General features: G+C 34.4%; 2 protein-coding genes and 1 non-coding gene across 3 annotated transcripts; 1 reads left to right on the forward strand and 2 right to left on the reverse strand.

Moving 5' to 3' along the window:
* Positions 1-12,159: 12,159 nt before the first annotated feature.
* Positions 12,160-12,267, reverse strand: LOC148564798 (small nucleolar RNA R71). Its single transcript, XR_015884886.1, has one exon. It is a non-coding gene; the product is annotated as a small nucleolar RNA R71 (small nucleolar RNA).
* A 10,587-nt stretch (positions 12,268-22,854) lies between these two features.
* On the forward strand, positions 22,855-23,793 carry LOC110262897 (uncharacterized). The gene is made up of 4 exons (XM_088486105.1): positions 22,855-23,005; positions 23,109-23,313; positions 23,416-23,555; positions 23,639-23,793. Exons 1-4 carry the CDS (start codon positions 22,855-22,857, stop codon positions 23,791-23,793), a joined length of 651 nt encoding a protein of 216 aa, XP_088342231.1.
* Positions 23,794-25,080: 1,287 nt separating this feature from the next.
* LOC107641921 (S-adenosyl-L-methionine-dependent methyltransferases superfamily protein) lies at positions 25,081-41,468 on the reverse strand. The gene is made up of 4 exons (XM_088488849.1): positions 41,083-41,468; positions 40,439-40,885; positions 38,133-38,405; positions 25,081-25,673 (listed from the first exon to the last, which is right to left on the reverse strand). The coding sequence occupies exons 1-4, from the start codon at positions 41,155-41,157 to the stop codon at positions 25,341-25,343; spliced, it is 1,128 nt and encodes a 375-aa protein (XP_088344975.1). The 5' UTR covers positions 41,158-41,468; the 3' UTR covers positions 25,081-25,340.
* Positions 41,469-72,089: the final 30,621 nt, after the last annotated feature.

Below are 72,089 nucleotides of genomic sequence, written 5' to 3' on the forward strand. Positions count from 1 at the left end.
CCCGCATAATATTCACAAGCATTGCCCGAAGGCTCATAAGTCACATATAACCATACTTTTCATCACTTAGGAATCATCTTCATTATCTTTCCACAATCATAAATCAAGCATCACAACATCACAGTGAGCTCATTTTACAATTCTCTGCCTACTCTGTAAGGTCAAGCACACTGCTATATAGCTTTTAATTCCTTTTCTTTCCAACATGTATGAAAGTTTCTAAAACCTTTTTCATTACCATACATACCTCAATACTTTCTCTTGAACTCTTCCTTAGGTGTTTAATAAAGAGAATTAAGAAATTCTGGACTCAAAACTGCCTTCCTGAGGATTTTAGGAAAAACTGTCTTTTTATCAATATTTTATTATTAATAATAAAATAATATTATTAATAAAATAATATTAACAATAAAATAATATTTTAATATTTTAATATTAAAATAATAATATTTTATTCAACTTTCAAAAATTGCATTTTGACCCCTGAATTTTTTGGAAATTTCATTTTGACCCCTTAACTTTTAATATTTGCACTTTGGCCCCTTAACTTTTCTTTAATTAAATTTCAACCCCAAACTAATAATTATAATTTGACCCCAAAATCATCAAAACCAACATTTTTCTTGTCATTCAAAGACCAAAAATATTTTTCCAAAAGTTCATCGGATTTCAGCTTGATTTTCAACTAGTTTTTCAATCTTTTCGGTAACCGATTTTTACCTGATTTTGACCAAACAAAAGAGCAACGTTTCAGCCATCAAATACACATCAAAAACACATCAAATATCATGAATTTCATGGCTGGAAAGCCACGTTTTCCAACAGCAACAACAACAACTTCGGATCCATCAAAAACTTGATTTTCAAGCATTAAACAACAAGATCTCATGATCAAACCATCACACAAACACTCAAAAATCAAGCTTCAAGCAACAAGAGCTGATTTAACACTTCAAGAACCAAACCAATCATTGATTAATTTACCAAACCTTACCTCCTTTGCAGCTGCCAAGAATTGAACCAAGAACAAGCTGCCAAAAGCACTTTTACGCCTATTTTAACATCAAAAACAACTTTAGAACCATATGAACCATGAAGGCTGAAGCTTCATGATGGTGAAAAGTAGGTTTTCCTCACCTCAAGGTAGCTAGAAATCACGTTTTCTTAGAGCCTGTGGTGATTGAACAAGAGATCTTAAGAGAAAACATGAAGAAAATATCATCAGCTTGAGTTCCCACCATGGATGAAACTTCAAGGAGGAGGAGCAGCCATCATGCCTTGATTTACTCCATGAAAATTGATATAGAAATGAAGAGGAGGAAGAGGTGATCATTTTGGTCGGATTAGATTTTTGATAGGGGTTTTAGTTTGAAAAAGAACGGAGAAAGAAGCTTAGGTGTTCATGGAAGTTCTTCCATTTCTCTCTCAAGAATTTCGAATTCTAACTTGTTTAGAAAGTAAAAATGATAGTAATGATGATACATGGGAGAACGTGGGGTTTGGATAAGCATTATCCTAAATTTTGGTGTAAAAATATCTCAAGAAAGGATAATTACGGAAGCTAGATGTATTAGAACACAAGTATTTCTTACTTTCTCCTTAAGAAAGCTTTGCTTGGAGAGCAAGAAAGGAAACATGTGGTGGCTAACTCTGGGAGAGCCACGTGTCACTGGGTGCTGACTCATCAGAGTTTAATAATAAAATATCATTCTGAAGATAATTACGAAAATTAGATACATCAGATTATACTACTTAAGGATAAGCATGAGCTTTACTAGTATAAATAATACTAGTAACATGATAATCATGAGAATAAAAGATATATGATGAAGCATTAGCATTGCTAAGTTCATCTAAGAATGCCGGTATTATCCATTACCGGTAGATTTCTAGCTCAGTTATTATATTACCAAACATAGATCAACATTAACCACATTAGAGAAGATAATAATATAATATTCCAAATAAAATAATAATATATGAATATTATATTAATATAATTTTTCTCTCAAAATTCGAGACCGGCTCGTCACATAGAGACAAACTACGGAAATCAGAATTTTGAAATTTGGACCCGAAGTGGTTCAAAAACGCAACTTTTTGCGACGTGCCTGCTTAGATTAGGAGAGGTGTCTGGTGCAATCAAGCTGCTGACTCAGCAGCTTGATGACATAGCACCTGTGCAGTGGAGGTGCTTATATGCACTAAAATTCCTAAAAATTCCATAAAAATTCCGTTTGATCCCGAAAAAGCGTCATTTCATCGAGGCTAAAGGCTAGGCCGTTACATTGCACACCTTCTTATCTATGCAACCACAATGTCTTTGTTCTTTGTGCCTTGATTATTATCTTTAATTTTGCTTGCTTAAAACACATGTACTGCTAACATTTCATTGTGTAAGACATTCATGATCCATCTTAGCCCCATAGCCGTTGTTCTAATTGTTGCTTGAGGATGAGCAAGCATTCTGAGTTTGGCAAGGGAAAAAGGAAGAATAGAGGAAAAAGGACAACAATAATGAAGATGAACTACAAGGTTGTAGAGTTCCTTTTCTTCTCATTTCTTTCCAGCACTTAAATTGCATGATTGTCTTCATCTTCTCTGTTTGCATGTGTGTATGAATAAAGCATGGCTTGAATCTTGATTTGTAACATGTTGTTGTGACATTATGACTACCAACTTGAGTTTTGTGAGTTCAAAAGCAATAAAGCATCATGATCATAGACAAATAAGGAATTAAAGAAGAGTTTAGCATGTGCATACAAGTATTGGAAAGCTAGTATAATTAATTGTTGCTAAATTGCATTGGATTTTATTTAATTGAAGTTTTCATCTAGGACATTTTGTGAAATCTTTTGAAATCATGAAAACCTTGAAGAAGCAATTGTAAATTAAGAAAAGCAAAAGGGAAAGAATGAGAAAGCTGAAGGCTCTGAGTACCAATGACAATTTATTTGTTAAGTACTTGTGGTGTTTATGTATCAAGCAAAAAGCTTGAAAACAAAACACTTAGAGTCAAGGCTAGGCTCAAGTGCAAATGCACTCCCTCAAAGCTCAAGGCTCTGAGCATCAATGATTAGAGAGTAAAGAAAAGAAACAAATGAGCTCAATGAAGTCCTCTAATTAAATGCTTGTGGTGCTTATGTATCAAGTGGTAATACTTGAAAACAAAGCATTTAGAGTCGTAACTTTGTTATCAACTCATGGGGTAAAACACCCAAAAGGAGAAGCTAATAAGACAATGAAAAGCTTGTTTCAAGGAAGAAATATAAGAAAAAGATTTCATAAATTGAGCTAGATAGAAGCATCAATCATTTACATTTCTTTTGTGATTGTAGCATGCTTAGAAAACTAGCTTACCATGAACATTGAGTTGCTATTCTTCTTACCTTGGATTGTCAATCTTTATTGCATGATTCTTTTCTTCCTTGAGGACAAGCAAGGTTTAAGTTTGGTGTTGTGATGACATGTCACCATGTCATGTTTTTCTATGCTTTTTCATATAATAAATTGATGATTTGTGCTTAAATATTGAATGCTTTTATGCTTAAATGTTACATTTCTTTGATCTTTTGATTTGATAAATTTTGTAGGAAATAAGAAGAAGAAGAAGCAAAAAGCACAAAATAAACTAAAAAGGAGAAAAAAAAGAGTTTTGGGGCACACTTTGAAGTTGGAGCACACTTTAAAACCTTAGGCCACGCTTTTAAAAGCGTAGCCCATGACCAAATCAAGGAAGCTTGACAATCAGCACTCAAAGCTCGGTTAACTAAGTGAACCTAGCTTTATCGTGAAAAAAAAAAATTGGCTTGGAAGCAAGAACTTTCGCTAAGTTAAACTTGGGCGCTCACAACATGACCATGCCTACTTCAAAGGGCCATAACTTGAGCTACAGACGTCCAATTGATGTGCTTCCAGTTGCGTTCAAAAGCTGAAATTTAGAGCTTTCTAACGATATATGGTAGTCCATATTTGACATGAAATTGAGACACAAGTGAAAGGCATCTTTAAGGACCAAAAACAAGCAAAAATAAACCAAAGTGGCTTCACCAAGGCTCGAAGGGGGAGACATAAGGAAAGCAAAAATTGGAAGGCCAAGACCCATAAAAGCTCAGTTCACTTTCCCAACTGAGCTTTGTCATGCTCTCCCACTCAAGAAAATGCAAGGAAAAGGCTCACAAAAATGCTTCCACCAAGGCTCGAATAAGGGAGCTTACACTCAAGCCAAAGGCGCTACCAAGGCACACAAAGGAAAGCTCAGTTCACTTTCCTAACTGAGCACTATTGCTCCATGCTCTCCAACAATGTGACATGGGCAAAGATCAAAGGGGGCAGCAACAAGGAAGGCTTGGTGCGCACAAATTGGCACGCCACAAGCAAATGGAGAGCTCAGTTCACTTAATCAACTGAGCCGTTCCCTGGGAGTAGCACCCATGGTCCAAAATTCAATTAAAAATTAAATTGGATTCAATTCTTCACCAATTGAACCAAGGCCAACTGGATCCATCTCTCTTCAAATCCAACGCAAGCCAAGCCCACATCATTACTCAAAGGCACAAGAACAAGTTAGAATAGGAATTTCATTTAATTGTAATTTGTTTTCAATTTCATTTTCATTTTGAAAAGCCTATATAAGGCATCATTTTCATCTTTGTAGGCTGGCTCTACTAGAGAGCATTAGGAGAATTAGGATTGAGAGCTGAGTTCTCTCCCCCTTGTTCTCACTTTGTATTACTTGCTTTCTGTTTTTTTTTTATTGTGGATAGAGATTGAAGGAATTCTGTTTCAATCCTTGATCTGCAATTCATCTTTGGTTTCTGCTGCACAATTCTAAGATTTGGAAATTGGATTTAGCTTTCTGTTTTCATTTTCATTGCTTCTGCAACTTCTGCTATCTATTCTTGGAATTTGAATTGAGATTGAAGAGCTTCATTGATTCTAATTTTGAGAATCATCTTTTACCTCTCTTCTCAATTGTTCTAAGAATTAGATTTGAGTTTAGTTTTCTATTTCATTTTCTTCTTCTGCAACATTTACTTGTCTGTTTCGGGAATTGTAGAATTGGTTTTAAGTTTCATTTACTGTCTTCCTTTTTATTTCTTTTGCAATTACTTTTCTGCTTGATCAAGAGAGCAATTGAGGTCTAGATCTGCTTACTAATCTCAATTCTCTTCTTCGATCTTTAATTTCTCTTTTAGATTTCATAATTGAGCTAAGTTCTCTTTCTGTTTACTTCTCCAAGTAAATTTTCCCTTTCTGTTTAGATTTTATGCAACTCATTTCATCCTCTACTTCTCTGATTGATTGCACTTTACATTTTTCAGCAATTTAGATTCATTCATTTACTTTTCTTACAATTTAAGTTTTAGCTATTTTACTTTCTTGCACTTTAAGTTTCATGCAATTTTACTTTCTGCAACTTTAAATTTTCTGTCATTTACAATTCTGTTGGTCACTTTTCACTCAAATCATCAATGTTAGCTTGACTAAACTAATCACTCACTAAAATTGCTTGATCCATCAATCCCTGTGGGATTGACCTCACTCTAAGTGAGTTTTACTACCTGATGCGACCCAGTACACTTGCCGGTGAGTTTTAGGTGTTCAAGAAGTACTCCGAGTCCCACCCGTACCAGACGAGATAGATGGTTACCAAGAGGCCCTTCGCCAGTGTGATGAGTTTAATTCTCCTTTTGATTGGGACGCTGTGCACCGGGTTATTGTCGAACCAGAAACATTTTGGACCCGAGGGCATCTCAGACCTCGACCTAAGGGCATTCTTGCGCGTTATCTGACTATAGAGGCTCGAGCATGGACCCAGATCTTGTCTCACTATGTGTTTCCCAGCACCCACGAGACCTTGATCACCACAGACCTCACCTTGCTAGTTTGGTGTATGCTCACAGAGCGACCGGTTAACATTGCTCGCCTCATCCACCAAGCCATGGGTAACGTTCATGCCAAGGGTAACCTACCTTTCCCAGCCTTGGTGACGGAGTTAGTTGCTACTGATGGTGTTCCCCGAGAGACTAAGGATCGAAGAGCGATGATTCTGGTAGAGGGCGACTTCATCCCAACTGGAAAATATCTCAAGCCTCTGGCGGAACACAACACCTTTGATATAGCTGCCCCCTCGGTTAGAAGACCTCCACAAGAAGATAGATAGATATGAACGGCAGAACCAATGCCGATATGCTTACATCAAGAAGCTTCTGAGTTGCATGACTCCTTCTGTGGAGGAACCGGAGATCTCCACATCCACCTCGTACCTAAGTGAAGAGAGCATTCATGAACGGGATAGTTGAAGTTCCAAACCCGACTACCCCTTGCACCTTGCTAGTAGCACGGAAGACCGTGCTAATTCTTAAGTGTGGGGAGGTCGTTCGACCGATCTCCAGGGGCCATAATATCCTCTTTTCAACATCCATGGACTTTGTTTCTCTTTTGTTTTGTTAATTAAGACACCTTGCATGTTTTGTTATTCTTTCTTGTTAGGACTACTTGGTTAGGGTAATGGTTTCTTTTTCATGAAATTGTATTTTCAGGGTACCCTACCAATTTTGAAAAAAAAATTTGCGATAAACTTGCTTGAAGAATGTATTTTGGGAACATAGTGTTTGAGCTAAGAACACAAGCAAGTGAGTTTTGAACCTTATTGTGTGGTTATATCTTCTAACCACTATTTCCCATTCTTGTGTGCAATATGTTCTCTTTATGATTGCAATCTTTGCTTTGTCTGATTCTATATATCCTTTACTTTGTGTATGAATGCATTTACATGATTGAGGCCATCATTTCAATAGTCACTTTTCCCAAATGGAGCACATCAACACCCCTAATTGAAAAACAATGAATGTCCCTAGATTTGGATCCTTGATTAGCTAATGTGAGAAAGGGTGTGTATCATTCAAATGGGAGGGTGTACTTGGGAACTTGGGTAGATGTAAAGGTATGTATTTGTATTCATAATTGAAAATTCTGGGAATTGGGAACATACTCATGTATTGAATGATTGAATCATATGCATTGGCATTTTTGTACATGAAACCCCAAAAAAGGGGACAAACAAAGAAAAAAATATATATATATATATATATGAGAATGAAGGAAAAAGAATGTAAGAAAAAAAAAGAAATAGAAAAATAAAAGAAACAAAAATATGGAAAAAGAAAGCAATAAAAGGGGACAAAAATACCCCAAACTAAAGTAACAATAACAATGCATATGGAATGTGAACTAAAGAGAATACATGAGCATATGAAAAGTGAAACCCATGGGTAGCTAGGTATTGTATTAGAATTATATAGGTTGTTTTATGTGTTTAGTGAGATCTTAGGTTAATCGAGGATTCAAATTTTAAGCTCACTTGACCATATACATCCCTACCTTTACCCTAGCCCCATTACAACCCACGAATAAGACCTCATGATACTTGTATGCATGCATTGAGTAATTGTTGATTTTTAGATGAAAGACAAATCTTGGAAAGCATGATTAGGAGAGGATTGAGTGACGAACCCTATACACTTGAGCGAATAGAGCGGATACACTTCCGGTGAGGGTTCGATGCTCAAACCCTTGTTCCCGACTTTCACGAGCGTTCATCTAGCAAGTTATATGCACTTCATATTGATGTTCAAATTGGTAGGATTTATGGACTACATGTCATTTTTACCCTATATGCTCATATGTGTTCTTGGAGGATAGATTTACCCTTAACCAAGTAGGTAGATGCCTTTACATTAGTTGCATGCATTCATCTAGGTGATTTGCACTTCATGAATAGTTTCTTCCCATGGTTTTTGGTCTTTTTATTTTTAGTATGAGGACATGCTTGGTTTAAGTGTGGGGAGGTTTGATAAACCCCAATTTTGTGGTTTATATTGTTTAGAATTTGAAGAGTTTTGTCAATATTTTCCGCATTTATTCACAAGAATTGCATGGTTTTGTGTTCTCTTCCTAGTATTGCTTCATGATGGAAAACATACTTCTTTTGCCTTAAAATTGCCATATTTTGATCCTCTTTTATTACCATTCGATGCCGTGATGTGTTTGTTGAGTGATTCCAGAGTTTATAGGGCAAGAATGGCCTAGAAAAGAGAAAGAAATCATACACAAGTGGAAGGAACATGAAGAGTTGAATTTTGGGGAATTCAGCTTCGACGCGCACGTGCACCTCACGCGCACGCGTGGGTGCGGAAAGTTGGGAATGGCGCGCGAAGGTTGGCGCATCCGCGTGGATTAGCGAAATCTCCATCGATGCGCATGTGTGCTGAACACGCACGCGTGGATCGCAAAATTCAATCGACGCGCAAGCGTGCATGACGCGTACGTGTGACAAGCTGCATGTGACCTCATGATGAGCAGATAATTTATACGCTTTTTGGCATTGTTTTTACATAGTTTTTAGTATGTTTTAGTTAGTTTTTAGTATATTTTTATTAGTTTTTATTTAAAAATCACATTTCTGGACTTTACTATGATTTTATGTGTTTTTCTGTGATTTCAGGTATTTTCTGGCTGAAATTGAGAGACCTGAGCAAAATCTGATTCAAAGGCTAAAAAAGGACTGCAGATGCTGTTGGATTCTGACCTCCCTGCACTCGAAGTAGCTTTTCTGGAGCTACATTGGCGCGCTCTCAATTGCGTTAGAAAGTAGACATCCAGAGCTTTCTAGCAATATATAATAGTCCATACTTTGCCTGAGTTTTGATGACACAAACTGGCGTTCAAATCCCAACTTCCTGCCCTATTCTAAAGTTAAACGCCAGAAACAGGCTACAACCTGGCGTTTAACTCCAAGAGAAGTCTCTACACGTGTAAAGCTCAATGCTCAGCCCAAGCACACACCAAGTGGGCCCGGAAGTGAATTTCTGCATCATTTACTTATTTCTGTAACCCTAGCTACTAGTTTAGTATAAATAGAACTTTTTACTATTGTATTTTCATCTTTGGACATTTAGTCCCTAGACCTTTGAGCCTGGCCATTCGGCCATGCCTGGACCTTCATCACTTATGTATTTTCAACGGTGAAGTTTCTACACCCCATAGATTAAGGTGTGGAGCTCTGCTGTTCCTCGAGTATTAATGCAAAGTACTATTGTTCTTCTATTCAATTCAAGCTTATTCCTGTTCTAAGATATTCACTCGCACTTCAATCTGATAGATGTGATGATCTGTGACACTCATCATCATCCTTCCTTATGAACGCGTGCCTGACAACCACTTTCGTTCTATCTGCGAGAGCTTGAGTGCATATCTCTTGGGTCTCTAATCAATGATGCACATCGTTTCCCCTCTGACAATGGGACATCTAAATCTGAGATTAGAACTTTCGTGGTATAGGCTAGAATCAATTGGCAACATTCCTGAGATCCGAAAAGTCTAAACCTGGTATGTGGTATTCCGAGTAGGATCTGGGAAGGGATGACTGCGATGAGCTTCAAACTCGCGAGTGTTGGACATAGTGACAAACGCAAAAGGATCAATGGATCCTATTCCAACATGATCGAGAACCAACAGCTGATTAGCCATGCGGTAGCTGTGCCTGGTATTTTTCATCCGAGACGAGAAGTCCGACAGTTGATTAGCCGTACAGAAACCGTAGAGAACCATTTTCACTGAGAGGACGGGAGGTATCCATTGACAATGGTGATACCCAACGTACAGCTTGCCATAGAAAGGAGTATGAATGATTGAATGGAGGCAGTAGGAAAGCAGAGATTCAGAAGGAACAAAGCATCTCCATACGCTTATCTGAAATTCTCACCAATAAATTACATGAGTATCTCTATTTTAATTTATATTCTATTTATCTTTTAAATTATCAAAACCTCATAACCAATTGAATCCGCTTGACTGAGATTTACAAGGATGACCATAGCTTGCTTCAAGCCGACAATCTCCGTGGGATCGACCCTTACTCACGTAAGGTTTATTACTTGGACGACCCAGTGCACTTGCTGGTTAGTTGTGCGGAGTTGTGAAAAGGAGTTAATATTACAATCGTGCGTACCAAGTTTTTGGTGCCGTTGAGATCACAATTTCGTGCACCAAGTTTTTGGCGCCGTTGCCGGGGATTGTTCGAGTTTGGATAACTGACGGTTCATCTTGTTGCTCAGATTAGGTAATTTTATTTTATTTCTAAAGCTTTTATTTTTGAAAAATTTTCCAAAAAATAATAAATTATTCTATGTTCTTCAGAATTTTTAAGAATGAATTCTAGAGTTTCAGATGATGCTTTTATCATCACAAGAGTCAATTGATTCCCATCAATTTGGCTATTGTATGTAATGTCCTGTTGAAGCTTGTTTTGCCCTGTCTAATCTCTTTAGACAGAAGCTTTAGACTAAAATTGCATGATTCCTAGAATATTTATTTAAAATTTTGAGTTTCTTATTTCCTTTTTCCAAATAATTTTCGAAAAATCCAAAAAAAAATTTAAATAAATCATAAAACCAAAAATATTTTGTGTTTCTTGTTTGAGTCTAGTGTCAAATTTTAAGTTTGGTGTCAATTGCATTTTTCTTATGTTCGAAAACTCATGCATGTGTTCTTCATGATCTTCAAGTTGTTCTTGATGATCTTCTTTGTTTGATCTTTGCATTTTTATGTTTCGTGTGTTTTCTTGTTTTTCGTATGCATTTTTGAATTATTAGTGTCTAAAGTTTAAAAATTTTTAAGTTTGGTGTCTTGCATGTTTTTCTTTTCTTAAAAATTTTCAAAAATAAGTCTTGATGTTCATCTTGATCTTCAAAGTGTTCTTGGTGTTCATCTTGACATTCAAAGTATTCTTGCATGCATTTTGTGCTTTGATCTTAAATTTTCATATTTTGTGTCAATTTTGTGTTTTTCTCTTTCCTCATTAAAAATTCAAAAATAAAAAAAAATATCTTTCTCTTATTTTCTCATAAATTTCGAATATTTGAGTTGACTTTTTCAAATTTTTTTAAAATTTAGTTGTTTCTTATGAGTCAAGTCAAATTTTCAATTTCAAAATCCTATCTTTTCAAATTATTTTCAAAAAAACAAATCTTTTTCATTTATTTCTACATATTTTCGAAATATTTTTTTTATTTTCAAAATATTTTTCTCATTCTTACTTCATTTTTTCGAAAATCTTGCTCACATTTAATGTTTTAATTCAAAAATTTTTCAAGTTGTTACTTGCCTATTAAGAAAGGTTCAATCTTTTAATTTTAAAATTATATCTTTTAGTTTCTTGTTAGTCAAGTAATCAACTTTAATTTCAAAAATCAAATCTTTTTAATTTCCTTTTTAAATCTTTTTCAAAATGATTTTCAATCATATCTTTTTCAAAACCACCTAACTAATTTTCTCTCTCTAATTTTCGAAAACTCCTCCCCCTTTTTCGAAATTCCTGTTAATTAACTAATTGTTTTAAATTTTAATTTAATTTAATTTTTCTTTTTAATTTTTGAATTTTTAATTAATATTAAAAATAAAAACAAAAATATTTTTATTTTATTTTATTTTAATTAATTTTCAAATTTTTCTCTTCTCCTTCTTCTATTCTTCTCTTCTTCTACTCACATAAAGAAATCTCTATACTATGACATAGAGGATTCCATACTTTCTTATTCTCTTTTCTTTCATATGAGCAGGAATAAGGATAAAGGCATTCTTATTGAAGCTGATCCTGAACCTGAAAGGACTCTAAAGAGGAAACTAAGAGAAGCTAAAGAACAAAACTCTGGAGAGGACCTAACAGAAATTTTCGAAAAAGAAGTAGAGATGGCAGCCGAAAATAATAACAATGGTGGAGATTCAAGGAAGATGCTTGGTGACTTTATTGCACCCTCTTCTAACTTCTATGGAAGAAGCATCTCAATTCCTGCCATTGGAGCAAACAACTTTGAGCTTAAGCCTCAATTAGTTTCTCTAATGCAACAGAATTGCAAGTTTCATGGACTTCCATTGGAAGATCTCCATTAGTTCTTAGCTGAATTCTTGCAAATCTGTGACACTGTCAAGACCAATGGAGTTGATCCCGAGGTCTACAGGCTTATGCTTTTTCCTTTTGCTGTAAGATACAAAGCTAGAACATGGTTGGATTCACAACCTAAGGAAAGCCTGAACTCTTGGGAAAAGCTGGTCAGTGCTTTCCTGGCCAAATTCTTTCCACCTCAAAAGATGAGCAAGCTTAGAGTGGAAATCCAAACCTTCAGACAGAAGGAAGGTGAGTCCCTCTATGAAGCTTGGAAAAGATATAAGCAATTGATCAAAAGGTGTCCTACTAACATGCTTCCAGAATGGAGCATCATATGTATATTCTATGATGGTCTGTCTGAGTTGTCAAAATGTCATTGGACCATTCTACAGGAGGATCTCTTCATCTAAAAACCCCTGCAGAAGCTCAGGAACCCATTGAAATGGGTGCAAATAACTAGTTCATGTACTCCTCTGAGAGGAATCCTGTGAATAATGGGACGCCTCAGAAGAAAGGAGTTTTTGAAATTGATACTCTGAATGCCATATTGGCTCAGAACAAAATATTGACTCAGCAAGTCAATATGATTTCTCAGAGTCTGAATAGATTGCAAGCTGCATCCAACAGTACTAAAGAAGCATCTTCTGAAGAAGAAGCTTATGATCCTAAGAACCCTGCAATGGCAAAGGCGAATTACATGGGAGAACCCTATGGAAACACCTATAATCCTTCATGGAGAAATCATCCAAATTTCTCATGGAAGGACCAACAGAAGCCTCAACAAGGCACCAATAATAATGGTGGAAGAAACAGGTTTAGCAATAGCAAGCCTTTTCCATCATCTTCTCAACAACAGACAGAAAATTTTGAACAGAGCCATTCTGGCCTTGCAACCATAGTCTCTGATCTATCCAAGACCACACTAAGTTTCATGAATGAAATAAGGTCCTCCATTAGAAATTTAGAGGCACAGGTGGGTCAGCTGAGTAAGAAGATTACTGAAACTCCTCCCAGTACTCTCCCAAGCAATACAGAAGAAAATTCCAAGAGAGAGTGCAAGGCCATAACCATTACCAACATGGCCGAACCTGGAGAGAGTGAGGAGGACGTGAGTCCCAGTGAGAAAAGCCTCATGGGATGTCCTCTGGACAGCAAGGAGTTTTCCTTTGAGGAACCAAAGGAATATGAGGCTCATACAGAGACCATAGAGATTCCATTGAACTTTCTTCTGTCCTTCATGAGCTCTGATGAATATTCTTCCTCTGAAGAGGATGAAGACATCACTGAAGAGCAAGTTGCCAAGTATCTAGGAGCAATCATGAAACTGAATGCCAAGTTATTTGGTACTGAGATTTGGGAGGATGAATCCCCCTTGTTCACCAATGAACTGAATGCATTCATGAGGCAGACATTACCTCAGAAGAAACTAGATCCCAGAAAATTCTTCATACCTTGTACCATAGGCACCATGACCTTTGAAAAGGCTCTGTGTGACCTGGGGTCAGGGATAAAACTCATGCCATTATCTGTAATGGAGAAACTGAGAATCTTTGAGGTACAACCTACAAAAATCTCACTAGAGATGGCAGACAAATCAATGAAACAAGCTTATAAACTAGTAGAGGATGTGCTAGTAAAGGTTGAAGGCCTTTACATCCCTGCTGATTTCATAATCCTAGACACTGGGAAGGATGAGGATGAATCCATCATCCTTGGCAGACCCTTCCTAGCCACAGCAAAAGCTGTGATTGATGTTGACAGAGGAGAGTTGGTCCTTCAGTTAAATAAGGACTACCTTGTATTTAAGACTCAAGGTTCTCCTTCTGTAACCATGGAGAGGAAGCATGAAAAGCTTCTCTCAATACAGAGTCAAACAAAACCCCCACATTCAAACTCTAAGTTTGGTGTTGGGAGGCCACAACCAAACTCTAAGTTTGGTGTTGGGAAGCCACAACCAAACTCTAAGTTTGGTGTTGAGAGGCCCCAACCCTGCTCTGATTATCTGTGAGGCTCCATGAGAGCTCACTGTCAAGCTATTGACATTAAAAAAGTGCTTATTGGGAGGCAACCCAATGTTATTTAATTATATCTATTTATTTTCCATTGTTATTTTATGTTTTCTGTAGGTTGATGATCATGTGAAGCCACAAAAATAACTGAAAAATAAAAAACAGAATGAAAAATAGCATTAAAATTAGCACACCCTGGAGGATAAGCTTACTGGTGTTAAACGCTAAAAACAGGCTACAGCTTGGCGTTTAATGCCAGAAACAAGCAGCAGTCTGGCGTTAAACGCCAGGATTGCACTCTAAGGGCATTTTTGCACGCCTCAATGGAGCAGGGAAGATAAGTCCTTGAACCCTCAAGATCTGTGGACCCCACAGGATCCCCACCTACCCCATCTCTCTCTCTTCCACCTTTTCATAACACTCTTTCCCAAATACCCTTCACCAATCACATCCATCCACTCTTCCCCAAAACCCCCACCTACATCCAAATTCAAAATCTTTTCCCTCCCAAACCCAACCCTAATACATGAAACCTAACCCTCCCCCCACCCCTATATAAACCCCTCACCACTCCTTCATTTTTACACATTACAACCACTACTTCTACCCCTTGGCCGAACCACATATCTCCCTCCATCTCCTCTATTTTCTTTTTCTTCTACTATTTTTTTTCTTCTTTTGCTCGAGGACGAGCAAACCTTTTAAGTTTGGTGTGGTAAAAGCATAGATTTTTGTTTTTTCATAACCACTAATGGCACCTAAGGCCGGAGAAACCCCTAGAAAGAGGAAAGGGAAGGCAAAAGCTTCCACCTCTGAATCATGGGAGATAGAGAGATTCATCTCAAAAGCCCATCACTAAGAAAATGATGGAGCAAACAAGAGAGCCCACTCATGGACCTCAACAAGAGCATGAGGAAATTCCTCATGATGAAATCCTTAGATGCCTCAAGGGATGCACTTTCCTCCACAAAACTATTGGGAGCAAATTAACAATTCCCTAGGAGAATTAAGTTCCAACATGGGACAACTAAGGGTGGAGCACCAAGAGCATTCCATCCTCTTCCATAAAATTAGAGAAGATCAAAGAGTCATGAGGGAGGAGCAACAAAGGCAAGGAAGAGACATAAAGGAGCTCAAGCATTCCATTAGATCTTCAAGAGGAAGAACTAGCCGCCATCACTAAGGTGGACCCGTTCCTTAATCTCTTTGCTCTTATTTTTCTGTTTTTGGTTTTGAACTTGATGTTTTATCTATGTTTTATGCCTTTACTACATGATCATTAGTGTCTAGTGTCTATGTCTTAAAGCTATGAATGTCCTATGAATCCATCACCTTTCTTAAATGAAAAATGTATTTAATCACAAAAGAACAAGAACTACATGAATTTCGAATTCATCCTTGAAATTAGTTTAATTATTTTGATGTGGTGGCAATACTTTTTGTTTTCTAAATGAATGCTTGAACAATGCATATGTCTTTTGAATTTGTTGTTTATGAATGTTAAAATTGTTGGCTCTTGAAAGAATGATGAAAAAGGAGAAACGTTATTGATAATCTGAAAAATCATAAAAATTGATTCTTGAAGCAAGAAAAAGGAGTGAATAAAAAGCTTGCAGAAAAAAATATGCGAAAAAAAAAAAGAAAAAGAAAAAGCAAGCAGAAAAAGCCAAGAGCTCTTTAAACCAAAAGGCAAGAGCAAAAAGCCAGTAGCCCTTAAAACCAAAAGGCAAAGGTAAAATAAAAAAGATCCAAGGCTTTGAGCATTAATGGATAGGAGGGCCTAAAGGAACAAAATCCTGGCCTAAGCAGCTAAACCAAGCTGTCCCTAACCATGTGCTTGTGGCGTGAAGGTGTCAAGTTAAAACTTGAGACTGAACGGTTAAAGTCGTGATCCAAAGCAAAAAAAAAGAGTGTGCTTAAGAACCCTGGACACCTCTAATTAGGGACTCTAGCAAAGCTGAGTCACAATCTGAAAAGGTTCACCCAGTAATGTGTCTGTGGCATTTATGTATCCGGTGGTAATACTGGAAAACAAAGTGCTTAGGGCCACGACCAAGACTCATAAAGTAGCTGTGTTCAATAATCAACATACTGAACTAGGAGAATCAATAACCTTATCTGAATTCTGAGTTCCTATAGATGCCAATCATTCTGAACTTCAAGGGATAAAGTGAGATGCCAAAACTGTTCAGAGGCAAAAAGCTACTAGTCCCGCTCATCTAATTGGAGCTAAGTTTCATTGATATTTTGAAATTTATAGTATATTCTCTTCTTTTTATCCTATTTGATTTTCAGTTGCTTGAGGAGAAGCAACAATTTAAGTTTGGTGTTGTGATGAGCGGATAATTTATACGCTTTTTGGCATTATTTTTACATAATTTTTAGTATGTTTTAGTTAGTTTTTAGTATATTTTTATTAGTTTTTATTTAAAAATCACATTTCTGGACTTTACTATGAGTTTGTGTGTTTTTCTATGATTTCAGGTATTTTCTGGCTGAAATTGAGAGACCTAAGCAAAATCTTATTCAGAGGCTAAAAAAGGACTGCAGATGCTGTTGGATTCTGACCTCCCTGCACTCGAAGTAGCTTTTCTAGAGCTACAGAAGTCCAATTGGCGCACTCTCAATGACGTTGGAAAGTAGATATCTAGGGCTGTCCAGATATATATAATAGTCCATACTTTGCCCGAGTTTTGATGATGCAAACTGGCGTTCAAACGCCAACTTCCTGCCCTATTCTGAAGTTAAACACCAGAAACAGGTTGCAAACTAGAGTTACATGCCAGAAACTGGCTACAACCTGGCATTTAACTCCAAGAGAAGTCTCTACACGTGTAAAGCTCAATGCTCAGTCCAAGCACACACCAAGTGGGCCCGAAAGTGGATTTCTGCATCATTTACTTATTTCTGTAACCCTAGCTACTAGTTTAGTATAAATAGAACTTTTTACTATTGTATTTTCATCTTTGGACATTTAGTCCCTAGACCTTTGAGCCTGGCTATTCGGCCATGCCTGGACCTTCATCACTTATGTATTTTCAACGGTGAAGTTTCTACACCCCATAGATTAAGGTGTGGAGCTCTGCTGTTCCTCGAGTATTAATGCAAAGTACTATTGTTCTTCTATTCAATTCAAGCTTATTCCTGTTCAAAGATATTCACTCGCACTTTAGCATGATGGATGTGATGATCCGTGACACTCATCATCATCCTTCCTTATGAACGCGTGCCTGACAACCACTTCCATTCTACCTGCGAGAGCTTGAGTGCATATCTCTTGGGTCTCTAATCAATGATTCACATCGTTTCCCCTCTGACAATGGGGCATCTAAATCTGAGATTAGAACTTTCATGGTATAGGCTAGAATCAATTGGTAGCATTCCTGAGATTCGGAAAGTCTAAACCTTGTCTGTGGTATTCCGAGTAGGATCTGGGAAAGGATGACTGTGACGAGCTTCAAACTCACGAGTGTTGGGCGTAGTGACAGACGCAAAAGGATCAATCGATCCTATTCCAACATGATCGAGAACCAACAGCTGATTAGCCATGTGGTCGCTGTGCCTGGTATTTTTCATCCGAGACGAGAAGTTCGACAGTTGATTAGCCGTACAGAAACCGTAGAGGACCATTTTCACTGAGAGGACGGGAGGTAGCCATTGACAATGGTGATACCCAACATACAGCTTTCCATGGAAAGGAGTATGAATGATTGAATGGAGGCAGTAGGAAAGCAGAGATTCAAAAGGAATAAAGCATCTCCATACGCTTATCTGAAATTCTCACCAATAAATTATATAAGTATATCTATCTTATTTTATATTTTATTTATCTTTTAAATTATCAAAACCTCATAACCAATTGAATCCACCTGACTGAGATTTACAAGGATGACCATAGCTTGCTTCAAGCCGACAATCTCCGTGGGATCGACCCTTACTCACGTAAGGTTTATTACTTGGACGACCCAGTGCACTTGCTGGTTAGTTGTGCGGAGTTGTGAAAAGGAGTCAAGATTACAATCGTGCATACCAAGTTTTTGGCACCGTTGAGATCACAATTTCGAGCACCACCTCATTAAAAGAAATCGTGCCTAGCGATTTCTGAGGCTCAACAGGCCCAAATTCAAGATGGTTCTGCACGGAAAAGACCCAAGAATCCTAGGGGGAGAGAAGGGGATCATTCATTTACACACTTAGAGACAATTTTGGCTAGTTTTTATTTTTTATTTTTTTTTGTGTTCTTCTAGAGAGAGAAACCCTTGTTCCTCTCTAGATCTAGTTTGATTTGATCTTTCCTTGTTGAATTCTGAATTGGATCTTGTTGATTTCTAGTTTTGATTACTTAATTTGAATTTCCTAGTATAATTTTGTTAGATCTTGTGTTAGATTTATGTTTTCTTGTCAATTGTCATTTTCTACCCATTTTGTGAATCTTGTGGATCTTGAATTGATGATTTCCATGATTAATTGTGTTGTTTGCATGATTTTCCATTGATAATTGTTAGTGGGTACCTTTTAATTTCAATTTAATTGCATTTTGAATATGTCTTTTAGTAATGCTTACCATGTATTTGATGAAATGTTTCCTTTGATTATGGAGTAGTTTTCTTTACTCTTGGCCTAGGCTAAGGGAATTGGGTGAAGTTGAGTCATTGGGTCTAATGGGTTTGATGATTTGATAACCCTTAGTGGTCAATTTGATAACCATTGACACTAGCCTACTACTAAGTCAATTGGTAGCTAGGTTGGATCTTATGGATTGATGTTGACCAAGCCATTTAATATACTTCAAGTATACAAGTAAACTTAATGAGTTTAGTTCCTCATAATTGTCAAGATATGGTTATTAGACAAGGATAGTGATCCCAATTCCTATGCTTAGCCAAGAGTTGCTTTTATTAATCATATTTGAAACCCAAAAATTCTAATTACTTTGTCTTAGTTATAGTTACTTATTTAGTTTTAGAGTAGAATTATATTGGATGTTCTCTTATTAGTTTGGATTTGCTCATACCTTGCTTTAGTTACTTGAATTAGTTTCTTGCACCTTAAGATTTCTTGCTTGATAAGTCTCTTAGTTTAATTTCTTGCTCATGACTTGCAACCCCGGAATTCTAACCAATGTTGATGCACATGTTTGCCCGTTCCTTGTGAGATGACCCGAGGTTTGAATACTTCGGTTACTTTTATTGGGGTTGAACTTGTGACAACCAATTCCTTAAAATTTGACCTGAGGGTCGATTATCGGTTTGGACTATACTATTACGAAACTAATTTGAGAAATTCTAGACCAGTATAAATCCTTGGCTATCAGTCACCCTTTTTTAAAAAACCCCGACCATAGACTCTTTTTTGTCACTGTAAAAAACTGTGACCATATACCTCTTTAGGTCACTCCTAAAACCGTGACTATAGATCCTTTTAGACCACCTTTTTTAAAAAACCGTGACTATAAGTACTCTATGATCACCATTTTTTAAAAAGTTGTGACCATAGCTTTTTTTGTCACAGTTAAAAACCGTGACCAAAAACGTAGTCATAAACCCAAAATGTTGTAGTGTGCTCTTATTACATATAAACTATATAGATGTATATAAAGTTTCATAAATCGACTGGTTAGTAACTCCTGACAACTAGTACTGTTGTGATTGCAGCATGAAATGCTAAAAGTTGTGATGTTATATTTTTACCTTGGTCTCTTTCATTCCATCATCTCTTGAATCTTTCCTTTCACAATTTTTATATCTTTGCTTCTCTAATAACCTCTTTCATATATTCTCTTTCTACATCTTTTATTTATTTATTTAGGGTCAAAACTTCATCTATTCAAGGCGGTGTGGTAGATTTGGCCTATATATTTTGACTATTATCTAATCACTTACTCACTTGTTCATAAGAACATGTCCTTCACAAACTAAATTTTTGTTTTCATCTTCCTCACAAGTTGTCTCCATCTCTTTTTCCCAAATTTTTGCATCACTCATGTTAAGTCTATCTGACACTTTCTCTTTGTAAGTCATACAATCAAGGTTCTGAAAATTGGACCAGACTAGCTGGTTCGATCGGTTTAACACGAACCGGCAATGCAAGCGGTCCAGTCCTCCTTCAATAACCGCTGGAGAAAGAACCACTCAAAAACCGGGGAACCGGCCAAAAATTGGCCGGTTTGGCCGGACCGGTGACTGGCCGGTTCCTTTAAACGACGCCATTTTTTAATTGTTTTAAAAAATGAAACCCGATTACCCGACTCGACCCACTCGTGAAGCCCCCTCTTCTTCCCTCGACCCCCATTCATTTATCTCAGTCTCACAATGAACCCTAGCCCTCTGAAGTCTGAAGCATTCCCAGCCCAGTAGCCCTCCATCCGTCGTCGCCGCAGTTCTCAAGTCATCAGCGCCACCGCCGTCGCTTGGTCCTCAGCACCAGTAGCCCTCCATCGTCGCCTGGTTCCCAGTCCAGTAGCCCTCCATCGTCTTCGCTGGCCTCTCGAACCCAGGTGAGTGACTCGTCGTCTTCATCTTCTCTGAACTTCCTCTTCAATTTTTGTTCCATAATATTAATTCTTCAATTCATCTTGGGTCTTGGTTCTTTGTTCTTCGCCTCTTCGGTCTTCTTCGGTCTTCAATTTCTGTTTGTTGTTTAGTATAAGAAAAAAAAATCTTAAAATTAATCTAATTCCAATTTCTATTTTATTGTATTCCAAATTCACCCTAGGAGTTTTTTTTCCTCAGTTGATAGTTTGATATAGAAACATGAAGACGTTCTTAGTTTACCCGTTATGCGATTTTTGTTCAATTTATTGTTGTTTTAGTGTTTTGCACTTTTGCTGCTTTGTAATTGTTAATTTGTTACTCTATTTTAATTTGTTACTTTGTAATTGTTAATTTGTTCCTCTGTTTTGTTAATGCTGGAAAGTGGAAACTTACTCTATTTTGTAATATTGTTGAATGGCTGAATGCTGTAGGCAGAATTGCTGTAGGCAGAATTGCTGTAGGTAGAATTGCTGATATGGTTTTGTGTTGTGGTTAAGAACATGCTATTAATTTTTATTGTGTTTGGCTCCTGCTTTAGGTTTTTAACCATGGTTAATTTTCATGCTGTTAATTTTCATTGTTAATGTTCATTGTGTTGTGGGCTTGTGGCTGTTTTTAATTTCATATCTATTTTATTAATTTCAGTTATGGAAAATAGTATTAATCAAGATGCAACTACTGATAACAATGCTTGTGTGAATAATAACATGCCTATCGATACTCCTATTTCGAATGATGCTGCTAATCCTAATTCCCGTAGTGCTAACGATAGTCAGTCACAATGTTCTTCTAACCTACGGGGAAAAATAGATTTAGCTTGGAAATATGTTGCTCTACAAATGGTGAATGGAAAACCACAATATCAATGTTTATTTTGTCTACAAGTTTTCAATGGAGGTGGAATTCACATGATGAAGAAACATCTAGCAAAGATTACTGGAGACGTGAAAAAATGTCCTAAAGTTCCATATGATGTGGAAAATAGATGGAAAGTTTGTTGAAAGAAATTCAGACCAACAAAAAGAAAAAAAAGTAAGTTTTGGTGAAGAGGGTGGTGATGAGGTAGAGGATGCAATTGATGAGGCAATAGCTCAAGAAGAACAGGAACAGCAGCGTACTTTGAGTCAGCAAGGAGTTGGAGGTGATCCAAAGAAAAAAGCCAAAGTCATTCCTCCTATGTTTGCACCAAGAACAACTTCAGGAGCTTAACCAAGTATTAAAAGTGTTTTGCAAAACAAAGAGGCGATACACGAGGTTGATAAACGGTTTGCTCGGTGGCTTTTGGATTGTAAAATTTCATTTAATGCTGTGATGTCGCCATTTTTCCAAGATATGTTGGATGGTGTTGCTAGCATTGGACCTGGTTACAAAGGGCCTTCTTATGATAAGTTAAGGGTTCATTTGTTGGCTGATCTTAAAAGAGAAAGTCAAATGCTAGTTGCTAGTAAAATGCTAGTTTGGATGGAATGAAACTGGATGTACCCTCATGGTTGATAGTTGGACAGATCAAAGACAAAGAACGTCAATCAATTTCTTGGTGTATTGTTCTAAAGGTTTGTGCTTCGTGAAATCAATAGATGTTTCCAGTATGGTAAAAAAATGCTTCACACTTGTGTAATTTGTTTTCTGAGGTGATTGAATGGATTGGCCCTAATGATATTGTGCATGTTGTGACTAACAATGCGGCCAATTATGTTGCTGCTGGTAGGCTTATCAATAGAAAATATGATAATATCTATTGGTCACCATGTGCTGCTCATTGCCTTAATCTTATTTTAAATGATATAAGCAGCATGGCGCATATTTCTAATCTTGCAACACGTGCTTCAAAGATCACAGTATTTGTGTACAATCATACGGTTTTCTTATCTTGGCTAGGACAAAGACCTCATTGGAGAGAAATTGTACGTCCTGGTGCAACCGATTTTGCAACTGTGTTTATCACATTGAAGAGAATCTTTGACCGTAAAAAGGAGTTGCAAGCATTGGTTGTAGATTCAATTTTCACTGATCACAAATTAAAAAGGAATGCTATTGGTAGAGCTATGAGTGCTATTATTTTGGATTGCAAATTTTGGGACGATTGCTTTATTGTATGTAAACTTGTCGGCCCTCTGATTCACTTGCTGAGGATTGTTGATGCTGATGACAAACTATCTTTGGGATATGTTTATGAAGGAATGCTAAGGGCAGAAGATGCAATTAAGGAGATGTTTAGGCAATCCAAGACTGCATATCAGCCGTACATAGATATTATCAACTCAAGATGGGACAAGCATTTGAAGAAAGATATTCATGCGGCAGCTTACTTCCTAAATCCTAAATTTTTTTTAATGAAAATTATAAAGAAGCATCTGATGTTATGCGAGGTTTGCTTGATCTTGTTACCATGTATTGCAAGTGTAACAAGTTGGATTCAGTTCAGGCAATGAAAGAAATACATTTATATAGAGATCGGAAGAAAAGTTTTGATAGACAAGAAGCCATTCGAGCTGCATCTGAACTTAAGCCTGGTAAGAATATGGCTGAATATTTGTTTAATTAACAGTAAATTGTTTTATGCTCCTGTGTTCTTAATTGATATCTTCTAATATGTTATGGTTTTATAATTGGTAGACGAATGGTGGAGGTTATTCGGAGGCTCTGCTCCATGTTTACAAAAGAGAGTTGTTCGCATTCTTAGCCAACCATCTGCTTCTTCTGGGTGTGAGAGAAATTGGAGTCTTTTTGACCAGATTCATACAAAAAGAAGAAATAGATTGGAGCATGATAGATTGAATGACATTGTTTATGTTACCTATAATTTGCGTCTTAAATCCAGGTAATATATGTTTCATGAAATATCATATCGTTTCATTTGTAATCTTTATCATAAAAAATTTGTAAATTATTAAATCTTCATATATTGTATTTAACTTTTTAGGAAGGAAAAAGAAAAAAGAAAGCAAAAGACACAATATGATCCAATTGATTATGAAAGCATCAGTCAAGTTGACTTTTGGGTGACTGAAGAGGTTGTAGAGAAAGAGCCTGATCTTCCTAGTAATGTGGATGACTTATTGCGTGAGTATAGTATATTTAGTTTCTAATGATTTATTAGAATGTTGTTAGTTTATAATATAATGATAACATGTGTATTTTATTAGGTGAAATTGATGCTGATTTATATCAAAGTGGCGGTGGTAGTAGTGGTCTTTATGCTGCATCTCTTAATTCTTCTGCTCAACAGGGTGGGAATGAAGGTGAAGATCATCCCACCGAAGTAGATTTACAACAAGTTCTTGCGGATTTTGATGATTGATAAACCATGATGTTGGAATTTAATATTTAGATATGCTTTTATTACTATTTAACTTTTGAGTTTGAATTTTGATAAGATCATATGTATTTGGTTGATGATATTTTATGTAGTGTTTTAAATTTTGAAGATATTTTAAGATTTATATTAGACTATAATTATATTTTAGGATGTTTATTTATAATTTATTTATTATTCTATTCTAAAACGATTTTTCCAGTTGAACTACCGATTGGACCGGTTAAACCAATAAATCAGTAAACCAGTAACTAGAACAATTTGATGACCGGTCCAGTTTTCTGAACCTTGATACGATCACTCACGTTAAGTCTATTTGACACTCTCTCTTTATATGTTACAAGTGAATAGGATGTTATTAATGACTCATTACTACATCCGCATAAAAATTTTAATGTAGACAATTATTTAATATGAGTAAAGTATCATTTTTGTTCTCAACGTTTGGGGTAAATTTTAAAGTTGTTTCTAACATTTCAATAATCCTATTTAAGTTTATAATGTTTTAAAATTGGCTCAATATTGTCCTACCATTACAGATCCGTTAACAAAATTGACGGTGGGACAAAATTGAGACGATTTTAAAACGTTAGGTACTTAATTAGGACGAAAACATTGGGACAAAAACGATACAAAGAAATAAATTTTAGTTTTATCCTTCAATAATATCAATTTTTTACTGTATATAGTATTCAATTATTTTTTAATCACATCATTCAATTATTTTTTAATCACATCTAAGTAAATTATACTTAATCACATTACTTTCATTCTAAATAAATTTATTTTTTTATAATTTTACACTTAAAGTTATAAGTTAATATAAAATATAAAAAAATTTATTTAAAATGAAAGTAGTGTGATTAAATGTAATTTACTTAGATGTGATTAAAAAATAATTGAATACTATGTACAGTAAAAAATTGATATTATTGAAGGATAAAACTAAAATTTATTTCTATGTATCGTTTTCGTCCCCAACGTTTTCGTCCTATTTAAGTCCCAAACGTTTCAAAATCGTCTCAATTTTGTCCCGCCGTCAATTCTGTTAACGGATCCCTAACGGCAGGACAACATTGAATCAATTTTAAAACGTTAGAGACTTAAATAGGACGATTGAAACGTTAGGGACAACTTTGGGACTTACCCCAAATGTTGGAGACAAAAATGATATTTTAATTGAAAACATTCAATAAATTGTTTATTAAAGAAGCTAAGTGTGTCTATGGTCCTGCAAATAAATTCCGAGAAAAAATAAAATAAAAACTTAAGTGACAAACAAAAAAGAATTAATAGAGTATTAAATATGCTAAGTACTCTCACAGTCCCGCTATATATGCTTGGTGCACGAAATTAATAAAATAGTGTACATACACACTTGAAGCAAAAACTATCACAATAATTAGATAGATACTCACTGGTCACTGGCTGCAAATTTAAACACACATGTAATGTAGCTTGTTAGTAGTGCGAATTAAATAACACTTTGAGAATATTTTCTTTTCTTCAACTTTCGTTTTCCCTCTAAATATTCATATTTTTCTAAGAACCAGAACAAAAGTGATGGGTTTTATGTCCTCTTTGACCAATTCATCATCCAAAAGTCTAGCAAAATTATCAAACAAAGCGTCTAAGATCTTTTCCCCAAAGTGGCTTGAGATCATTGATTCTTGGATGGCTCTCACTGCCTTTGCAACCGTTGTACCATAGCTTTCAATGCCTTGTTCAATTGTATCCATCTCAATGGTATCTAGCCTCTCCAATTTTATTGACTCTTGTTTTCTAACCTCCTCTTCTACTTCTTCCCTTGAAGGTGCATAGAAATGTACATCATATGAATCAAGCTTCTCTTGTTCTATTCCTCCCTTTAGTCAAACCATAGATATAGGTAAAAAAAGAAAATTAAGAAAGAAGGAGACAACAAATTCATTATTATTTAATCATGTATAAAAAATATAATTCTGCACCAACTATATTCAATTGCTATTGTTGGATGTTTACATTTTGTGGAAGATGATTGATTTCATAATATATTATTAGAACATTTAGTACCAAATATTATGATCTAAAAATTTAAATTTTGATTTTTATTGTATAGAATTTCAATATTTGACAAAAAGAAAATTTATATATAATTCATGTTTCAAGTCTAAAAAGTTATTGCGTGAACATATGTGTTAAAATATATAATTGTTTATGTATATCGGTTTAATCCTCCTTAGGTGAATTCATGAGAGTCTTGTATGTATAGAAAACTTTTGAAACTTTATTGATGCCATGGATTTTTGTTGTTAAAAAATAACCGCAACAAGAACTTACAGCACTAGCTAGCTTAAATGAATGCCTCGACAATAAAGGAAAAAGTTAGAGGAAAAAGAAAACAGAGAGAGAATATAAACAGCGCATATGATAAGGACCGATGATATATTGATATAATGATATGGGGAGATTAAAATTTTGAAAGCTATACTAGGCTGGAATGTTAAGAAAAAAAATGAATGGGTGTGATGAAACTGAACAAAATCAGTAAGAATATTTTCTTTCCTTTTCTAAGTTTTCTTAGGTGAATATATCCTTAATAAAATTTTATAAAAATAGTAATTAGTCATTACAAAAATGTGTTTTGATAAACAATGCGGACAGCCGGACACTGATTAAGAATTTCTTTTTACAAAGTTACCAAAAGCTAGGAATTAGTATTTCAAGATATAAGATAAAGGGAATAGAGTCGAGAATAAAGGAACAGGACTAGAACAAAATATGCAAAAAACGAAATTGAATCTTTTTAATTTTTCTCTATATTGATCTTATAAAGCATAGGCTTACGCCATACAAAATTTAAGTGGAGCAAAAAAAAATTGTAAGTATTGGGAAATCACACTTTACAAGATCAATTATTTTTAAGCAGTAGCAAAGATAACCTTTTCCTCTTTTCGTTAGAGTATTAGCTAGCAAAAATTCGGATAGTTATATTATTTAAATGAATCCTTAAATCCTTCTTAAGGTTATAACTAATAATGATAACTAATAATGATCATTATTAGTTATAACCTTAAGGTTAGATAACTTACTGTAACTATGTTATATCAGTAAGTACTTAGTAGTAGACAGTTAGTAATTAGTATGATATATAAAGTGTATAGTCTAACTACACATCCAAATATTTTTTGCAATTAAGTCTAATTAAATTGACCCAAACTCAACAAAAACCATTTTCATCACACCAGCGCATACACACGCACATTTCAATAACGCAAAATATATCCTTCTTCGTCTTTGTCTTCGCGTTCTTTTTTCTTCGTGTTCTTCCTTCTTCTTCTTTGCTTTCTTCCTTCTTCGTCTTTGCATTCCTTCTCTTTCTTCTTCGCATTCTTCTTTCTTCTTCTTTGCGTTCCTCCTTCTTCTTCTTCGCGTATTTTCTCTCAATCGTCATTCTTTTATTGCTGCTGTTGTTGTTGTGTTTTCTATTTTCCTCCTTTTAGTTGAGGTTCATTTGGATCCATAAATGAATTCAATGTGTTTTTATTGATAATTGTGTCTTTTTGATTGCTTGATCAAAATTGAACTAATTTCAGTTCATTTGTGAAATAATTGAGGTTCACTTGATGTTGTTGATAAGTATTGACCAAATTTTTTATTCCTTAAGTAATTTCGGTTTATTTCTTAGTTTAATTGAGATTCATTTGGATCCAGAAATAGATTGTATGTGTTTTTGTTAATGATTGAGTCTTTTTGACTACTTGTTCAAAAACTAAAGTAATTTTAGTTCATTTGTGTATTAATTGAGGTTCACCTGATGCTGCTGATAATTATTGACCAAATTTTTTATTTCTTAAGTAATTTCGGTTCATTTCTTAGTTTATCTAAAGTTCATTTGGATCCAGAAATGAACTGAAATTACTTAAGAAATTTGGTCAATACTTATCAGCAGCATCAAGTGAACCTCAATTAACACACAAATGAACAAAAATAAACTAAGAAATGAACCGAAATTATTTTATGATGGTATCAGATAAAATCAGAACTAATAAGGATGTTTGCAAAATATTAGTGTTATTGGTCATGGCGATAACGAAGGAGGAGGAGGAGGAGGAGGAGGAGGAGGAGGAAGAGGAGGAGTGTCAAGGTTATATTCTGTTGGTTGCTAATGCGTTGGGTGATGCCCAGAACTTGGATCAGATACCGGTGGTTAGAGATTTTCCTGAAGTATTCCCGGAAGATATCCTTGAGTTCCTACCTCAAAGGGAAATTGAATTTGTGATTGAATTGGTGCCGGGAGCCGGACCAGTGTCGATTGCACCGTATAGAATGTCTCCGATAGAGCTGGCGGAGTTAAAGACTCAGTTGGAAGAGCTGCTGAACAAGAGGTTCATTCGACCAAGTGTATCACCGTGGGGAGCGCCAGTTTTATTGGTGAAGAGAAAAGATGCAGGAATGCTACTGTGTGTGGGTTACTGACAGTTGAATAAAGTGACTGTGAAGAACAAGTACCCACTACCAAGGATAGATGACTTGATGAATCAATTGAAAAGAGCTAGAGTATTTTTCAAGATTGATTTGAGATCTGGTTACCATCAGATAAGAATGACGGAGGATGATATCCTTAAGACCGTGTTTAGGACATGCTATGGACACTACAACTTTGTGGTAATGTCCTTTGGGTTAACGAATGCACCTGCTGTTTTCATGGATTACATGAACAGAGTGTTTTGTCCCTTTTTGGACAAATTCATGGGGGTTTTCATAGATGACATCTTGGTTTACTCTAAGACGGCAAAGGAGCATGAGGAACACTTGAGAATTGTGTTGCAAATCTTAAGAGAGCAAAAATTGTACGCTAAGTTGTCAAAGTGCGAGTTCTGGAAGGAGGAAGTAAGGTTCTTAGGTCACGTAGTGAGCAAAGGTGGGATAGCGGTGGATCCTTCTAAGGTAGAAGCGGTGATAGAATGGGAAAGATCGACGACAGTGACGGAAGTCAGAATCTTCTTGGGTTTAGCTGGATATTACTGAAGGTTTATCGAAGGATTTTCCCGGATTGCACTACCAATGACCAAGTTGACAAGGAAGGAGGTGCCTTTTGTTTGGACATCGGAGTGTAAAGAGAGTTTTCAGACTTTGAAGAAGAAGTTAACTTCAGCACCTGTTCTAGTCTTACCAGAACTGCATGAACCATTTGAAGTATATTGTGATGCGTCACTAAAGGGTTTGGGTTGCGTGTTAATGCAATATTGGAATGTGGTGGCTTACGCATCGCGTCAACTGAGACCGCATGAGGTGAATTACCCAACTCATGACTTGGAATTAGCGGCGATTGTATTTGCATTGAAAATTTGGAGACACCACTTGTATGGAGTGAGGTTTAGCATCTTTTCTGATCATAAGAGTCTCAAGTACATCTTTGATTAGAAAGAGCTAAATATGCGCCAGAGAAGGTGGATGGAGTTGCTTAAAGATTATGATTTCGAGTTGAGTTATCATCTTGGGAAGGCGAATGTGGTAGCAGACGCATTGAGTCCGAAATCTTTAACAATTTCTTGGATGAGAATCAAGGAAGAGGAGTTAGTGGATAAGTTCATGGATCCTAAGCTGGATATTAGTGAAGTTGCCAGAAGAGCTTGTTTGAACCAATTACAGATTTTAAGTACGTTTAAGACGGAGATCCAAAGGGCTCAGCAAGATGAGCAAAAGCTTCAGCAATTGTTTCAACCAGTTGGTGAGAAGAGACTTGGAGAATTCACCAAGGATGGTGAAGGATTATGGAGATATAAGGGAAGAATTTGCATACCGAATGTTGGAATTTTGAGACAAGATTTGTTGTCAGAAGCTCACAATAGTGGATTTTCTATTTATCCCGGAAGCACGAAGATGTATTATGACTTAAAGAAGATGTTCTAGTGGCCTGGGATGAAGGGAGATGTAGCTACAGTGGTATCCAAGTGTTTAACTTTCCAGAAAGTAAAGATAGAGAACCAGAAACCGTCAGAAATGCTACAACCACTTGAGATTCCTCAGTGGAAGTGGCAAGGAATCGCGATGGATTTTGTGACAGGTTCGCCAAGGACTAGGTCGGGATTTGATGCGACTTGGGTGATCGTGGATCGCTTAACCAAATCCGCTCATTTTCTGCCTATCCGAGTAAACTGTTCTATGGAGGAGTTGGCAAGATTGTACATCAAGGATATAGTAAGATTGTACAGCTGGTGCGCGCACACACCAATGATAAATTGCAACCTGTGAGGACGCACGCACCTATGCGTACGCACACGTTGGGGAGGCCAATCTGTTGGGGGCGCTGGCACAGGTTGTGCGAGTGAATAGATTTTACAAATTTTAGTACCTGTGCGTACGCACATCCCTGTGCGTACGCACACTTTCAAAATCTTCCAGAGCGTGCACACGCACACACCCCTGTGCGGCCGCACACGTCCTGTTTCTCAACATTTTCCTTGTTTTCAACTATTCCACATTCCTAACAAGGTTGTAAGCTTCTATAACACCGTTTTAAGATTTTTGGGCTTGGATTTGAGTTTGAGAACATGGGATATAACCTAAGGGTTTTAGTTGATTACTTGGAAAAAATTAGAAAACGGAGTCCTAGGTTTCTGGCAGGCTGAGGATGGTTGGATGTCATGTAAAGGGTGATTGATATGTGAGATGAGAAATTATGAATTGTTGATGTTCGGAAACTGAATTGTGGATTGACGGTGGTTAAGATGAGTCGAGGACTCTGAATGAGATTGATGGATCCACTTTATATTGAAACTATTTTTTGAAAAACCACTGTACCGTTGTTTTATATTGAGATTATGAGACGCTATGCGCCCGGCAGGGACGGCGGTTGGATCCCGCCTGTCGAGGTAGCGGCGGCGGCGTAAGGATGGTGGTTCGTCCCACTTGCGTTGAGATGTGAGGTCTGTGGCAAGAGTATCCCGCTCGCATCCCTTCGGATCTATAGAGCGTGCAGGCACCGGTACCTAGACAGTGATCCGAGCACTATATCTCGGGGGTTTCCATATGAGAATTCCGAAGGCGACGTCTCCATGGAGATGTGTCAGGTTGGCAATTGAACCGACAATGTGATATCATAGCCAGTAGGGAAGGCATTCATCATATGCATTTTCTATCTGTTTGTATGCTTTGTTTACTTGTAATGGCTTGCCTATTTATATAACATGCCTAATTCCTATTTGAATTAATTGCCTTATATGTCAATACTTGTGTTTTACTTGCATTGTATATTATTTGTGTTTTCTACTGGGATTGAGGAGGTTCGGAAGGCGGTGGCGATGGGATCACATGGAGGATAGGTTGGTGAAGGCTGTGGGACAGCGGTGTTTGGTTAGAATAGAAATCCCCTAAGATAGATTACCCGGTTTATTTATGTTAAGGTTTATATTTTATGCTTATGTGTTTTAGAATGCATTAAGTTTGAATCTTGTGATGGATCTGGAGATTAGGATTGCCTTTGGCATCCCAGGGTCTTATATCCTACATCATTGAGCAATGTTACCATACTGAGAACCTCTGATTCTCATACCATATTTCTGTTGTGTTTTTCAGATGCAGGTCACAACCCACCTCGGTGAGTTGTTGGTTGGTGATAGGAGCGGAGGATTCCGTACATCTTTTGAGTCTTTTGGTTTATTTTATATATGTCTCTCACTTTTGTATTTTGTTTTGCCTAGAGGCTTGTATTTGAGAGAACAAAACTTGTATAAGCTGTTTTTATTGTCTGGTTTCTGTTTATCTGTATATGGCTAGCCGGCTTAAACTCCGCGAGTCGTGGTTAGTTTCCTATGATATTATCTATATTTTGTGCTTTAAGTTAGAAGCTTCGTTAGTACGTTTGCGCTTTTCGAATCCGGTTTTTGAGTTATATTCTTCATCGGGCTTCTAGATTATACTATTCTTTCTATATATATTATATGTAAGAGCTTAGAACTGTCGTAATCTCTGGTTAACCTTTGCTTTACGACACGAGGTAAAGCTTAGGCTAATTAGGGTGTTTCAAAAAGAGATGGAGGGAAACACCGTCGCTAATGTATACTTGGCTATGGCAGATTCCGTATTGTCAAGCATATCGGAAAAATAGATAGCAAAGGAGATTTGGGAGGCACTCACTAAGTTGTACGAGGTAAAGTCACTTTACAATAGGATATTCATGAAAAGAAGGCTATATACTCTTTGTATGAGTGAATCTACATCGGTGACGGATCACATCAACAATTTTAATACTGTATTTTCACAACTGATAGCCATGAAGTGTCAAATTGTAGAAAATGAATGTGCTGACTTCTTCTCCAAAGTTTACCAGACTCATATGATCAACTTATCATCAACATCACAAATAACAATATTGTTGATCAACTTTGATTTGATGATGTTGCTGCCGCTATTCTTGAAGAAGAAAGCAGGCACAAAAATAAGTATAGTCAAACGGAGAGTTCAAAGCAAGTAGAAAATTTGTCGGTGTTGAGAGGCAGATCAATGGAACGTGGCTCTAGTGGAGGTTAAAGTCGTGGGAGATCAAGGTCTCGAAAGAAGAACCTTACTTGTTATAATTGTGGCAAGAAATGACACTTAAAGAAAGATTGTTGGTCTAACAAGAAGAGCACAGAGAAAATTGCTAATGCAACTACCTCACATGGTTGTGTTGCAAACACCTCTGTTGATGGTGATGTCTTGTGCATTGAAGCTGTTATTGGTCATGAAGACAATAAACCACTAGCTGATGTCTGGCTATTGGATTGTGCAGCAACATATCACATTACTCCACATCAGGAGTGGTTTAGTACTTATGAACCTATTTCAAAAGGGTCAGTACTCATGGGAGATGATCATGCCTTAGAAATTGTGGGAATCGGTACCATCAAAATTAAGATGTTTGATAGTTTCATCCATACAATTCAAGATGTAAGACATGTGAATAGCCTGAGAAAAAATTTGTTATCCATTGGGCTGTAGATTCTCAAGGGTACAAGATTAATATTGAAAATAGATCGTTGAAGGTGACTAATGGTGCTCGTGTGATCATGAAGGCAAAATGGCTAACAACCAATCTCTACTTGCTTTCTTGAGATACAGTTCGAGATGTAGAAGCATCAGTTTCATGTACTGACCAAGAAGATACAAAGATGTTGTGGCATCGTAAATTAGGCTATATGTCAGAACATGGTCTATAGGTTCTTGTAGAACGTAATCTCCTTCCAGGGCTTAAAATGGTGAATCTACCTTTCTGTGAGCATTGTGTGACAAGCTAGCAGCGTATATTGAAATTTGAAAGATCAACTATTAGAAGCAAGCACATATTAGACTTGATTCATTCTGATGTGTGGGAATCACCAGAATTATCACTAGGAGGAGCAAAATATTTTATCTCCTTCATAGATGATTACTCACGAAGAGTGTGGGTATTCCCCATCAAGAAGAAGTCAGATGTGTTTCCAGTATTCAAGGAATTTAAGGCACAAATAGAGCTCGAAACTGGGGAGAAAATGAAGTGCTTGAGGACAGACAATGGAGGAGAATACACTGATAATGATTTCATTGAATTTTGCAAGCACGAGGGTATTTAGAGGCAATTCACAGTTGTATATACACCTCAGTAAAATGGTGTTGCAGAGTGGATGAACAAAACTCTTCTAGAAAGAAATCGAGCTATGTTGCAGACTGCAAGATTAGCCAATTCTTTCTAGGCAGAAGCAATCAAAACAGCCTGCTACGTGATTAATAGATCGCCGTCAACAACAATTAGGTTGAAAACTCCAATAGAGATGTGGCAAGGTAAGCCACTTGATTATTCTTCTCTTCATATGTTTGGATGTCCTGTGTATGTGATGTTCAATACCCAAGAAAGAACAAAGCTTGATCCTAAATCAAGAAAGTGTATCTTCTTGTGCTATGCTGGTAATGTAAAGGGATATTGTTTGTCGGACCCTACTGTCCACAAACTTATTGTCAATAGAGATATTATATTTGCTGAAAACGAGTTGCAAAAGAAGCAAGAAAATAATAATAGCACTAAAGAAACTACTTTAAAATACATGACTGATAAGTCTAGAGAAAAAGACTCTTCTGAAGCAGAACCTGAACAAGTTGTACAAGAAACAGCTGAAGCTCGAGAACAAGTGAACTGAGAAAATAATCATGGCATACCGACTATGTTAGGACTTGCCATGATGCATATTGTTTTGTTAATGAAAATGGAGAGCCATCAACCTTTCAAGAGACTATTGAAAGTTCAGAGTCTTCTTTATGGATGACAGCCATGCAAGAAGAAATAGAAGCACTATGCAGAAACAAGACGTGGGAGCTTGTCCCACTCTCAAACAGAAGGAAATCAATTGGTAACAAATGGGTTTACAAAATAAAGTGTGACAATCACGACCAGATAGAACGTTATCATGCAAGACAGGTGGTGAAGGAATTTGCTCAGAAAGAAGGTATTGATTTGAATGAAATTTTTTCTCCAGTAGTTAGAATTTTTACCATAAGATTAGTTTGTGCTAGATGTAAAGACTGCCTTTCTTCATGGTGAACTTGAAGAAGAAATATATATGCTCTAACCAGAAGGCTTTAAAGAATTAGGAAAAGAAAACTTGGTTTGCAAGTTAACTAAATCTCTGTACAGCTTAAAGCAGGTGCCAAAATGTTGGTACAAGAGATTTGGTTCCATCATTATTAGCCTTGATTACAACAGACTTCAGTCAGACCATTGTACTTATTACAAGAGGTCTAGTATTGATGATTTCATCATTCTGCTATTGTACGTGAATGACATGTTGGTGATAGGCCGCAACAAAGATCGTGTCTAGGAATTAAAGACTCAGTTGGCTATGGAATTCGATATGAAGGATCTGGGACCAACAAACAAGATTTTGGGGATGCAGATTTGGCGAGATAGAAAAGATAGGAAGATTTGGCTATCCAAGAAAATTACTCGAGGAAGGTCTTGCAGGACTTCAACATGCAAGAATGTAAGTCAATATCTACTCCACTTTCTATCAATTTTAAATTATCTTCTGAGATGTGTCATAGCAGTGAAGTAGAGAAGATAGAAATATCTCGAGTACCGTATGCATCTGTAGTGGAATTTGCACCAAACCAAATATCTCTCAATTTGTCGGGATGGTCAGCAGATTCATCGCAAATCCAGGAAAAGAGCATTGGAGTACTGTGAAGAGGATCTTGAGATATATCATAGGAACTTTTAATGTTGCTTTATATTTTAGAGAATCTAAACTTACCATCAAAGGTTATGTTGACTCTAATTTCGCAGGAGACCTTGACAAAAAAAAATCCACTACTTGCTATGTGTTCAAACTTGTAGGAAGTGTAGTAAGTTGGTTATCAAAATTACAAGCAGTTGTAGCATTATCAACTACAGAAGCTGAATATATGGCAGCTACCCAATCTTGTAAGGAAGCAATTTGATTGCAAAGGTTAATGGACAAATTCGGGCACAATCAGAATATGATTCCAATATTTTGTGACAGTTAGAGTCCCTTGCACATCGCAAGGAATCCAGCCTTTCACTCAAGAACGAAGCACATAGGCATTCAATATCATTTTGTTCATGAAGTAATGGAGGATGAAAAAGTGGATATGCAAAAAATCTACACTAAGGACAATCTTGCAGATATCATGACAAAACCAATCAATACAGATAAATTTGATTGGTGCAGATCTTCTCTTGGCCTATTGAAAATATGAGCAACAAGAATACCCCAAAAGAATAATTTTGAGTGGAAGATTATGAAAAAAAGAAGTAAAATTCTTCTTTTGGTTTGAAATCAACAAAATTGGCTAGAGGTTACAAGTGATACAAGTGGAGCATGATGAAGTTTCAAGAAAATTAAAGAACATTATAGAACTTAAGCTTGGTCTAGAATCAAGTATGATGGAAATGGTTCTTATCAAGTTAGAAGACTCATGAAACTACATAAGTTAGCTTGGTTGCAATCTTTGACTTAGTCAAAGAATGAGTTGTTACATAAGTTGATATTTATCAACTTGTTATACAACTTGATAAAGATGAATGTAAAAGAAGACTCTAGCTAGTACACACACTTGTGTAATTTGTATACAATTTGATCAACTTGTAAACTAAATACACCTCCACAAAATACTAAATATAGAGGGTTAAGGCATTTGTTATTATATGTCATATTTTGCATAGAATTAGTGAGTGAAACTTTAAGAGAAAAGTAGTAAGGTCTCTCATATATGTAATCCTTTTATAAAAATTTTTATAATACGTAAAAGAGTATTATAGACTTTTTTATGTATTGTGAGAGATTATAATTTTACCATTTTATCATATTATTTTTATTATTATCTAAATTCTTGTTCAATTCTTCTCATTCACAAATTTTAATTGCGTTATTTTATTCCTATTAATTCTAGTATCTAATATTTTTTAATATATGTTTAGCCAGCTCACTGATTGAGTATATATATATATATATATATATATAGTTGTAGTCTCTAAAATATTATTGTAACTCAATTTCAGCAGGATTCTGAAAGTATTATTGCAAAGAATATGTACAAAAGTAGGCCTTAAATAAGTTTTTATTTGCTATAACATACCTTTTCTTTTTGTTTTCTGTCCATATAATTTTTTTCTTTTGATTTTGAGCCAGTAAAATCTAAAAATTGTCTACTTTAATTTCTTTGTTAATTAGTTTGCTCTATTAAGTACGGATGACAATGTAGCGAGTTTTTATTTAATTCGATTTCGTTTTGATTTACAATAACCCACATAAAACTTGTTTTGTTTTTATTCATAGGCAGTAAAATTAAAAATTGAACTCTAACCCGTCCAATTCTTATATTATTAAAATTTAACAAATAAAATAAATTTTAAAATTTATATAACTATCATTAAATAAATAATATAAATTAAAATATAATTTAAAAATAATATAATATTATTAATTATTTTACTAATTATTTTATGTATATCACATTTATTATATATACATCAGAAATATCACTTAAATCCAACTCGCTGGCGTGTCCAAAATTCCACCCTATTAAAAATTCGACTTGCATTCGAATAGGTAATTACCCGTCTTGAGTGAATAAAGATAAAGTGAATACCTACGAATTTAAGTAATATTATTGTCATCCATACTATTAAATATACTAGTTAGACTAATTCTGTCATGCTAATATTTTAGTCTGTTGCTTTAGTAGCCTATCAAATTAGCACTTAATTGAGCAAACCAAAGCCTTAAATTAGATTAGACAACGTTTCATTTTTATTACCAAAAGAAACCTTTCATAGGGTCCAAAAGCTTATTTAAGCCAAATACCATATTTTTTGAAAACTTTAAAAACAATATTAATTTCATATATAGATTACAAATTAAACAAAATAACAACAGGGACTTAAACTAAATTATTTTAAAAACATTTGGATTTAAACCGTTTTTATGTAAGGACTAAAATAAAACCAAAATATTTTCAATTTACAAGTAATCTTAGACTTGATTACATGAATGATTTTTTTTACATAAAAGAAATGATAATGTTTTTGTACTAATTAAAATATTATTTAATTCTGGTATGAATAATCGATAGAAACCATTATAATTGGGTTTCTCTTGTTTGGTCACTAAAATTGGTAACTATTCTATTTTTTTTTTTTTTTTTTTTTGTAGTGATACATTTATTTGTTGTAAATTGTCTCTTCTAATAACTTAAATTATTAGGTAGATATATATATAAATAGTTATATATTTAACGAATTTTTTATGCAAAAGCTTTTTAGAAAAAAAAAAAAAAAAAAACTAAAAGCTTAGATTACATACATGTTTACTTTTATTTTATGCTAAAATTTTGTCTCTCTTCAGAAAAATGTGATATCTAGACTTTTTGGCCATACCATTGTAAATGATGCCATGAACTATTATCTCGTAAAATTATAAGGCATAATAATCAAATTGGTATCGAACAAATTTTAAATTGGATGTTTTGAATTTTAACAATTTTTTATTACTTTAGAAGTCTTTAAAAAAATTGGTTTTTCTCCAGAGAGGACTAGTTTATCTTATAATAATTTTTATTAGAATTTAGTTGCTTTATAATAAAATATGCTAGGAATTTATTTTTTCAATACACATATATTAAATATTTTATTGTAAGTTATAAAAAGAACAAATTATCTGATAAAACTAATACTTAAAGACTTTAAAAATAATAAAAATTTATTGAAAAATAAAATATCTAATTTAACATTCGTTAATAAGGATCAATTTCAGGATATACTAAATTATATTTCTATGTATGCTTTTCCAATTCACGGGAAAAAAATGTACCTGTGAGACAAGAATAGCAAATGAACGAGAAAGAATCTGCCAGAAGAAAGAGTTGCCTTTATCAACATGTTCTGTGCCTCTCCTTCCCAGAAATATGAGTACCATCCTCCCATCCACAACTAGTTCTTCAGACCTTGATCTTAAGAACAACGAAAAATCCTGTTGGAACTGATTCAAGTATGCTTTTTGAACCACTTCAGGGCTTGACTCTGAAATGTATACACACCCTTTGTTCAATGAATTTCCCTCCTTGTCATATAGTGCTGGTGGAACCTGCATGAATAATCATTAATCATCATCATGATGATGACATAATAAACCATCAATGTGTATGGTCCAGGGCATGCGCATAATGAAAAAGGTGAAAAGCCAAATTAGGAAAATTATTCTCTGAATTTGAAAAAATCAATCATTCATATAAATAGACCCCTTTATATGAAAATTACTTTTGAAATTGGGTTGGAAATGATTTTTTTAAGATTATAAATTGTTGGAATATTATTCTCAAACGTGATACTATTTAATTTAAAGTAAAAAAATCAGACTTTGAAAAAAAAATTAGACCTCCAATTTCTATTTTTGTAGAATTAAAAAATTTTAAAATATTTTTTAATTTCTGTTTTAAAAAATAAAAAAATGAACATTTAAATAAGACTCTTCTATTTTTATTTCAAAAAAAGTTTAAAAATTTAAAAGCTGAAATCGGACCTCTAATTTTACTTTTTGCTAAACGGTCTCTATAATTTGAAAAAAAAATTTAAAAAACAAAAACAATAGACTTAAAAATCTTACGTTTTAGCCCTACTATATGAATTTCTTTTGCTCCTCTTTATATACATAAGCCAGCACCATGTACAAATATATCTGCTAATAATAATTTGTGTTACATCCAGTGGAACTTGAAAAAAATTTTTGGATAAAAATCTTAATATAAAAATTATATAATAATATTTATATTAAAATAAAATTTATAAATATAATTATTTTTAACTTTATTATTAATATGATAATAAATAATTAAATAACTATATAGATAGATATTATAAAATATTTTAAAAATTTAGAATTAAAATTGTAAAATAGATAACTATATAAATAAAAAAATTAATTTTACTTAATATAAAATTTAGTTGATAATAATGAAAATAAAATTTTAATTTATATAAATAAGTTAATAAGACTTTTAATTTATAAAAATCTATTGAAACTAAGTCCAAGATGTTATTGTAAAACAAATAATAATTTAAATAAAAGAAATTAATTTTACTACAACTAATTCTAATATTAAAATTGTAAAATTTTGTTCATAATAAAAATAATAAATGATAATAAGAATGAAATTTTAATTTATATGAATAAACTAATAAAATCTTTAATTTATGAAAACTTTTTGAAGTTTAAGCGCAAAATATTAATGTTTAAAATTAAAAATGATTGAATAAATGCAGAAAGTAAAAATAAATCTTACAAACTTAATATATATAAAAGTGTAAAACTTAAACCAATTAAACTATATTTGTTTTTTTATATTAATACTATTAATTCTTTTATAAAAACTTGGGGGTGGAAAGGGACATGGTCCTCCATCGTCTGAACTAAGTTCCATTCTTGATTATATGTGTATGAAAGTGAGAGATATATATATGCTTGATGTACTGTAGTGAGAATAAAGTGAAAAATTCATGAATTAGCTAGATTCATTAATAAGGACATCATTTATGAATCTAGCTAGCACAAAATTTTATTTTACCCCTGTTTTTGGTAATTAATTATTTTACCCCTTTTCCATCCTATAGAAAATAGTACACTCCTAACATACGTTAAGTTGTGGATAAAAGTGGGATAAAAATATTCATGAATGAGTATATAATGTGTAAAATTATGAGAAAAACTCATCAAAATGTCTAATTATTTTTTATTTTGGGAATTATAAAAAATATAACATTTTGAAAATAAGATAAATATTTTATTTTAAACAAAAAATTTATTTAATAATTTTTATCATTTTAAATATAAAAAATAACAAACAAAAAATACCAATTTTATAGTGTTTATGAATTGGTGTTGAATTTAAATATTTAAATTATTTATATTTATTTTTTTTAGATAAACATTAATTTTTAATTTTTTTAGTAAATTAGACACCATAACAATCATAAAAGAAAAAATACCAAAATAATTTTTTATTTATGTCTTTTTAAATATTTATTTTAAAGCAATATACCAAAATAAGTGTATTATTCTAATAATGCAAAACATTAGACATAACTCTAAAAATAAGGAAGATGTGAGATAGATAGATGTACCCTTGAAAGCCAGTGTAAACTGTAGGAGGAGTGGACAAAGTGCAAAGAACTGTTTGGGAACAGTCTTCCATAAAAAGAGCCAGGGTAACCTCCCATGAAAATGGAAGGTATCAACCCATCATTATTATCTTTATTCTTGTCTTGCCTAAGAAGCCTGTGGAACTCAGGCAAGGCCTTAAAAATTGAGTTGAAGTCATTGGTTGGGAGATCATTTAGGTAAACCCTGAACTCATCCGAGATAAGGTGGTGGGGATGGTGGCGGCGGTGCATCATGATCTTGTGGCTTATGCTTTGAATTGCTTGAAATATGTCCTTGATTATTGAGAGAGTGTTGGGACCAGATGAACAACCCAAGTCAGCAATGCCTATGCTCTTTGGAGTTGTTGCAAGGTAAACCTCCTCAACGGCTTCTATGATTATGTGCTTCACCTTATCACATGCCTTCTTCTATCATATGGTTAGAAAATTAAAAAATGATAAATTAGACTGTGCAAGAAACACATGTAAATACGAAAATATTTTTTTATTTTTTGTATCTTCATAAAAGGATAAATTAAACATAATTTATGTCACCGCTACTAAATTCAGTATATCTGGGTTGGAAAAGAGAGTCGAGGAAAGTGATCAAGAGAGAATGAATGAACCTGTAGTGAGGAATTCTTGGCATAGCTAGTTTTGCCAACTCCACCAGTCATGTGGAAGACTTTCTCTACATCCATTTTTTATCTTTTTCTTTTTTTTTTTTCTGGTTGAATGGAATAGCCCTTTCTTTCTTTCTTTCTTTTCTTTCTTTCTTTCTTTCTTTCTTTCTTTCTTTCTTTCTTTCTTTCGAGCTTGGTTGTGAACTTGTGTATGGTCTCCTTTTAAAGGGAAGATTTCCATGATGTGATCTTTTATTTGTTAGTTTTAGTTTGTTTTATTTTAGTTTTGAGAGTGTGTGCCTTACTCTACCAAAATTTAATGACACTTTACATATCATGGGAGTTCAGAATAAACTATTTGGTGAGTGTCACAACTCACTTGTGACAGTGATTGTGTTGCTTTTGACACTCTCCTTAAAGAAACTAGTCAATCAATAAAATAAGGATGATCGTGAATGTTTGGTTTGGTTTGGTTTACCCTTTCAAAGGTCACAAAATTTTTTCACTCCTTTTAACTTTTTGTCATATCAAAATATCAAATTTTAGTAAAACCGCAGTAAGTTATGAAATTATCCTATTAGGTATTAGAGTCAATTAATGGATTAGAATAAAGTACCTAAAATGTGTATTGTGAATAAGAATTAAAAGAGTAAAAATGATGCAAATAATTTAGATAATAAAAACTATTATAACTAAATGTTAAGATTATAATTTATAAAATAAAATCCAAAATAAAAATATAATTTATATTTCAACGATCACTCTAAATTAGAGTCAAGCTTCATTTAATAAAAGAGAAAGTCTAGGGGACCAGCAATTTTTGTGTTTTGTAGCCAAAACTTAACCATCAAAAGAAAAGTGAGTAATTTTCCACCATTAGATGTAATCTCACACTATTAAAAATACTATTGATGAGCAATTGATGGTTACAAAACATAAAAGTTGCTGCCCTAACACTCATCATAATAAAAAATGAGTCCTTTCAATGTTAATATATCTATACTGATATAAAATAGGGTGTGAATAAGAAGTCTGATACGCAATTTTTTTTTCTAAAATTTTTTATAATCTTTAAAAAATATATTTTTCTATTTTCAAAATTTAATATTTAAGACATCTTAGTTAGAGAGCATATAGATACTTATAATTTTAAGTAATATTAATTCCATTTATTATTTTTACACATATTTAATAAATTAAAAAATAAATTAGTAGGTATATATTAATGTCTATTATTGATGATATATAAATATGTATAAAATAGTCATTATTCATACACTTAATGGAATGAGCATTTAGCAGGGTTAATATAAGGTGAAAACTCAGGCGAAGTCGACTTCACTTGAAGTTGATATTTGAGAGTCGTTAGATAAAAATTTAGTTAAATCAGTCAAATCATCTAATATCTCAAGTATCGACTTCACGTAACTGCACCTGAATTTCTACCTAAAAGTAATACCCTTCATTCCCAATTTCCCATGATACCCAAACAACATAATTATTTAGAAGGCCTTCACATTAGGGTTTTAGTTTCTTTTCTTATCTTTTCTTTGTTGGCCGTAATGATTTCAAGCCCATCAGAAAAGCCTTAACGTTAGGCATCATACTCGCTCCTACCGGTGAAAGTCAAGTAGTGGGGCATTCGCACTTTTTTGTCCTAAAAAAAAAAGTTTTACTCAATTTAAAAAAGATAAACTACTAAAACCGTACTGATAATTTGCAACGCTGATAAAAATAATTTTTATTTTTTATAATGATGAAATTATCTTTAAAATATTATAAATTAAAACAAAAATAATAAAAATAATATTTTTTATAAATTAAAAATAATTTTGGTAATTGATAAATTACTTATATATTTATCTGAAAATTTGTAGAATATTTGGATAAAATTATTTGTAAAATATATAAAGAAAACTAAATCAAAATTCGATTTTTAAAATATTTTTTTATATTTTAAAACTATTTTTGGTTATTAATAAAAAATAACAAAAAAATCTACATAGCATAAAATTATCAAATTTTTTAGAAATAAAATTGCCTTATTTTTTCAATTATGTTTGTATAAAACTATATCAAATTCTAATCTCTAAAATATTTTTTGAGAATATATATTTAATGTTAGATATTTTTATGGCGTTTTAAAATATTTTGAGAATAAATTTTGTCGTTAACAAAATTTAGAGATATTTTTGTGAGTGTGTTCAAATATCAGAGATTTTAGTAATTTACCCATTTTTTAGAATATGTTTTAGCGATTAACCAATATAAAATAGTAAATCACAAAAAATAAATTTTGTAATTATATATTTTGTATATAAAATTATAAATACATTCTTTTATGAAGAATATTAGAGGAAAATAAGAATTTATTATTTTTGGTTATCAATTATCTATTGATATTTAAAATTAATTATTAGATTAAAAGAATTGAGTTTATAAAAAAAAGTGATGAACAAAAATAATAAATTTTAATATTTTTAAATATTTTTTATTTTACTAAATCTTAAAATTTAAGATTAAATCTTAAATTTTTAATTCAATTAAATTTATAAATGGTTAGATTTCTAATTCTACTCATTTTGATTGGGTTGATTTTAGAATATTAAAATTTTGAGTTAAATACGAAAATTTTTTAAATTTGAACTAATTATTTTATGTATTAGGATATTTATAAGTCAATACAAATTAATTTTGGTATTTGATAATAGTAAATATTCTAATCTTATATAAAAAATAATAGAAAAAAAAAGTTTACTTACACGAGAGAGTTATGATTAAGTGGAAAATGGACCAACTTGTGAATGGTGCCTGTCAGTGTCACTTTGCTTGGATCACCAAACTTTCAATCCATCAAATCATTGAAGTTTTAGTTGGGTAATTAGATATTATCTTTTTATATATTTAAAATTAGTTTGGTCAATTTGTGCAAAAAGACAATGGAATGATGACATATGTTGCTAAGGGGTTGAAGGAAAAATGTTTCCTGTACTCAAGTTTTTTTTTTCTTACTTATACAATAAAATGCAAATATTTTAAATTAGTACATTAGATGAAACATTAGATTCAATCATGCATACAAAATTTTATACTTGGTTTATTAATACGGAAACTAAATTAATTAATTCAATTTACCAAAAATATATAATTTTATATAACATATTTTATAATTGAAGAGTACTTAACTATTTGTCTATTAAAATAATCACCTTATAAATGTTTGATAATATAAAATATTTCAAATCAATGACCATTTTTTTATTTTCTATTTTTGTTAAAATTAGTATTTAATTCACAAAAATCATCTGCTACTCAAATTAAAATAGAGACCAAGTAAAAATTTACAAGGATAGAAGTAAGAATTATTAGGAAATGAAAATGCTGGAACTCCAACGATAGTATAAGAAGTACTCATCACGCACCTGAAATAATTTGCTAAATCTTTATTAAAAAAATAGTTATCTGAAATTATAATATAATTTATAAATTTATATATAAAAATTTAAATTTAAAATATTATTGACTCTGTTAATATAGAATTTAAAGAGTACTATCACATAAATGTGATCAATAATCAATCAAGAATTTTATATTTAGAATAAATTAATCTTAAAACGTTACAAAGACACTTTTTGTATTTTTTTCAATTTTAAAGATTATTTTTTTAATAAATATATTATAAAGTTAAATGTTTTAGGTTATATCATATTAAATTATTTTCTATTATTTATTATGTTGTATTAATTTTTTTATTAATATCCATACATATTTTTAGAGGTTGATTTAAAGTTATTGGTACTTGTTATTATATCAACTATTACTGTTCAAAAGAATTTTGTGGTTAATATAGTCTAACAACACTCACCTTTCATTGTGCGAGTAATTAAATGTTAGTTTAAATTGTCCCTATATAATATACGAATTTGGATATTTTAAATTTTATTTTAGAGGATAAAATGAGATTTCTCATTCTTGAATTTTTTTTCTCTCATATTTTTTTTTGTCCCATATATAAAATAAATGTTGATAGATCATGTTTTATCCTTTAAAGTGAAATTCAAAATTTAAAGGATTCAAATTCATAATATCCAATAATTCATCATTAATTTAATCTATCGTGCATTGTTGATGAACACCAAATTGACCAAATCATAATGTGCTTTAATGTTCATGCATCTTACAAGATAGATGGAATTCAATATGTATACCATAGAGCATCCACTATCAACCAAACATTATCTCAACACTATTGAGACTAGCAATTTTTATGAATAATCAGAAATCAATCTTATTTCTTTACCGTAAATCAAATATATATTTATAAATAATTACATTGTGGGAGTGATTAATTGTTAATTTAATTTGTGTCCCCTGTATAGTATACAATAACTCATCATTAATTTAATCTATCGTGCATTGTTGATGAATGCCAAATTGGCCAAATTATGGTCATGCTTTAAAGTTCATGCGTTTTACAAGATAGATAAGATTGAATATGTATGGTCGTAGAGCATCTACTATCAACCAAACTTTGTCTCACAACTATTAGGAGTAGCAATTTCTATAGATGATCAGAAATCAGTCTTTTTTCTTTACAGTAAATCCAATATATATTTATAAACTATTACATGCAGTTTTTATGATAGTAAAAAATATAATATACATTCTAAACTCTGACTACTTTTAAGTAGTTTTTTTAAACTAATCTAATTTTTTATGAGTATTAAATTAGTTTACATATTTCATAATAAAAAACGTGAGCATCAAAATATTATGATTAAAATAATTGTATGTTTATTCTATTTTAGTGATATCAATATAAGTTGGAGTATAATTGATTGAAGTAGAAAATGGTTAATAACGAGAGTATGGAAGAGTAGCAGAGTACGATCAAATAACATACTCTCAAAAGAAAGATGATATTGGAAGAGAAACTCTCCTACATTAAATGAGAGTTGGAAGAAGAAATGACAATGCACACCTGCCTTCTACAGATTATTTGAACTTCACATATCACACCCTTTAGTCAACTTTATTTGTTGTTCTCCTATAAGTCTCGTATCATTTAGAAGAATGAATAATTTCATTATAAATGAAATTAAAATATGATTACAAGAAATAATTTTTTGAACCTTATTAATTAGTTTGCCAACCTATAATATAAAAGAATGAGTCCATCATACAACGTTTCAGAAAAATGAGATAATCTTTTAAAAATGTTGTCTAAACATACAAAATGCAATATCCAATCATAACATTTTTCGGAAATTGATTATACTTACTTTTGATTTGAGACAACACTTTCTTGCGTAAAAAAGAAATCCTTTTCAACCGCTCAGTCTCAAACTTTTCACTTGACACCTTGACGCCACAAGCACATAGTTAGGGATAGCTTGATTTAGCCGCTTAGGCCAGAATTTTTATTTCTGTGGGCCCTCTTATCCACTGATACTCAAAGCCTTGGATCCCTTTTTACCCTTGTCTTTTGATTTAAAGAGCTACTGGCTTTCTTCTGCTTGCTTTTTCTTTTTCTTTCTGTTTTTTTTTTTCGCCACATTTTTTTTTCTTCGCAAGCTTTGCTTTTCACTGCTTTTTCTTGCTTCAAGAATCAATTTTATGATTTTTCAGATTATCAATAATATTTCTCTTTTTTCATTATTCTTTCAAGAGCCAACAATTTTAACATTCATAAACAACAAATTCAAAAATATGCACTGTTCAAGCATTCATTCAGAAAACAAAAAGTATTGCCACCACATCAAAATAATTAAACTATTTTCAAGATAGAATTTGAAATTCATGTACTTCTTGTTCTTTTGCAAATAAAAACATTTTTCATTTAGAAAAGGTGAAGGATTCATTGGACATTCATAGCTTTAAGACATAGACACTAAACACTAATGATCATGTAATAAAGACACAAACATAGACAAAACATAAAGCATAGAATTCGAAAAACAGAAAAATAAGAACAAGAAAATTAAAGAACGGGTCCACCTTAGTGATGGAGGCTAGTTCTTCCTCTTGAAGATCTTATGGAGTGCTTGAGCTCCTCTATGTCTCTTCCTTACCTTTGTTGCTCCTCCCTCATGGCTCTTTGGTCCTCTCTGATTTCATGGAGGATGATGGAGTGCTCTTGGTGCTCCATCCTTAGTTGCCCCATGTTGGAACTTAGTTCTCCTAAGGAGGTATTGATTTGCTCCCAATAGTTTTATGGAGGAAAGTGCATCCCTTGAGACATCTCAGGGATTTCTTGATGAGGAATTTTCTCATGCTCTTATTGAGGTCCATGAGTGGGTTCTCTTGTTTGCTCCATCTTCTTCTTAGTGATGGGCTTGTCCTCATCAATGAGGATGTCTTCCTCTATGACAATTCCAGCTGAATTGCATAGGTTACAGATAAGATGAGGGAAGGCTAACCTTGCCAAAGTAGAGGGCTTGTCCACCACCTTGTAGAGTTCTAGTGGTATGATCTCATGAACTTCTACTTCCTCTCCATTCATGATGCTATGGATCATGATAGCCCGGTCTATTGTAACTTCAGACCGGTTGCTAGTAGGAATGATAGAGCGTTGGATGAACTCCAACCATCCCCTAGCCACAGGTTTCAGGTCAAGGCTTCTTAGTTGAACCGGCTTGCCTCTTGAGTCTCTCTTCCATTGAGCTCCTTCCACACAAATGTCCATGAGAACTTGGTCCAACCTTTGATTAAAGTTGACCCTTCTAGTGAAAGGATGATGATCTCCTCTCATCATTGGCAAGTTAAATGCCAACCTTACATTTTTCAGACTGAAATCCAAGTAATTCCCCCGAACCATTGTGAGCCAATTCTTTGGGTTCGGGTTCATACTTTGATCATGGTTCTTAGTGATCCATGCATTGGCATATAACACTTGAACCATTAAGATTCCGACTTGTTGGATTGGGTTGGTGAGAGCTTCCCAACCTCTTCTTCGAATCTCATGTCAGATCTCCGGATATTCACTCTTTTTGAGCTTAAAGGGGACCTCAGGGATCACCTTTTTCTTGGCCACAACTTCATAGAAGTGATCTTGATGGACCTTTGAGATGAATCTCTCCATCTCCCATGACTCGGAAGTGGAAGCAATTGCCTTCCCTTTCCTCTTTCTAGAGGTTTCTCCCGTCTTAGGTGCCATTAGTGGTTATGGAAAAACAGAAAAGCAGAGCTTTTTCCACACCAAACTTAAAAAGTTTGCTCGTCCTCGAGAAAAAGAAGAAAGAAAGGAGTAGAAGAAGAAGAAATGGAGGAGATGGAGAGTAGTAGTGGTTTCGGCCAAGGGGGAAAGAATTGTTTGTGATGTGTGAAAGTGAAGGTAGTGAGGAGGGGTATTTATAGGGTAGGGGAGAGAGGGAATTCATGTGAGAATGGGTGGATTTGGGAGGGAGATAGTTTGAATTTGAATGGTGAGGTAGGTGGGGTTTATGATGGATGGATGTGAGTGGTGAAGAGAATATGGGGAAGAGGGTAGGATTTGATAGGTGAAGGGTATTTGGGGAAGAGCTTTTGATGGGATTGGTCAAAGGTATTTGGGAAAGAGTATTATGGAAAGGTGTGAAGAAGAGAGAAGAAGAGGTGGGGTACGTGGGGATCCTGTGGGGTCCACAGATCCTAAGGTGTCAAGAAATTCTGCTTCCTGCACTATTCTGGTGTTCAAACACCCTTTGTGTGCCAATTCTGGCGTTAAACGCCAGTCTGGCTGCCATTTATGGCGTTTAACAAAAGCCAGATGCCAGACACCCTTTTCTGGCGTTAAACATCAAGAATGCTGCCCATTCTGGCGTTTAACACCCAGAATGCTGCCAGGCTGGGCGTTAAACGCCCATTCTGATATCCTTACTGGCGTTTAAATGCCAGTAAGCCTGTCCTCCAGGGTGTGCTATTTTTGATGTTGTTTTTGATTTTGCTTTAATTCTACAGTTGTTTTTATGACTTCACATGATCATCAACCTAAAGAAAACATAAAATGACAATGGAATATAAATAAATATAATTAAATAACATTGGATTGCCTCCCAATAAGCGCTTCTTTAATGTCAATAGCTTGACAGCGAGCTCTTAGAGAGCTTCACAGAGACTCAGAGCTTGATGATGGCCTCCCAACACCAAACATAGAAGTTGAGTGTGGGGGCTCTGTTTGACTCTGTACTGAGAGAAGCTTTTCATGCTTTCTCTCCATGGTTACAGAAGAAGATCCTTGAGCCTTAAACACAAGGTAGTCCTCATTCAATTGAAGGACTAACTCTCCTCTGTCTACATCAATCACAGCTCTTGCTATGGCTAGGAAGGGTTTTCCAAGGATAATAGATTCATCTTCATCCTTCCCAGTGTCTAGGATTATGAAGTCAGCAGGGATGTAAAAGCCTTCAACCTTCACTAAGACATCCTCTACAAGTCCATAATCCTATTTTCTTGAATTGTCTGCCATCTCTAGTGAGATTCTTGCAGCTTGTACCTCAAAGATCCCTAGTTTCTCCATTACAGAGAGTGGCATGAGGTTTATACTTGAACCAAGGTCACACAGAGCCTTCTTAAAGGTCATGGTGCCTATGATGCAAGGTATTAAGAACTTTTTGGGATTCGGTTTCTTCTGAGGTAATTTCTGTTGAACCAAGGTATTCAGTTCATTGATGAGCAATGGAGGTTCATCCTCCCAAGTCTCATTACCAAATAATTTGGCATTCAGCTTCATGGTTGCTCCTAAATACTGAGCAACTTGCTCTTCAGTAATATCTTCATCCTCTTCAGAAGAAGAATACTCATCAGAGCTCATGAATGGCAACAGTAAGTTCAGTGGAATCTCTATGGTCTCTATATGAGCCTCAGATTCCTTTGGTTCCTCATTAGGGAACTCCTTAGGGGTCAGTGGACATCCATTGAGGTCTTCCTCATTGGCAATCACTGCCTCTTCCTCCTCTACAGGTTTGGCCATGTTGGGTATATTGATGGCCTTGCACTCTCTCTTTGGATTCTCTTCTGTATTGCTTGGGAGAGTACTAGGAGGAGTTTCAGTCACTCTTTTACTCAGTTGACCAACTTGTGCCTCCAAATTTCTAATAGAGGACCTTGTTTCAGTCATGAAACTGAAAGTGGTCTTAGATAGATCAGAGACTATGGTTGCTAAGTCAAAGAGGCTCTGCTTAGAATTCTCTGTCTTTTGTTTAGAAGATGATGGAAAAGGCTTGCTATTGCCAAACCTATTTCTCCCACCATTATTATTATTGAAGCCTTGATTAGTCTTCTGCTGATCCTTCCATGAGAAATTCGGATGATTTCTCCATGAAGGATTATAGGTATTTCCATAGGATTCTCCCATATAATTCACCTCTTCCATTGCAGGATTCTCAGGGTCATAAGCTTCTTCTTCAGAGGAAGCTTCTTTAGTACTGCCGGATGCAGCTTGCATTCCAGTCAGACTCTGAGAAATCATATTGACTTGCTGAGTCAATATTTTATTCTGAGCCAATATGGCATTCAGAATATCAATCTCAAGAACTTCTTTCTTCTGAGTTGTGCTTTAGCTTCTCTTAGCTTCCTCTTCAGAGTCCTTTCAGGTTCAGGATCAGCTTCAACAAAAATTTTCTTATCCTTGTTCCTGCTCATATGAAAAAGAAGAGAACAAAAAAGAAGAGGAATCCTCTATGTCATAGTATAGATATTCCTTTATGTGAGTAGAAGAATAGAAGAAATAGAATGAGGAAGAAAGAAGAAGAATTCGAACACAGAGAGAGGGAGAGGGTTCGAATTTTTAAGAAGAGAAGTGTTAGTGAATAAATAAAATAAATAGAAAGAGATGAGAGAGAGAAGAGTATTCGAAAAATAAAATAAAAATATTTTTGTTTTTATATTTTTTTATTTATTAGTTATAATTCGAAATTAAGAAAATAATTAAAATAAAATTAGAATTTAAAATAATTAGTTAATTAAAAAAAATTTTGAAAAATGGTTAGTGATTTTTGAAAATTGGAGAGAGGAAAGTAGTTAGGTGGTTTTGAAAAAGATATGATTGAAATAGAAAACTTTTCAAAATCAAACAAAAAGTCAAGTAGTTAATTGAAAAAGATTTGAAAATAAATTTTGAAAAGATAAGAAGTTAGAAAAAGGTTTTGAAATTAAATTCTTGAAAAAGATATGATTGAAATCTATTTTGAAAAAGATTTGAGAAGGAAATTAAAAAGATTTGATTTTTGAAATTAAAGTTGATTACTTGACTAACAAGAAACTAAAAGATATGATTCTAGAATTTACAGATTGATCCTTTCTTAATAGGCAAGTAACAAATTGAAATTTTTTTGAATCAAAACATTAATTGTTAGTACTAATTTCTAAAATATGAAAAAAATAAGGAAAAGTTTGAAAATTAATTTTGAAATTTTCGAAAGAAAAAATGAAAAGATTTGATTTTTGAAAAAGATTTGAAAAGATAGAATTTTTAAATTGAAATTTTGACTTGACTAACAAGAAACAACTAAATTTTAAAAATTTTGACTAAATCAACTCAGAATTTCGAAAATTAAGAGCAAAATAAGGGAAAGATATTATTTTTTATTTTTGAATTTTTAATGAGGAGAGAGAAAAACAACTAATTAATGCAAAACATAAAAATTTAAGAATCAAAACAAGAAAAATATGCAAGAACACTTTGAATGTCAAGATGAACACCAAGAACACTTTGAAGATCAAGATGAACATCAAGAACATATTTTTGAAAATTTTTAAGAAAAGAGACACATGCAAGACACCAAACTTAAAAATTTTTAAAGTTGAGACAATAATAATTCAAAAATGCATAAGAAAAAAAAGAAAAGACACAAAACACGAAAATTCAAAGATCAAACAAAGAAAATCATCAAGAACAACTTGAAGATCAAAGAAGAACACAATGCATATATTTTCAAAAATTCAAGGAAAATTAAAACATGCAATTGACACCAAACTTAAAATTTGACACAAGACTCAAACAAGAAACACAAAATATTTGGTTTTTATGATTTTATTAATTTTTTTGTATTTTTCAAAAATTATTTGGAAAAAGAAAATAAATAAATTTTAAATTTTTAATTAGAATTCCAGGATTCGAGTAATTGTTAGTCTAAAGCTCCGGTCCAAAAGAATTAAACATGGCTAAATGGCCAGCCAAGCTTTAACGTAACACATACAAGCATGTCCTTTCTACAATGGAAAGTGGAAACCTCAGTCCAAAAGATTAGACATGGCCTAACAGCCAGCCAGGTTTTAACATATCTCATGAAACTCTAGAATTCATTCTTAAAAATTCTGAAGAACACAAAATTTTTTTTTTGAAAATTTTTATGAATTTTTCGAAAACTATATATATATATATATATATATATGTTTTTTTTCGATATAAAGAAAATAAAAATTAAAAAGCTTAAACATAAAATAAAAGTACCTAATCTAAGCAACAAGATGAACCGTCAGTTGTCCAAACTCGAACAATCCCCGGCAACGGCGCCAAAAATTTGGTGTGGGAAGTCGTGGTTCACACTTTTCACATCTCCGCACAACTAGCCAGCAAGTGCATTGGGTTGTCCAAGTAATAAACCTTACGTGAGTAAGGGTTGATCCCATGGAGATTGTCGCCTTGAAGCAAGCTATGGTCATCTTGTAAATCTCAGTCAGGTGGATTCAAATGGTTATGAGGTTTTGATAATTAAAATGTAAATAAAACATAAAATAAAATAAAGATACTTATGTAATTCATTGGTGGGAATTTCAGATAAGTGTCTGGAGATGATTTGTTGCTTCTGAACCTCTGCTTTCCTATTGCCTTCTTCCAACCATGCGTGCTCCCTTCCATGGCAAGCTGTAGGATCCTCTCAGTGAAAATGGTCCTCTACGGTTTCTGCACGGCTAATCAACTATCGGATTTCTTGTCTCGGATGAAAAATACCAGGTACAGCTACCACATGGCTAATCATCTGTCGGTTTCCACTAGCGTCGGAATAGGATCCATTGATCCTTTTGCACACTGTCACTGCGCCTAACATTTGTAGGTTTGAAGCTCGTCACAGTTATCCCTTCCCAGATCCTACTCGGAATACCACAGACAAGGTTTAGATTTTCTGGATCCCAGGAATGGCTGCCAATTGGTTCTAGCCTATACCACGAAGATAATAATCTCACGGACTAGGTCCGTGTATTAGATATCCAAGAGAATATACTCCAGCTGTCGTCCAATGACTACGTTGAACATCATGTAGACCGCTTTGTGGTTGTCAGGCACACGGATCTTGGCTAAGCGAGTAACGAAGATTGGGTGATTGTCACGGGTCACCCTTTCATTCTGACTTAACTAAATTAAGTACGAGAGTATATTTTGGAGAAGAAGTAGGCGTGAATTGAAAGAGAAAACAGTAGTAATTGCATTAATTCATGAAGAACAGCAGAGCTCCACACCTTAATCTATGGGGTGTAGAAACTCCACCGTAGAAAATACATAAGTGAAAATAGTCTAGACATGGCCGAATGGACAGCTTCCAAAATGTGTAAATATGATCTATGATCGCATGTTCCAAAAAACTGTGAATTCAATAGTAAAAAGTGCTATTTGTAACAACCCTGATTTTCGAGTACGCGAGATCTTTTCTAAAGGCACGGATTTCTCCGGAAGATCAGTAAAGAGAACACCTCTTCTATATCAACAAGTATCTCGATACTCATTGTCATTATTTCATCCTTAAGCTAGAACCTTTTCTGAGGCAAGCTCAATAACGCGGTCACGAAGAACCTAGTTTTTGAACCGTATCGGTTAGGAGTTTTGATTCGGTTTTTCGTAAGTAGTCTTAGTTTGACGAACCGGACTTAATTCATGAGAGAAGAGAGATAATAGTATAATATTATCATTATATTAGTATTAGAAAATGCTTGAATGATATTATAAGGTTACCTGGTCTATTTTAGTTAAAAACAGAAAATCGGTTTAACCGGGTTTACGGTTTACTGGTGCAGCTTAGCACCAACACTCTCTGATGAATTTAGCAATGCTAAGGCCTCATTATACATGTACTATTCTTATAATAAATATGTTACTAGTGTCATTGATGAATGGATTTTTGATGGTATAGAATTTCACAAATGAATTCTCGTTGCAAGTATAGTTTCTAAACCAAGCAATAATCCTTTCATACAAAAGATTGTTTGTCACAAGTAACAAACCCCTAAATTTATAAACCGAAGTATTGGAACCTCGGGTCGTTCTCCCTAGGAATTACAACAAAGTGTCTTGTTATTGGTTATGAATTATTTTTGGGGTTTTGATAAGAGGCATGAAAGATAAATGGCAAGAAAGTAAACTAATGGCTAAAAAGGTCTTGGCAAGGGTTGGTGGTCAAGGATCTCTATCCTAATCACTAACCACAATATGAGAATTGGCAAGGATTAATCTCATTAAATCATCCTCTAACTAGTAGTAAAGGAAAGTCAAATGAGCTATGTCAATCCTAGTCCATAAGTCCTAACTCTCCACTAATTCAATTAGTGAGAACTAGAGTCAATGGATCCCAATCATCAATTACTTGGACATTAGTAACTCAAGAGTTCCTAAGTTACCTTTCCAAGCCAAGAACATAAAATTCTACTCTAAAATCCAACCAAGCATTTCATCAAACACTTGGAAGGCATAAAAGGAAGGCATAGTAAAATTGCAAGAAAAGTAAATCTACACTACTCAATTTGCAAGGAATTAAACAACAACAAATCAAATGAACACAATTGTTATGATTTACCTTGAATTGAATTGAAAGAGAAAGGAAGGAACAAAAGTAGATCTACAACAAAATGCAAGAACAACATAAAGGAAATTACAACAAAAGGATGGAAGAAGAATGAATGTAACAACAAGGAATTGAGAAGATAGAAGTAGAAGAAGATGAATTAAAATCTAGATCTAAGAACTAAACCTAATCCTAATTCTAGAGAGAAGTGAGAGCTTTTCTCTCTAGAAACTAACTCTAACTACTAAACTAAGCTCAACAAAACTAATGGTAACTAACACACGTTTCCCTCTTCACTCCTTGGGTTAAATAGCATCAGAAATGAGTTGGATTGGGCCCACAAGGCTTTAGAATTCGTTGGCCACGTTTTGCTTTAAGTGAACTAGGTGGCAGCAACGGCACGTGCGCGTACTTTGCGTGTGCGCGCCACCATACGTGTAGCAACTATGGCAAATCTTATATCGTTTCGAAGCCCCGGATGTTAGCTTTCCAACCCAACTAGAACCGCATCATTTGGACCTCTGTAGCTCAAGTTATGGTCAATTAAGTGCGAAGAGGTCGGCTTGACAGCTTTCCGGTTCTTCTATTTCTTCATGAGTTCTCCAACTTTTCATGCTTTCTTTCTTCATTCCCTTGATCCATTCTTTGCCTCCTAAACCTTAAATCACTTAACAAACATCTCAAGGCATCTAATAGAATCAAGGTGAATTAAATTTAGCTATTTTGAGTCCTAAAAAGCATGTTTTCACATTCAAGCACAATTAAAGGAGAATATACAAAACCATGCTATTTCTTGAATAAATATGGGTAAAAGGTGATAAAATCCCCAAAAATCAATACAAGATAAACCCTACAAATGGGGTTTGTCAGTCATTTATACTAGTAGCTCAGAAAATAATTTTTAGAGATGTTTTTACGAGTGTTCCGATACACCTAGTTTTAGTAGTTGTACACCAGAGATATTTTAATATTATTTTAATCCACCTCCAAGCCAACCAATCACAACTCACCTTACACCCCCAAGACCTCCAAGTCTGTCTCATTTCATCATTTTGGCTGAAAATAACAAGAGAGAAAAGAGAGAAACTTTCATGAACACTTAATCTTCAAAGCTTAATTTCTTCTGAACCAAAACTCAAATCAAAACTCCGATTTCACCAAAATGATCCTCTCTTCTTCCTCTACATAACCATGTAACTTATCAAGGATGGAAATAAGGTGAGATGGCTGTCTCCCTCCTATTTCAATTCGGTTTTCAAGGAAAACCATGCAAAACATGTGTTTTCTTGATGTTCTTCCTTAGGAATCATGCTTAACTTGACTTGAGGGCCAAGAAATAATTTCCAGCAAGTATAAGGTGAGATATCTCTTCCTAACATGCTGAGGGAGATTTGGTCAGTTGAGAGTTTGTGGATTTAAAGTTGTTCTTGATGTGTTTTTGGAGGAAAAAGTGCTTTAAGAACATTTCAAAGAGTAACCGGATTTGGAGCAGCAAATCAAGGTAGGGATTGACGAATTTAATCTTGATTGATTGTGTTTGAGTTGGTGATTATGATATGGTTTGGTTATGCTTGAAATTGATTGTTTATATGAGTAATTCTTGTTGAAATTTTGGTGAAAATTTGATGAAATTTGATGATATTCAACTTTGAATTTGTGTTCTTCATTGCTGCTGGAAAAACGAACCCTAGACCTTAAATTGGGGTTCAATTTGTGTTAAAATCATGTAGAAAAGAGGGGGTTTTAGTGGCTGCAATTTTATTTTGAATTATGGTAAAAATCGGTTGCTGAAAAGACTGAAAAACGGGTAAAAACAGAGAAAGAATCTGAAGAATTTATGAAGAACATGAAGAACACTTTTAGTGTGGTGAAGAACATTGAAGAACACCTTTTAGATCTTAGAAAGGGCAAGGAAGTAAATATTTTGGTGTTTGAGGGGTTATTTTGTAATTTCTGAAAGTTAGGGTGGTTAAAGTAGAAATATTAAAAGTTACGGGTGGTAAAAAGTGAATTTTTAAAGGTTAAAAGTTAAAAAGGGGTAATTTTCGAAAAATTAATGATAAAATAATAAATAATAATAAAATATTAAATAATAATATTTAATTAAAAATAATATTTTAATAAAAATAATAAAATAATGCGAAAAAGCAGTTTTCTGTAAAAGCTTTAGAAAGACAACTTTAAGCGCAGAATCTCATAATTACCTTCATAAAACACTTAGGGAGTGGTAAGAACATATTAGTGAGGCAAAGATAAATGAAAGATAAAAAAGTTAAAGAAAAGATAAAAAAAACCAAAGAAAAAGTCTGTAAAGTTTTAATGACAGAAAAACAGACAGAGATTAGTGAACGAACTAGGGCAACATAGTTAGTCCTGGAATTGAGAATAGGGTTAGGTATTATATGAAAAGTTAAACTGTTTCAGTATAGACTTAATGAACCTATACCTGGGACAGACTAACTATGCATACCGAAATTTACATAAGCTTTAAATACATACGTTAAATAGAGAAATCAGAACAGTGTAAAGAAACACAGAGAACAGAGTAACCAGAGCAGAATAAAGGGATACAGAGAAAAGAGTAACCAGAGCAAAGTAAAAAGACAAAGAGAAAAGAGTAATGTGATAAAGAGAAATGGTTTGAGTTACGATGTTGTAAAAGTAAAAGCTGTAAAGTTTGTATAGCATGATTGAACAGAGAAAGAAAGAGGTACTGCATAAGAATGTGAAAGTGATGATGATAATGAGAATGATTATGTGATGATCTGCTGCGTGAAGGAAGTCAGATAGATGGTGGTACGACCACTGAGAGTGCTTTCCTGGGATACTTAGCTATAATGCTATTTTGTAAGTCAGAGGACTCTTACAGAGGTATCGAGAACACACGACTAGCATATACTCCTGTAAGTCAAAGGACTCTTACAGTGAGAGTATGTATGTATGCTCCTATAAGTCAAAGGACTCTTACAGTGAGAGTGTGTGTATGCTCTTGTAAGTCAAAGGACTCTTACAGAGAGTGTGTTGGGCAGATATAAGTTAACTAGCTTCGCCATGCAAGTCAAAGGACTCTTGCAGTGGTTTGCCTCACAAGTCAAAGGACTCTTGCGAGGGACATTGCCAACAGGAAAGCCTTACCTGGTTAGAGGACTTCGGGTAACGTCGGGAGCGGGTATGTAACCGACAAATGAGCTCATTACCTGCGCTAGGGCTAGACATGCATCATATTTGGTAGTGCATTTCCTTTGTTATGATTGTGGTATGAATGTATGTTTTCCTTGTTTGTATTCTATTCACTGTATCTGTGTTTTGTTTTCTTGTATTCTTTTGTTTGTGTTCTGCTATCTGTTTTCTCTATCTTCTCTATTTATCTGTATCTTCTATTTACTGTTTTTTTGTATTTTGCTATTCGTCTGCTAAACAACACGGAATTAATGAACGTAACTAATAACCCCGACCCTACTAAGAACTCCCCAGTTCTTACCTCTTCTCTCTCCCTTCCCCCTTCAGATGGAAGCATGAGTACCCTTCCGTAGTCTGCTGATGACTGTTCTGAAAAAAGGATTCCTCTCTAGGTAGTCTTCTGAGTCTAGGGTGAGTATCGTTCTCTGTTTATATGTATATACTGTGAGACCAGCCAATGTCTACACCCTGTTTGTTCTTGAACTTCAACTTAAATCCTGTGTACGAGACTCCTGTTGTGTGGCTACTTCATGAGGTACCAGAGAGACGTCCTGTGGAAAGGTCTGATCGTGCAGGGAAGTAGCAGATGATGTTCTATCTTTTGATGATGTTCCACCTGACTTGAGTTGTGAAGACTTAGAACGTACTTTCCCTCAGTTTAGTAGTTTAGAGGGACTAGGTGAGTATAGAGTCTAGGCTAGCCTAGGTGTCAGCTTAGGGACCTCTTGAACAGGTCAGGACCTAGGATGTTGTATGTATGTATATGTATATAGTTATTATCTAGCTATATCTAGGGTTGTTCTAACTAACAGTCTATACTCTAATAAAGGCTGGATCACTAAATGTTGTTAGCTGCTTGTGATGTATTTATGTGTGGTTGCTTATAACTGTTTTATCTGTTATTATTTGTGAATTGATTATAAATGATTCCGTCTATTAATCCAAACGTTTTCAAAAAAAAAAAGTACCTCGCTAACTAACTACGCTTCTAACAATGAGTCAGGCTCATATAATAAATAATAGATAATAATTAGGATGACAAATTGGTAGCACTCAGTTTCTGGTATGTCCTAGGCGTACTGAAAATTGGGTCGTTACACTATTTATACTAAACTAGCTACTAGGGATTACAGAAAATAAGTAACTAAGTGCAGATAGTGCAGAAATCTACTTCCGGGGCCCACATGGTGTGTTCTTGGGCTGAGCATTGAGCTTTACACGTGCATAGACTGTTTCTGGAGTTAAACGCCAGCTTGGGTGCCAATTTTGGCGTTTAACTCCAATTTTGGTGCTAGTTTGGGCGTTTTACGCCAGAAAGTTTTAGGCAGGCTTTGGACGCCAGTTTGGGCCATCAAATCTCGGGCAAAGTATGTACTATTATATATTTCTGGAAAGCCCAGAATGTCTACTTTACAATGCAATTGAGAGCGCGCCTATTGGGTTTTTGTAACTTCAGAAAATCCACTTTGAGTGCAGGAGGGTCAGAATCCAATAGCATATGTAGTCCTTTTTCAGCCTCTGAATCAGATTTTTGCTCAGGTCCCTCAATTTCAGCCAGAAAATACCTGAAATCACAGAAAAATACACAAACTCATAGAAAGTCCAGAAATGTGGTTTTTGCATAAAAACTAATAAAAATATAATAAAAAGTAACTAAAACATACTAAAAACTATGTAAAAACAATGCCAAAAAGGGTATAAATTATCCGCTCATCAGTGAACAAAATGAATGGCATGTCACACGCCAAATATGACCTCCCAGGACCCTATTTTATTGAATAGCGTGCCACACACCAAAGTCCGGTGTTACACGAGGAGCCAAGTTTCCAGAAGGCCACTTCAAAGACCCATTTTGAGTTCCAAAGACCAGAGGAAAGGGCCGTGTAACGCCACACCTGTGCGTGTCACAAGCCAGTTAAGTAAGCTTGGCATTTTACATGCCGATCTAGGAAGCGTATCCCCTGCATGCAAAGCGTGACATTTCATAGGAAAAGCGTGTCAATTAGGCCAATTTTCATAATCAATCCTTTTTGTCACTCCAAGACCATTCAGAATGCAAATTTGGGACGACTAAAGCCTTGAAGAAAAGATACAAAGCTGAAGATTTAATGGGGAAGATTAGATAAGATTTGATTTGATTTTATTTTATTCTATTTTGAATTAATTTGAATTTAAGGATTAGGTTTTGTTTTATGTTTTAGTATATAAAGTCCTTAAAGAACTTAGAAAAGAGAGATCCACCATCCGGGGATTAGCCCTTGGCCATTTTCTCAAATTTTAGGATTTTGTTTTCAAAGCATGAGCCACTAATATCCTTGGTTAAGGTTCAGAGCTCTGTTAATCTTTTTATGGATTATTAATCTAAGTGTTTTATTTTATTTGAGGTTTATGCTTTGATTTAATTCATGATTGAGTTTTCATTTTTCATTGTTAAAGATTTAGAATTGTTGGAAAATATTCTAGCTCCATTTTGGATTCTAAATATTATTTTGAAAAAAATTAATATTTGAATTAGCTGAAAACTCTTTCACACTACTTTTTTATTACACTAGGAATAGGTTCAAAAAATGTGCGATATTTTGTGAGTTTCAATTGTTGGGACTATCTTGAATACGTGACATATAATTCAACCTTTGGACTACTTTTGACTCTTTCTTGAAATTGAATCAGAATTGTGCTTCACCTTTTTTCTTAAGTAATTGACTAAGGAATTAGCTGTTAATTAAGTTAAAGAGAAATTAAATTACCAAGGGATTGGAATTTGATTATTTATGATTCGCCGTGATTAATCTTTGCATACCTCATATAAATAAACACAAGGATTGTTTTCCTAAGGAGTGAACATCTCTGATACCTTAATCAACTTTATTATCTTACTTTCTCAACCATGTTTGCTTGCTTTTGTTTGATTTTCTGTTTTCATGCCATTTTATTATTGAAACACTTATTCTTGATTGTTTGACTAGAATATTTAATTGATCATTATTTGCTTGATCTATTAATCCTCGTGGGATAGACCCTCACTCACTTGAGGTATTACTTGATACAACCCGATGCACTTGCCAGTGTTTTGTGGTTTGTAATATCCGCATCAAATTTTTGGCATCATTGTCGGGGATTAATTGAGATTAACAAACTACCAATCAATTAATTACTTGATACGATATATTAGACCTTTTTTACTTTTTGTTTCTTTACTGCTTTTTTTTCCCTGAGAACTCTCTTCACCTTGTGAAGGGAGTTCTAATTTGATATTCTTGTTGTTTTTATCTATACAGAATAACAGGGATAAAGAAACTCTTTAATTTGATCCTGAAATAGAAAGAACTCTTTGGAGACAAAGGAAACATCCCAGAAATCAAAGAGTTGAAGAAGAAATTGAAGAAGTAGTTGAGGAGTCTTTTGAACATGACATGGCAGAGCTAAACAATGCTAATGTCTCTCCACCTAGGAGAACTCATGGTTCTTTCACAACTCCTAATCCAGGGAGTTGTGGAAGTAGCATTGTGACACCCACTATCAATGCCAATAACTTTGAGTTGAAGCCTCAACTTGTTACATTGGTCCAACAAAATTGTCAATTTAGTGGGAGCCTGCAAGAAGATCCAAATTTTTTTATCTCAACTCCTTGCAAATTTGTGACACCGTCAAGACCAATGGCATCCCAGTTGAGGTTTACCGACTTTTGCTGTTTCCTTTTGCCGTGAGAGACTGATCTAAGCAGTGGTTAGATAATCAAAGGAAGGAGAGTATAGCCACGTGGGAGGACTTGGTCACTAAGTTCGTAAACAAGTTCTTCCCACCTCAGAGGTTGACTAAGCTCAGAACTGATGTTTAGACCTTCAGACAACATGAAGGAGAGTCCCTCTATGAAGTCTGGGAAAGGTACAAAGAGATACTAAGAAAGTGCCCTCCGGACATGTTTGTTGAGTGGGTCAAACTTCAGATTTTTTATGATGTGATTACTCCCACCTCATAGGTTTCATTGGATAACTCGGCTGGAGGCTCTTTGCATATAAAAAAGACCACTGATGAAGCACTGGAGTTAATTAAGATGCTGGCCAACAATCAATACCTCTACACCTCTAAAATATCAACAAGGAAAGGAGTCATGGAATCAGATACTTTGGACACTCTTTTGGCTCAGAATAAAGTCTTGTCTCAACAAATAAATGCAATTACTCAACACCTAGGAGGAATGCAAGTATCTGCAGTGAGCTCTCAAGAGAATTCCTATGGTGTAAGTAATGGATTTTCTCAAGGTGAAGGCATGGAGTATGGATATCATTCCTTGGAGCAAGTACATTTTATAAATAAGCCTCACAATGATCCTTTCTCTAAAACTTATAATCCTAGATGGAGAAACTACCCAATCCTTAGGTGGGGAAATCAAGGTCAGAGATCCAACAATTTTAACCACGACCATCAACAAAACCACTTCACTTCCCAACATAATACCTTCAACCCCCACGAACAAAACAACAACCTTCAGAACAATTCTCACGAACAACAACCACCACCCTTCATCCAACTGTCTCAAGACTTCCAAAGGCTTACTAATCTTGAACTTGTAGGAGAAAAAACTCTCCCAGACCTCACAACCACCCCAACAAGACTCTCAGAGCCTTTCTAACCTTGAATTAGTCTTAGAAAAATTCATGGAAAGTACAAGGATTAGCTTTAAAAATGAAGAAGCTTCATTGAGAAATCTAGAGATACAAATGGGCCAACTTGCTCAACAAAGGGAGAAATTCACAAATGTTCTTCTCAGTGACACAATTCCGAACCCAAGGGAGGAGTGCAAGGCTATTTACTTGAGAAGTGGAAAGGTGGTATGAGAAGAGGAAAAGGAAGAAACCAAGAAGGAGGAGTCCTGTGACAAACAAGAAAAACAAGAAACAGAGGACATCATTCATTAGGAGGAGCATGTGATCCCCACCATTCTCCAACAACCAACTAAAGTCCAAAAGCTCACCAAAAGAGAGAATTCCAGTTCCTGAGTACAAGCTTAGGATTCCAGATCTTCAAAGGCTTCAAGGAGAGAACAAGGAAAAGTGATGCGTGGTAATTATGCCGGTTGATAAACCCCATTTTTAGAGTTTATCTTGTGTTGAATTTAGAGGGTTTTGTCAACTTTTCTCCCACTTATTCACTAAAATAGCATGGGCTTGTAAATTCTCCTTTAATTGTGCTTAAGAGTGAAAACATGCTTTTTAGATCTTAAAATAGCTAAATTTAATTCACCTTGATTCCATTAGATGCCTTGATATGTTTGTTAAGTGATTTTAGGTTTAGGAGGTAAATATTAGATTGAGGGAATGAAGAAAAAGCATGTAGAAATGGAGAACTCATGAAGAAATGAAGGAATTGCAAAGCTGTCAATCCTGACCTCTTCGCACTTAATCAATCATAACTTGAGCTACAGAAGTCCAAATGAGGCGGTTCCAATTGCGTTGGAAAGCTAACATCTGGGGCTTAAAAATGATATAAAATTTACCATAGTTTCCTGGTTTTTAGAGACATGTACGTGTGATGTACGCGTACGCATCGATGATGGCACGTGACTCACTGAAGACAACTCGTGGCCAGCGATTTTTAAAGCATTTTGGGCCCAATCCAACTCATTTCTGATGCTATTTAACCCAAGGATTGAAGAGGGATGAACTAATTAGTGACCAATTATTTTAGTTTAGTTTAGTTTTAGAGGGAAAGTTAGTTTCTAGAGAGAGAAGCTCTCACTTCTCTCTAGAATTAGGATTAGGTTAGATCTAGATTAGAATTTCGTAGATCTAGGTTAATTTCATGCTTTGATTTACTTTTCCTTTGCAAGTTCTTCTTCTTCTACCTTTCCTCTCTCTAGTTTAGCATTCAATTCTTGTAATTCTTTACTTTTATGTTGATACACTTTTGTTCTTCTATTTTCTCTTTAATGCAATTCATGTTTTGATTTCCTTTATTGTTGATTTGCTTTATTGTTGTTAATTCCTTGCAATTGAGTAGTATGATTTACTTTCCTTGCAATTTTACTATTATTTCCTTTCATGCATTCCATGTGTTTGATAAAATGCTTGTTGGATTTTAGTATAGAATTTTCTCCTCTTGGCTTTGGTAGAGTAATTAGTGACTCTTGAGTTATCCAACTCCCTTGTTGATTAATAATTAGAAGTTTCTAATTGACTTGAATGCCACTAAAGCTAGTCTTTCCTCTAGGATTTGGCTAGGACTTGTAGAATCAAGTTAATCCATCCACTTGACTTTCCTCCATGGCAAGGGGTTAACTAAGTGGGATCAATAGACAATTGTTGACACAATTGATAAGGATAGCTAGGATAGGACTTCTAATTCTCTTTCATTGCCAAGAGCTTTTCTAGTTGTTAGTTTATTTCCTTTTCCATTTACATTTCTTGTTCCTTATTCCAAAAACCCTAAAATATACTTATAAACAATAATAAGAACACTTTATTGCAATTCCTAGGGAGAACGACTCGAGGTTTAAATACTTCGGTTTATAATTTTAGGGGTTTATTACTTGTGACAAACAAATTTTTGTATGAAAGGATTATTGTTGGTTTAGAAACTATACTTGCAACAAGAATTCATTTGCGAAATTCTATACCATCAAAAATTCATTCATCACCGGTTCGGATTTTTAGACAATATAACTTCCGTTGCAAGTATAGACCAAACCGACAAATAACTCCCACGATCAAAGTTTAATTCAAGGATGTCACAATCAACACAAAATAACCGGGAGTTTTAAATCACGGGTCGTCTCCCTCGAACAATGCAATTAAGATGGCACACTCCTGGTTGTGAAATAAAGGGGGTTTTAAATCAAGGAACAAAAAATTTAAAAAAACTAAGAAATAAAAGAACTAGCAAGTGATAAAAAAGGATACTAATTCAAATTAAAAGAAAGATAAGATCAAATCTTAGTGAAAATGCTATAAATGCATAAAAGAGCCTTGACTTGGGAATGAGAATTAAGGAATCCTATCATCGTCATAACCACAACTATGGTAACTATGAAGAGTCAATCTCGCTTTGTCAATACCTAGCATCGAGGAGTAAGTCAAGCAAGCAAATTGACCTTAATCCATAAGTCCTAGCTAACTTACTAATCACTTAGTAAAAAGCTAGCATCAATGGAAACAAGAGCCAACTAACTACCCAAGAATTACCACTAAATGTTGGACATTATGACTCTAGTATCCTAGGAACTCATTTCCCAAGCCAAGGTGTGAAAATCTACTCAAATTTTCCAAGTGGCATTTTCAAAAACACTTGGTGGGCATAAAATCAAAATATAGGAAATTGCAAAAGAAAATGAAAACTATAACCAAACTATTCACAAAATCAACAATAAACATTCAATCAAGCAAATAGAAATCATAAAACATTAAATTCATCAACCAAAACTTCAAGAAATCAAAATTGCATATATTAACAAAGTAACTTGAACTATGAGCAAAATGTAACAAAAGTAGTGTAATTAAAGAGGGAATTAAAGAGTACTTACAATGAGATAAGCAAAATCCAAGATCAAAACTTAATTATAAAATTCTACAATGAAAATCAAATAAACCCTAAGAGAGAATTTTCTATCTACACTACTCCTACTCCTAATTATGTATTTTCCTATCTAAGTGAGCTCCCTTGATATGGAATGATGTTCCCTTCATATAGCACTCCAAAATGGCTTCAGTACTTCCAAAATTGGGCCAAAGAGCCCCAAAAATCGTGAGCCATATGCTTCATTAATGAAGTTATGCGCAGGGACTTGTGCGTATGCAAAGACGTGTGTACGCACATTTGCTGATTTTGCCACTTGTGCGTACGCATAGAGGGTTGTGCGTACGCACACTTCAGTGTGTGCTTCTCCTTTGTTTTCTTTCTGAAATCTCCCATTATGCATGCTTCCTTCCACTTTTTCCTAGCCATTCTTGCCTCTAGGATCTGAAATCACTCACCAAACTTATCATGGCATTGAATGGATTAAAAGTGGAATTAAAATGATCAATTTAAGGACAAAAATGCATGTTTTCACATTTAGGTTCAAATTAGAGAGAAATCACAAAAGTATGCTATTTGGTGAATAAGTGTGAGTTTATGTGATGAAATCCATCCAATTCAAGCCAAAAATTATTATTAAATATGGACTCATCAATTCCTCCACACTTAAACAATAGCATGTCCTCATGCTAAACATAAACAAGGAGAATGATTAAAGGGTAACAACTTATTGAATGCAACTATCTATATGCATGCAAGTATACTAAATACTATCTATATTTATCTATACTATAGTGTCCTATTAATTTGGTGAAAATAAACCAGCAAATTTCCACGCAAACATGTGAATATATAGGGCTAAGCAACGAAGTAGTTCAATACAATCAAAATCTAAAGAATTGATTCAACTCATCAAAATGAAGCAACTTGCAAGAATACATGAGAATAGAGGTGGAGATATAGAATTGAGTAATTGAACTCTCATTGGATATTTATACACTCTAAGCGCTCAATGTTTAGGGTTTAATCACTCAATTCTCCTCTAATCATGCTTTTAAGGATTTGCTTTTCATCTAACAATCAACACACATATGATAAATGAATACATTGTCCCCTTCTCTTTTCTTTTCTTTTTTTTTCAAGAAATAAAATGCATATGCCCTTAGAATTCATACATGAATGCATCCATTTTCGAAATTTTTCAATGCATACCCCAAAATACCTTTAGTCTTTCTACCAAAGTTCCTCCAAAAATTCCCCTACACTTAAATACAACACATTTCTCAACCTAAGCTAATCAAGAATGCAAATCAAGGTAATTCATGGTTTTTTACTTAACGTTGTTATGTGGTAATGTAAAAAACAATAGGGTAAATAAGGCTCAAAGGGGTTAACAATGATAGATGCAAGGGTATGTCCATATGGGTTTGTCAGATTAAATTCAAAAATGGCCTCAATCATTCTCAATGCATTCAAACATCAACTATTGGAAATAAAGAATCAAACAAAACTAAGATCACAATCATAGAAGGAGCATAGCACACAATGAACAAAAATTGTGGTTAGAATGTGTAACCACTCATTAAAAGCTCAACAACTCACAAGGTATTTTGTTCTATCTCTCTTCTATGTTCAACAAAATAGTTCAAGTAAGTAAAAGAAATAAATTTCCAAATCAATTCAATGGAATGCCCTAAAAACAAAATTCTTGGAAATCTTTGTTGTTTTTACCAAACTTATTTCCTATATGTATGTATGTATGTATGTTGTAATGGATGAAATTTTAAAATTTTTCCTATTTCTATTCCTAATTTTCACTATGCAAAAACTATTATGAACAATTAGGACAAAATTAAACTAGGCGCTATAATATTCAAAACGCCCAATCACAACTTCTATCTATAAACTATATACTATGCAAAAATGCAAATGCAATATATATATTAACTAAAGTAAAGGTGCAATAGTAAATAATATTAACAAATATCTACAAGAAACATAATTAAAAGAAAACAAAAGTAACGTGCAAAGTGTTCGAAAAAGAAAATTTATGCCCCAAAAATTGTGAATCCTCCCCCACGCTTAAGCATTGCACGGTCCTCCATGCACGAACACAATCCGAGGAGAAAGGCTCTAAAGTACTCCACCTTTAGTTGGCAGATGCGGGGACTTGGGCTATTGAAAAATTTCCAAGTCCAATGCAGGCTCGGCATCTCCATTCTCGGTGTCCTCCTGCTCTACCGGCTCCTTGCCTTTACGGCTCATCCTAAAATAGAATGAATAGAGCATAATTGGGAATCATAAGGCAAGTGGCACAAAAAAGCAAAGGATGAAGCAGATACAATATATACTTTGTGCCAAAAGAAAACAAACAAGCATTTGATTAAGGAAGTTTGCATAGTAGTTTGGTATGATAAGATACAATGTGTGTATTCTAAATGTGCACGTGGTTAGAACACACACATTGGCCGGTTAAAATGGCAACCACACAATCAAAAATTAAGCATAAGTTCCTCAATTAAACGGCCTAAGATGCAAGCAATGGATGAGCATCAATTAAGGATAAGCAAGCTTAGGCAATTATAACAAGAGTGAATTGAATTTAGGAAATATTGGGTATTGAAGGTGTGTAAGTAAAAGCACAAGATTAATATGAAAGTTAGCACAACACACAATAACCAATTTAATGATGAAAAGAAAACTACTTATTCATCCTCAAGAATAAGGAAATAATTACATGAGAAGGTGCTTGTTACAAAAAGTGACAAGCTTGATAAGAATTAAGTCAAGTCAACTCAAATAAATGCAAAGCATTGACAAGAAACAAGTACCTTGTGATGTGATTATATTGATTTGAAAACCATGATGAACAAGCAATTCAATTCAATTCACTAAATTCACTATGCACTTGTTCAAAATTTCACCAAATATGAAATCAAATTTCAATTTCCAAATTAATTTGGTGCTAGCAACTCAAGGCAACGAACAAGTACATTATTGAAATTCCAACCCAAAATAACATTATAATCATTCAAAAGTGCACAATTCTCGATTAGAATTCCAAACAAGGATATAGTCCAACACATATGGTAGTTACAACACATACATTAAACTAAAAGTTCATTCAGGTATTTAAGCAAATACTTGGTATGCAGTGCACATATTCAACAATTTCAAGCCAAAATTCAAGTATCAATAACCCATAAATAAAAAATTGAACACTTGCAATTCAATAACATACAATTAAGCAAAACTGAAGCTAGATTACTAAAATTAAATAAAGAAAACAAAAATTAAACAAGCAAATAAACAAAACAAAGAAGATTAAAATTTGAAAATTGAAGAGATAAAGAATGGAAGAGAAGAAGATGTAACAGTGGCACTTGTGACAGCCACTGCGAGCTCATGGCGACAAAGCTCTGCCAGAGAGGATACAGGCGGTGCAAGGGTGCATGCCGGTGAAGAGGAAAGAGAGAAGAAGAAGAAGAAGAAGAAGAAGAAGAAGAAGAAGAAAAAGAAGAAGAAAGAAGGAAGTAAGGAGAGGAGGGTGGTAGCACAGCAGCTACGGTGTCGACGGCGGCAGGGTCATCGAAAGAAAGTGGGGTGGGATAGGTGTAGCCAGACGAAGAAGAGAAACGGTTGGGAGAAGGGTTCTAGCGTGACTGGGTTCTGTTTCTAATTACTACCCAGTTTGATGCCTGTGCATACGCACACAGATTCGTGCGTATGCACAATAGGTGAAAATAAAGGAGTTGCAGATACACAAGGGCGTGCGAGTGCTCCCGACAAGAAGGGGTGTCGAAGGGTGTGCGTACACACAAGGCCGTGCGCACGCACAAAGGGCGCTTTTTTTTCAAGAACAGGGCAAAAGGATAATTTGTGCGTATGCATAAACTGGTGTGCATACGCATAGAATTAAATATGTTGGGGTGCGCTCACACAAGCGAATGTGAGTGCTCTGAACAGAGGTGCAAAAACAAGTGTGCGTACGCACAGGTGGTTGTGTATGCACAAATGTAAAAAATTGGGGGAAGCATACGCAGACACTGTGTGCTTACTAACGAACGGACTTTTGCTAGTAAAGAATTCACAAAAGTAATTACGTTGTAAGTATAGTCTCTAAACTAACAAAGAATCCTTTCGTACAAAACTTGTTTGTCACTTAAGCAAACCCAATAAAAATATTAACTGAAGTATTTAAACCTCGGGTCGTCTCTCAAGGAATTGCAGGGAGGTGTAGTTATTATTGGTTATGAGATAGTATATTTTTTTGGGGTTTTGAATAAGGAACAAGAAAAATAAATTACAAGAAAGTAAGTTAATAATTAAGAAAACTCTAGGCAAGGTATGAGAATTAGACGTCCTATCCTAGTTATCCTTATCAATTGTGATGAGAGTTGTTCATTGCTCTCACTTAGTTAACCCTTACTAAATAAAGAAAAGTCAAGTGGACTAATCAATTTGATTCCTCAAGTCCTAGTCAACTCCTAAGGAAAGACTAGCTTTAGAGGGATCCAAATTAACCAATAAATTCCAATTATCAGTCAACAAAGGAGTTTGATAACTCAAGCGTCTCCAATTACTCAACCAAAGCTAAGAATACAAAAAGCTAAATTAAAATCATAAATATGAAATACCTCAAATTGCATTAAATAAAGAAATCAAATCTAACATGGAGTACATAAACCAAATTGGGAAAATAAATAAACTAGAATGCTAAAACTAGAAGAGAAACTAAATTAAAGGAACATTGAACCTGGAATTGAGAAGAAGTAATCCTAAAAATAAGAGAAATCCTAAAACCTAGAGAGAGGAGAGAGTCTCCCTCTCTAGAAACTACGTCTAAAACCTAAATTATGTGAATGAATGTTGTGTCTTGAGTCTCTGTTTGTCCCCTGGCTTTAATCTGCGTTTCTGGGCCGAAAACTGGGTCCAAACTCAGACCAAAATCGTCCCCAATATTTTCTGCAATTTCTGCAGGTAGCGCATGTCATGCGTACGTGTCAATCACGCGTGTGCGTCGATTGACAAAAATCCTGGTCACGTGTACGCATCAGTCACGCGTACGCGTCGCTTGTCTTCTGTGCTAGTCACGCGTACGCGTCAGTTATGCGCACGCGTCGTCGTGAAAACTCCAATTCGCGCGTACGCATCAGGTACGCACACGCGTCGATCCTCGCTGGTTGTCTCCTTTATTTTTTGTGTTCATTCCATTTTTGTAAGCTTCCTTTCTATCCTCTAAGCCATTCCTGCCCCATAAAGCCTGAAAACACTTAACGCACAGATTACGACATTGAATGGTAATGAGAGAGGATTAATAATTAACAATTTTAAGGCCAAAGAAGCATGTTTTCAATCATAGCATAGAATCAGGAAGGAAAATGTAAAACATGCAAATTATATGAATAAGTGTGAGTTTAGTGGATAAAATCCACTCAATTAAGTACAAAATGTACCACGAAATAGTGGTGTATCAAATCTCCCCACACTTAAACATTAGCATGTCCTCATGCTAAGCTCAAGGAGATATAAAGAATGAATGGGGGAAGGTAAGACTCATGAGATGCAACCTATGAATGCAACTATTTGCAAAGATGTTCTTATCTACTTGGTTAAAAGTAAACAAGTTCTTCAAAACAAAAATAGATCAGATTCCACTAATTTAAATCATACAATAAAAGACAAGTGAACTTGTGAGAAGGTATCTCATGAAAGCAGGGAACATAGAATCAAGCATCGAACCCTCACTGATAGTGTATATGCACTCTAATCTCTCAAGTGTCTAGGGTTAATCACTCTGCTCTTCTCTAATCATGCTCTCTAGACCTTGTTCTTCATCTAACCAATCAACAAAAATTTAGTACACCAATGCAAACATCATGAGGTCTTTTCAGGGTTGTAATGGGGCTAAGGTGAAGGTGAGGATATATGTATGACCAAGTGAGCTATAATATGAATCTTTGACTAACCCAAGTTCTTACCTAACACACACACACACACTCTATGTAACTCTAAAATCATGGCTAGCTACCCATAATTCCCACTTTTGTATCACATACTCATGTACCAAATTTTTCTTAATTTGATCACATATGCATTGATCTTTTATTAAACTTAACATTAGGGTAATTTTGTTCCCTTAGTTATTTATTTATTTATTTATTCATTTGGATATTTTTTATTTGATTTTTTTGTTAAAAATATAAAAGTAAACATAACATATCAATGCACATGGATTTTTTATTTTTTTGTCTCACATGAGTATGTATCCAAATTCCTAATATTTTTTCAATGAAACACTGTACACTTTCATCAACCTAAGTTTCCACAGTTCCCCACACTTAATTGACACACAATCTCTATCTTAAGCTAACCAAAGATTCAATTGGGGTAATTAATTATTTTTCCACTTAAGGCTAGTGATGTGCTAAAATATAGAACAAACGAGGATTAAAAGGCTCAAGGTGGCAAACAATGGTGATTGAAAGGGTAGGCTATTTGGGATAAGTGAGCTAATGACAAATGATGGCCTCAATCATATGCAAGCATGTAAATACACTAAAC

This window comes from Arachis ipaensis, chromosome B5 (genome assembly GCF_059453495.1).
Source record: "Arachis ipaensis isolate K30076 ecotype BB chromosome B5, ASM5945349v1, whole genome shotgun sequence".
NCBI lineage: Eukaryota > Viridiplantae > Streptophyta > Magnoliopsida > Fabales > Fabaceae > Arachis > Arachis ipaensis.

Coding starts and splice junctions, on each gene's coding strand:
- LOC110262897 (XM_088486105.1), top strand. CDS start 22,855: ATGCGAGGTTTGCTTGATCTTGTTACCATGTATTGCAAGTGTAACAAG. Junction 23,006..23,108: donor TGCATCTGAACTTAAGCCTG/GTAAGAATATGG, acceptor TATAATTGGTAG/ACGAATGGTGGAGGTTATTC. Junction 23,314..23,415: donor AATTTGCGTCTTAAATCCAG/GTAATATATGTT, acceptor TTAACTTTTTAG/GAAGGAAAAAGAAAAAAGAA.
- LOC107641921 (XM_088488849.1), bottom strand. CDS start 41,157: ATGGATGTAGAGAAAGTCTTCCACATGACTGGTGGAGTTGGCAAAACT. Junction 40,886..41,082: donor CCAAGAATTCCTCACTACAG/GTTCATTCATTC, acceptor ACCATATGATAG/AAGAAGGCATGTGATAAGGT. Junction 38,406..40,438: donor GTTTACACTGGCTTTCAAGG/GTACATCTATCT, acceptor TTATTCATGCAG/GTTCCACCAGCACTATATGA.